The sequence below is a fragment of the Pinus tabuliformis genome, chromosome 9 (assembly GCF_031772625.1).
Source record: "Pinus tabuliformis cultivar Carrire ecotype Pingquan chromosome 9, CPIR1, whole genome shotgun sequence".
Classification (NCBI taxonomy): Eukaryota; Viridiplantae; Streptophyta; class Pinopsida; order Pinales; family Pinaceae; genus Pinus; species Pinus tabuliformis.
In genome coordinates, this window is record NC_142307.1 from 1,438,912,834 (window position 1) to 1,438,984,922 (window position 72,089).

The window sequence follows — 72,089 nt, forward strand, 5'->3', positions numbered from 1 at the left end:
CTGAGCCTCATGCAATGATGGATGCCCCGTATATTTTTGATGAATATTTGAATCCGTTCTTCACCCATGTAGTATGAATCAGTCATTTTGGAGCCACGATCCATTGATTTGGGTGGATTTTCCTCAAACCCCAATGCTCACCAGATTTTTTTATTTTTTTTTGCTTCTTGATGCCTCCAAATTTGGTTTATGAGGGTCATTTTTTATGTACTCTGTCACTGCGCCAAGATTTATTTGGTCTGCTGTAGTCAGCCCCCTTTCACTTGCATGGGATTTCTCCAGAACAGTTTGGGACCAGGACGTTGTATGTCCCTCTTCTCTTATCCACACTCGCAGCGGCTTGTTAGTGGCAGAACTGTTGCTAGGGGGAGGTGCTGATAGGGCAAGATGTGGTATTACGGCATCAACGCACGGTGAGCCAGGAGACCAAGTCACCTTCCAACCATTCAGTGGCAAGAAAAATCATGATTCACTCCCCAGTAAAGTAATTTGGAGGACATTTCCCCCACGGAGAAGTCCGAGAGCTTGCAGGTGTGGTTTTGGCAAAGGAAACCCATTTTGCGAATGAATAAACTGAAATGTTACCTCTTCCAGACGTGGTTCTTTTCCCAAATGAGAGGGAATGCCTACCATCTTGCGACCACCTTCAAACGATCTGTTGTGAGCCTAGGGGAAGGTCCCTGCAAGTAAAAAAGAAGAGTTTGCCATTGATAGTTGCAGAGCTCAGTTCTCGCCTCTTCCCTCCTCTTTTGATCTAAGAATCTTGTGGAGCTCTATTTTTATTGTTAATGATATTCTTATAATATTTTTATTAATTTTAATAATTTATCAAATTGCATTCATTATTGAATGTATTTCTTTCTTTATATTCTTAATCTTATTATAAATATTCTTTTTAATTTTATTATTTTTTAATTAAATATAATTATTTTTGTTTATAAATTGATTTTCTTAATTTTGAATTATTGCTTAATTTATGTTAATGTTATTAGTTTTTTTCTTCAACTGAGGTTATTTACCTTAGTAAGTTTTCTATTTAATTTAAATTCTAATTGAGTCTATATTAATCTATGTTTTTAAGGGAGGGATGTTTAGTGAATTGTTTCTTTTAATACTAGATTAATACTTAGTTTAAGTTTGTGCAATTACTTTCTTTTTAGGTTTTCTTTAAAATTATTATGTTAATTAGGTTTTATTATTTATAATGTAATAAGTTTTTATTTTTATTTTTAGTTAGAATTAAAAATAAAAAAAACTTATTACATTATAAATAAAAAAACTTATTACATTATAAATAATAAAACCTAATTAACATAATAATTTTAAATAAAACCTAAAAATAAACCAATTGCACAAACTTAAACTAAGTATTAATCTAGTATTAAAAGAAACAATTCACTAAACATCCCTCCCTTAAAAACATAGATTAATATAGACTCAATTAGAATTTAAAATAAATAGAAAACTTACTAAGGTAAATCACCTTAGTTGAAGAAACAAACACATAACATTAACTTAAATTAAGCAATAAGCGGATGGCATAATTCAGGGACTCCAAACCTTGCCCTCTAGCCCTCCTACAACTCATCAGCAGTTTGTCAATGACACAATGCTGCATGGTACGCCCTCTGTCAAAGAAGCTTTTGGTTTCAAAAAAAATCTCATTTGCTTCAGCCTAGCCTTAGGCATGGATCTGAATTTAGCTAAATCTTCCATTTTCTTCTTTAGTACGCACCTAGCAGTCCAGAAAAATCTATCTACAATCCTCGGTTTCAAAAGGAGTAACCTCCCTTCAAGGTACCTAGGCATTCCTCTAACTAATAAACCCTGGTAAAAAATTCAATGGGAAAAGATGATTGCCAATCTAGATAAAAGGTGTGAACATTGGACTCATAGGACCCTCAACTTTCTAGGCTGCCTAGTCCTCACGAAATCTGTCCTCAAGGCTATTCCTCATTCCATGCTTTCCATCCTCCCGACACTTAAAGGTGTGCTTCAGAAAATCTGACTCATTCAGAAAGCTTTTATTTGGTCAGGGAACTCTGTGAAACAGAAGTGGTCCTTAATGGCATGGGATAAAATCTACAAACCCAAAAACCTAGGTCGGTTAAATCTTCAGGACCCCTACACCATTAATCAAGCATGCAGAGCCAGGTTATAGTGGAGATGGGTAAAGGAACTGAATTTACCCTGGGCCAAACATTGGAAAGAAAAGTACGCTAATCACTATAGCCTACTGAATTTGATTAGGATGCAAGAACCCCTAGATGGATCTCCATTCTAGAACCTTGCAAGAACTAATCGGAGCACAATTCAGGAACATAGTTTCTGGGAAGTCTGTGATGGACAGACTGCGCTATTCTGGGAAGATGCTTGGCAACAATTACTGAAGCTCAAACATCCTGATTACCTAACCATTCATAGAAGACACCAAGAGCTAGGGAGGACAACAGTGAGACATTACTAGAAACCTAACGATAATAATCAAGCTTGGAATCAATGGATATTCAATGATACAGAGCAGCCGGAAGAGGAAGATAACATTGTAAGAACACTGCAGATAGAGCTAGCCAAAAGGAGAATAAGGTTTGCATGTGATGCAGACCAACTACATTGGGGCAAGCTCAAGGGAGGTAATTTCTCCCTCAAAGAAGAAAGGGTCTATATCGAAGAAAATGAACAAAGGGAAAAAGTGAATTGGTATAGCAAAGTTTGGGATGTTGATCTTTGGCTGAAGATTAAAACTTTCCTCTAGCTTTTGATGCATCGAAGAACTCTCACCTGGGAGAACCTTCGGAAAAATGGTTTATAGGACCCTCACGATGCCCAATGTGTGAAATTGAGGAGGAATCCATGAATCACCTCCTCAATACCTGTAAATGGACAAAAAACTTATGGAACTGGATGGAAGCCATATTTAATAGAATAGACAGGGATAGAAACTCAATATAGGAAAGCATAGGGAATTGGCGAAGCAATGTTTCCAAAACCCAAATGGTCAATACATTATGGAAATTAATCCTGGGGTTTATAGTGTGGATGGTATGGAAAGAAAGAAACAAAAGGGTGTTTCAAAATGATGTTAAAACCACAGAGACCATTAAATCCACCATTTTGCAAAACATGAGGGAAACAGTTCTTACCAGAGGGAAAGCATAATAGAACAAGGATTTCTCAATCACTGACTTGGAAATTCTAAAGGAATTTGGTATTGAGGTAGGTTCCATCATAGTCTCCTCTGAACCATGTCAACAACAAGGACCCTACATGAATGTCTAGTCGCCACCACCAACAGGCTTCCACAAACTCAACTTTGATGGGGCTTCTCGTGGGAATCCTGGTTCGGCAGGCATAGGAGGGGTCCTTCAGAACCACAAAGGAGAAATACAACATATTTTCAGCCAATAGTTGGGTGAAGGAACCAACAATGAAATGGAATTTGTGGTCTTAGAGCAAGGATTACGAATTCTAATACGCCTGGAAATCGGAGCTATAGTTGTGGAAGGAGATTCCCTTTTGGCTATCAATGCAGCAAGGAAAATGAAAATGGGGACAAAATTGAGTAAAGTTATGAAGCATTGGAGGTTGGCCAAGGTCACAGAGCTCATAGCTAAGCATATCTTAAGCCTCGACGGAATCATCCTGCAAGCAGTGACAAGAAAGACAAACGCGGTGGTTGACTATCTGGCCAACTACGAATCGATCACCACTTCACCTACCTGGACACCTATTGGCATGATGTCACATGCACATAACTTCACGATAAGTGTTTACTTCTCTTGAGACAAGACATTCGTTAAAGGGAGGAGGGTGATAGAGGTACGATGGATCATGTCTTAACAACAAATGAAGATGGCCTACGGAAGGAACAACAGGCATCAGGCCCACAAAGTACATGAAGAAGAATGGGAAATCATAAACAAGGACAAAGTGCAGTGAACGAGGGGATCAAGCTACAAAAAATATGATAGGAGCCGACAACAAAACACAGAGGAGGACACATGGCATTCAATCGATAGCCACAAGTGTGGTAGAGTTAAGGCGTTGGATACGCATCATGAACAGGGATTCTAAATTCATAAAGGCAGACATTATGGTAGGAAAAATGCCTATTCGATGGCGAAGTGGAAGATCTCCAACCATACTTTCCCACCCTGAACTATATCTAAAGCATCCAACCAGAAGATCAACACATTTCTCTCTCCCGGCTCACCTACTAGCATTTGCAGTGCTGCTAGATTATCCAGTGATTCCACTACCTACAATAACATAATGGTGCGTGAGGGAAGTCAGAGTGTTTTGGCTAATCGAGACCTACGGATGGCCGGGGAGGCTTATGAAACCCAAACCACCCAGAAGGAAAAACGTAAAATTGCAAAGCTCGAAGCTGCAGTAACAGAGGAGGATGAACGTCTGAATGAGAAATATTTGGAGAAGGAAGTGGAATGGATTTCTGATCCAGGCACAACAACTACGAGAGCAACTCAATTTGTTCGAACCCAGGGAGAAATGTGGAGGATGAAAACCATGCTGGCTAAGGTGCTCAACATGCAGGCTGATGACATCAAAAAAGCTAACCATGCCATCTCTCTCATTTCAATTGAGAATTTGGCTAAGCTTGATGCCTTGAAATTCAATTTCAGTGCCCTGACTCAGGAAGTCAGAGTCCTCTCACAGAAATTTAGTGTACTCATTAGTCTCCTCAGGCTCTCTATGTGACAAGATTCCACTGCAGCGAAGGAAGTCGAGGAGGAGGCAACCGACACCAATCAAGTGAAGAGACCCACACCTCAGAGGATTCTGCAGACTAAGGAAACAACTGCAATGCCCGGCCCAAGCATTCCTAGTAAAGACTATGTTATTTTAAAGTTGTAATGGCTTCTTTGTTCCGATTATCTCGTTTTGGTTTTGATATATTATGTTCCTAGCTCCTATGATCCTGGTATTGCATAGCAGTAGAGCTCCTCTTGGCCTCTGTCATTCTTTTGGCACTACTTTCCAGCAGCTCTGCATGGTTAGCCTCGGGCTCAGTAGTTGAAGTTTCAGCTGCTTTAGTCATTTTGAACATGTGATAAGGCTGTGGCTCTGTCTGTGCGTGTTGAACATTTTGTATCCTATGTATTTTATGAATTAATATAAAATTGTTGATTTACAATAAAAAAGAATATAAAGAAAGAAATACATTCAATAATGAATGCAATTTGATAAATTATTAAAAATATTATAAGAATATCATTAACAATAAAAATAATAAAAATGAACTTAAAATTAAAATCATTCAGATGGTTGGCTTACCAACTTGACAACTCACCTATACCATATTTATTGCTCAAGATTCTCTCCTTTGTAAATCAGTCCTGATGAAGAGTCTTGGTCTAGACTCGAAACGTTGGTGAATTAAAGATGAAGATTGTGGAATATCCGAATTCAGTTTCTCAAAAACCACACCACAAAAATATACAAACCAATATTTATTATTATTATTATTATTATTAGGAGACATTACATACTCCACCCCTCTTTAAGGAACTTCATCCCTAAGTTAATTTTAATCATTTAACATTTTATTTATTTAGTTATTTATTACTTCACGTTTTCCATGTACCCTCTGTTAAACTAGTATAACCAGCAGGCATTGAAAGTTACCTTAACACCTGAGAAATCTCGAGGAATCTTTGTCATTTTTCTCACATTCTGTACCAGGCATTAGCCTCATTGGTTTGTACTATAGCCCAAGGTTGGCCTCAAGGGTCACGCCCGACTCAAACTTCATTTTCCCCAAGGTAAGCATCCAGTCCTAGTACTCAATGACTCTGGGCATCTCGCAAGGCTGACCCTCTCCCTCCACACTCACTAAAGTGCACAATACCAGGCATCGAAGTCCTTACACTACCGTGAGACTTCAGCATCCCAATCCAATATCAGGCACTTAGCCTCCTTAGTATGGTCCCACATCCCCTCAAGAGCTATCCATCAAGATCTATACAAGACAAATGACCCACTAACATATGTAGTGTTGATTGAGTATGTCCCCAACCCATATGGTGTTACATATTCTCCCTCAGAGGTATGGGATCCCATGAGATCATCAAATAAGCTAACCCTCTTGGCCCATTTTGGATTTCCTCTCAATCACCACATATCAACATGCAAGTATGCATTAGTTATAACATCATAGTATCATAGAATATAATCCACATTCCAACTCTTGAATGTCATCATGATAACATAGATTCATTTTTAATCACCACTCTCTAAATAGTAAATAAATGCAAGCTCTTGCATGTCGTAAAATATGCATGTGAATACCACATGCTTCACATCATAAAATACCTTCATAAATTATAACATCAACATGTCAAAATCAAAGACATATCATAAGATCACATAATAAATGAACCAGATGTCAATATACCTCATATCATAACATCATAAATATGTGAATCATCTCAATACATATAAAATATAAGAAAGAATACACTATAGGATTCGTATCATGATTCATCAGAAAAATCAATTTCATTTGCTTCTATAACAATGAATACTAATAATGAAATAAGATAATTCAAAATCCATCTAGAACTATGCTATATCACCAATATTGTTAGTAACATGTTTTCATCAAGGTACCAATTACTTTTTAATAATCATTTACTGTTATTTTAACTAGGAAGTTGACTATTTACCTAGGGTTATAGTCATCATCGTTAAATTTCAAGGGGTGACATCCTCAAAGCAATGTTGACCAATTAAACTCTTGATATGCCCAAAGGACTATGAGAGTTCAATCACATATATTTTCAATCATATGAATTACATCTATATCATTATAAAAAGGACACTCCCAACCGTAAATGATAACCCAAAATTACACAAATGTATACCCTTGTGAGGTCAAACTCTTACATCAATTCCATAAAATATAAGACACTAGAAACTAGGATACAACATAGGCACATGATCACATTATTGCAACCAACCCATAAATAAATATAGTGGGAATTATTGAAATAATAAACAAATTATATTTTAGATGACTTATAGTAGATCAACACCATGAGAAAACTTGATACCTCTATAATCAATTGATGAAATCAAGTCATAATTGACCAATCATCAAAACTCACATAATTCAATAAGGGATACCACATTGTTAGTTATTCTAAAACTAATGTCAACAAGGTCCAGAAAATTCTCCCTCAGTCAAATGTAAATTTAATATATTAGTGTCAACAAAATTAATAACTGGACCCAAGGAAACCCAAACAATAAATAAATTTGACATCTTAACTTAATAGACAAGTATACCTTAGGTGAGAAATCAATATTTTTAATTATAACTAAAAGATGAAAAACCATGGTTGAAGAATAACCTGTCATCTTTTTTTTCCTTATCCTTCTTAATAACAATAATAAGTTCCACAATAAAGATTAAAACAACAATTTATTTTCCATTCATCCAAATCCATTTATTACAATACTTAAACCATAAGTTATCAATAACTACTAATTTTGTAGTATTCTAAATATTTTCAAAACTAATAAAAATTAAAACAAATATTTATAATAATTCACTTATACCTACCTAAATAATACAAAAACACTTATATTTATATCTACATGAATGCATTAAAAGTAATATTTTTACATTTAATATAATTAATTAAAGTAACTTGCAACCCCATGAGTTTAATGAATGTATATTTGCAAATATTTTATCTGTTCAAACATATGAAGACCAAAAAAAAAATAGTTTGGTTGTTTAAATGTCCTTTCAAAACCTCATCAAGATTATTAAAAGTTAAAAATATTCCTATCCAGAAAAATCTATATATTAATAAAGACTTAATTTGTATTTGAGGGTATCATTTTAAATTTTATAATCTATGGGGGAACATTTATTTCTTAATTCCTTTATAATATAAATAATGTAATGTAATATGATAAATAATATTTATAAAAAAAGGACTTACAATTAGTAACCCAGGGAAACTATAATGACAAGTCCTTCGGTTAGAGACTATCATTAGTTAACAATTCATCTCATTCCCTTAATTGAGCATTAAGTGAGTATGTACTAGTTGAGGTATCCTAAGTTGTACTTAGGTAGACATCGTCAGTGGAGTTTGGGCCACAACACTTGTCGGTTATTTTGTTACTATGAATGTATGATAAGTGCTAGTTGTAACCCTGCATGGGTATACCCTTGTTATCTATTTCATTCACTAATTCTCTTCCAAGGATTGACATACTTTGACTAGAAAGATAACAATACGATATAATATAAGGGATTTACTTTGCGAATCAACATTACATTCTGGTGCTTCGACCAAGTGTTAAAGTGTATTGAAATGATTAATAAGAGAGAATAAATATATATTATTTGGTATTGTAATACTAAATCTTTACAAGGTTATGGTTCTATAATTTTGTAGGATTCAACATTTTTATTGAGTGATGAATGCATTAAATTTTCTAGACTACAAAGAGACAAAAGGAAAGTGTATCAATACATGTTTGGTAATTATTTTTCTTACACAAGAACTGATGCAATGGACAAGATGATAGCCTAATTGAAATTGTGATTCCATAAGTCGATTCATGATCCATGCATAGGAAGGAGAGAGACAATGTTGCTGGATTAATTCAGATACACCGATCAAGGACTAGCCACATATCCATGAGGATATAATTGTTGTTATTCCTTTAGCATAATGACCAACATGAATATATTTAAATTTCATAGGAGGCTTTGTTGAGGGTTATTAAACAATGAATTTTGAAGTGGATTAAGACCTTTCTTCACCTTGAGTTGACACATGATGCATGCCTATGTATTGTAACTTGTGTTATTTTGTGTAATCTAGAGGAATAATAACTACACCCCATAATAAGGTAACGAACTATAAGAGCAGGCTTCTAATACAGATATTCATTGATGTTGCAGGTGCATTTTGTTGAAGATCTATGCTATATATATTCTGCAAATTTATTTTATCCATTCAACTAGAGCATGGTTCTCTTATCATTGTGATGAAACTATTTGTTAAGATCCATGATGGTTTTTTTTGGCAATACGCTACTAAAAACAATAGTCATATAATTTTACCAACGAGTTTTAATCAATTTATTTCTTAAGTGTTGGAAGAAAAATCACTATTCCTAAAATCAGTATTTATTCACTATTCTACAATATTTCTATTTTCAATTGTTATAAGTTATTCATCTTAAGTCATATTGGGTACATCATGTATCAACAACAATATTAATATACTACTTATATATTATATATATCAACACCCTAAATAATTATATAAGGCTTCGTGATATTTTATAACACACTCTGTTTTGGGTAAAGATATAGGTTATCTAATATTATTAAAAAGAAATTATAAGAATTATCTAAGAAATTTATATATAGTGATTTTAACATTGAAATGCCCATAGGACTTAAGGGTTTGAGCCTACCTCTAATGCCATATGCAACAACCCCAATATAAAATATACAAGTAATTACATCAATTTATGTGATTAGTAATCAACACACAACTATTTAACTATTTAACATAGAATTTGTAAAACACGAGTAGAAACGACTTACTTGTACTGAAGATATTCCTTACTTATACCTTTAGAGTTGAGTTCTCTTTGAATTCTGCTACCTGCAACAAAGTTTTTGGGGACGACTCTCCAGCCAACCATAGGCTCAATTGCACATCATATTTATACAACTAGCCACTCTTGAGCCCTCAATCAATGTACTACTGCTAGAGAATCCTTTGTCTCACAACACTTTTCTCTCAAGAGAATGGATGAAGGAATGATGAATCTCATCTTTCTCATCGTCTATTAAATAGACTAAACAAGGGAAATGGATCTGCATGTGCATATTCCATGTGTCAACATGCAACTTTTATTTCTTATTTTAAGTTTTAGTTAATTTAATATTTCTCTTAATTTAATTCTTTCTTATTTTATTGTTTTTTACTTTTTGATAACTTTCCCTCTCTCTCTCTCTCTCTCTCTCTCTCTCTCTCTCTATATATATATATATATATATATAATGGAGACTCCATTATTGTTATTTACTATTTTATTTACTTATTATTATTATATTTTCTTCATTATTTATTATTTATTTACTATTATTATCTTTTCTTTAATTTTTTATTATTTATTTACCATTATTATCTTTTCTTTATTGTTTATCATTTATTTGCTTATATTTTAATATTATATTATATTATTTTTTATTTTTTTATGTTTTTATTCTTATTAGGGGACATTACAATTAGAAGACCAAGAAAAGAGGTTCTTAGGTCTTACAGAATTAGAAACATACTATACAACTATTTGTTCTCTTTAACTAGTGCAATAATATTTTATTCTTAAGGACATTGACTCGTATATTACCAACACTATAAACCATGTGCCTTGAAAATGATAAAAATCTTATTACTAATATTCCACCTCGAGGGAAAATCCTCCTTTTATAATGAACATAATGTAGAAGACAATATTTGATGATCCTAAGACTGGTCTCCTTGGTATATGTATAGGAAATAAAGGGTATATTGAAATTTTACGGCCTATATAACAATGTAACAATAGAAATGTAATAACTCAATATATAAGGCTTTTAGGTTTAACATGGGGCTTAATGCTTAACATGCACCTTCCATTCCAACAAGTGTTGTCCTCAAGAATTGACTAATTGTAGGTATTTCTACATGCACCACTCATCTTCCCATGTCACCTCTTCCACTATTATCTTCTTCCATTTAATGAGGTACTTGGTAATTGCTAGATTCCCAACTTATTAATCCTTGTTTCTAGATTTTTTTTGGTTCTGTAATGATTTTTCCTTCTTTAATAATCACTAGTAAAATAGTTTGTACTGGGATCTTGTTCCCAATTATCTTCTTTAAGAAATAAACATGGAACATTAGATGTACACATGAATATGGGGGAAATCACAAGTTGTAAGCCATACTTCCAAGACTATACAACACCTTATAGGGGCTATGATACCTTCCGTCTAATTTATTTCCCTTATTTTGTTGCTTGAGGGACATTTGTTTATATGGATTTAGTCTCACAAGTATGAATCCCCCCACTTTAAATTCGCTTCCATTGTGTTTTTGATGTATATATGTATATATTGTTTCATCTTATTTTGTTATACAATCAATTTTCCTTCACTAGTTTGAGAACCTCTTGTTGGTGACTTATGTGGTCCCCCACTACTTGAGCCTTTAGAGTTCCTTTCAAGTGTGATGTGATTGATGGAGGATGATATCCATAAAGCGCTATATATGGGGAGATATTTTATTAAGTATTGAATGATGTGTTGTACAAACATTCTTCTAAGGGTAATCACTTGATCCATCATGTATATTTATCATATGAAAATCAATGAATATATACTTCTAAACAATTTTTCATAATATAATTTTTCCCATCAGATTGAGGATGGTATGATTAGGTGTGAGCAAATTGAGTATGAAAACAAGAAAATAATTCTGTCCAAAAATATGTAGTGAAAGTATGATCTCTATAATTTACAATAATTCTTGGAATTCCATATAGCTTTTGGACTATTTCCATGAATGCTTCTACCAATATACTTGAATTCAAAAATGAAAAGGAGAGAAAACATTGGAATAATTTGTCATTCAATCTACCACTACTATAATGACAATATTTCCTTTAAATATGGGTAAACCTGTAATAAGATCCATTAAAAACTCTTCTCATTTTTGGCTCAGTATGGCTAATGGTTATAGGTTCATTGGGTCTCGATTTTATATCCATTATTCTACTAGAATACCACACACTTAACCACAAAATTTTGCATATATACTTTAAACGTTTCCCCAAAAAATTTATTTCTTGATCCTATGGTATGTTTTCAAGAACCCCAAATGTCCTTCTATAGGAGAAGTGTGTAATTAAAAAAGGACATTATGTTTGAGTTGAGAATTCTTACATAAATGTAAGTGATCTTGATACCACAACAAATCATTCTTCCATATAAGTTTTTCAACTACATTAGGGTCTGCTTGTACTTCTTGAATGATCTTGCACACCTTCCCATAATTCTTCCATTCTATCCTTGATTCTTCTACCTAGTGAAATTCTAGAATGGAAATAGCACATAGTAAAACATCTATGTCTTCCACTTTCTTTGAGGGTGCATCTAACACAATATTTTCCTTTTCCATTTTTTTGTATGATCTCAAAGTCATAACCTATATTTGTAACCCATTTTCTTTTCTCTTCTCAAGATAATATTTGTTCCGAGAAACAATTCAAGCAAGTTCCTGTTTTTTTTCTCATCCAATTCATTCAGCTTCAATTGTTAGCAATCATTAAAAATATTTTTTAGATTCTCTTTGGTCTTTATTGATTAATTTAGCAATTGTTAAGAGATACTTTTGTGATAATTGTATTTCATCATCCACTTCATTATCTTTACACATAAACTAGTGGTTCACATCCTACAAATATTTCATTTAACCATTATTCTTCTGTAGCACACTCTCTAAAGATTGCATCTTCTTGATGTGATATGGTATAATAATATGCTGCAGAGTTTATGGTATAACAATATAGTTTATGGTGTGGAGTCAACAAAATCTGAAACCGGCGGAGATATAAACTGTCATATGGCACAGGCTCCAATGTGATACCACCACCAAAAAAGACATGCTATGTTTAATATATAGTTAAATGATAATGCCGTGGGGACTATGGGTTTGGGTTATAAATAATATGATAAATATAGAGTGGGTTTATAACCATAGAACCATATTGTTATATGGCTATAATAAATGCGATATGTGATTTAATTCATTACTATGTTTTCTATATTTGGTTTAGTCACAAACACTATATGTGTACTGATATTCCATGAAGGAGAGATAGGAAAGGTGAGCTTGGTTCCTTGAGTGGAATTGTAACATTCTATGTAGCAGAAGAGTTTTTATGGCAAATTTTGGAGACTTGGAGACGAAACTTTGCAGGCTTATTCCTGGAGCTCTAAGAAGTCTTTTTTTTCAGCCATGAGTTGCGTCAAAATTTTGAGGTCGAGCAGAACATAGCTAGACTAGCCAGGGATATTGCTGATATAACTTTGATGTATTTTATGGGCTTTGATGTTTTAATATAAAGGCCTCCCCGTTGAAGACCAGGGCCTAGAGATGTAGACTTGAAGTCAACCGAACTCCATTAATAATCTCTTGGGCCGCTTTTCTTTTCATGATTTGCTATTCTATTTTGCTGCAAAATATCTTATCGGTTCTTCATGCTTGTGCTTAATGTTGTTTTTAAAGAATCATGCATTAACACTTTCTAAAAGACAATAAATCACACTTCAATTAAAGATATTTTTGGGATCATTTAGTATTAGAGCCAGCTGTTGATAATTGTGGTTTGAAGTGTTCATGATCACCAAGAGCAAATCAAAGCTTGGTGAAGGAGAAATTGTTGAAGGAGATCCAGAAATTGGCTTGAGAAGAAGGAAAACTTGAGGAGAAGAGATAAATGAAGAAGGAATCGGTGATCATCTGTTTGGATATGATGCAGGCTTCATGGATGCTTTTAGGACCTTGTGAGCTATGGTCGAAGAAATGTATCGAGAGTTTAAGAAATAAAAGGGTGAAGACGCAAAATCTAAAGATGAATAAGGACAACCATCACAATCTCGAAAAGAAGATGAAAGTGATCAAAAATACCCTGTCACTTCTCACTTGACTCCACCTGAAACTTCGAAACCATTGTTGAAACTCAATGTTAAGTTTGAGTTACCCATGTACAATGGAGAAGTTGATGCCGAGAATCTTGACAATTGGGTCAAGTAAATGGAGGTATATTGTAGCATGCAACAGATCATTGAAGATGAAGTAAAAATCAGACTAGCATCGCTTCATTTAGCAAGAACAACATTGATCTGGTGGAAAAGTAAGTTACAGAAAGGTACTGAGCATATCGGTAACATTTTTCCTTGATGGTCTAATTTTATTACTGCACTTCGAAAGAAATATTATCCATAGGGATATAAGGAAAATATTTAATAGAATGGCAAGGACTAAATGTTAGGAAAGGTTAACCATTGCAGGAAAATATAGATGAGTTTCGTAAGAAGGCGTTGATGTTAGATATTCCTTTGTATACACAAGAATCTCTAATGGAATACATAGGAAGGTTACCCAAGTATGTTCGCAATATGATATTTATGTTAAGTCCTAATAACCTAGATGAAGTGGCAATACAAGTGACTTACATTGAAGAAGGTAAGTTGGGAGTTGTGGTATCATCATAATCAACAGCCAGAATGGAGAGCAAGGGAAAAGGGAAAGCAAAGAAAGTAAACATCACCAAGAAGGAGGTTGAAAATATATCTTGTAAACATTGCAAGAAAGAGGGCCATGATGAGGATCATTGTTAGCAATTGCATCCTAGAATGAAACAAAAGTGGATCAGAAAAGGGAAGAAAAAGATTGCAACAACAACAAAACAGTTGGACCTAGGGTCAAATTGAGGGATGAGACATAGATCACAACATTGGTTATGACCTGTAAACCTGATGAAGGTAATGATTCTAATAGTTCTAGATGCAAGTTATTTCATATAAGGGTTCTTATGAAACATACAAATATCGACACATTGTTAGATAGTGGATCTCAAGCTAACCTAATTTTAGAGAAAGTGGTTAAGAAATTGGGACTGAAAACCATAAAGCATCGTAAACTAAATATTTTTATTTGGATGGGAAGAAATCATAAATTACGAGTAATTGAGAAATGCATGTTACTATTTGCAACAACTTCTCAATTTAAGGATAAGGTGATGTGTTATGTGTTAAAACTAGATACATGTGGGATGGTCTTGGGTAGCCCATATTTATATGATATAAAAAAGAACTTTTACAAGGAACAAAATCAATATCACTTGTTCAAAAAAGGAATTGAATATGTTGTACATTCTCAAACAAAAAAGCAGATAAATCTCTTATTATAGTTGAATAGCTGAAACAAACTTCTTATGCTAGTAAAGATGTTGTGGTACAATCTAAAGAACCTAAGCAAGAGATCATTAATTTTAATTACAAATAGAAAGACATGATTGAGGGATCTAAAATTGAACATCAACAAGAGTTGCAGCATGATAAGTTGAGTTTTGTTTCAGCTATGAACAGAAAGCAGGGTATGGTTACAAATATGTCAATACTTTCAATGTTATTAATGGGTTTATTACTATTTAGTGGTGCCTGGATATTAGCAGCAAATATGAATGTAGATGTGGGTGAAAAAGGACTTGATATATTTTGTAGTTTGTGTGTTTTGTTGTTGATTGCATGAATGAGTAAAGTGTATAGGTTCAGAACAAGGTGGAAATATACCGCCCAAGTGGGAAAATGGAACCCACATTTGTTTTATGGAACTAAGCCCTTTGGTTGTCCAAAAGGTCTTAGTGGAGAGGAAATGATATGAAATTGATCAATTGATGATCAAGGATCTAGAAAAAGATTGGAAGTCAAAGTTACTGGATTCAAGTGGAAGAAACAACATTGCATAGAGCTCATAGAAATGACTCAAAAAAAACTTGAACGGACACATTTGGAATCCCGATGAAAGAGAAAGAGCTCGTTGACATTTGTGGGTAAGCAAGTAAATGAGGCCTTGTAGGCCAAGTGACAGCTCCACAGTTTGACGTGGCAGTCAACAAGTAAGGCGAAGTCTAGTTTGGGTGCAGATCTTCATTACATGACGAAGGTAAAAGTCTCATACCACAAACATATAGTTTATGAACATATATAATATGTGGTGTCAAAACCATATATTAAAAAATAAGCCATGTTATTAAAGTTTCCTACCGCAAGTTTATACATTACAAAATGGTGAACACACATTACATATGTTTGAGAACCATATAATATGCATATGTTAATGCTGCAAAGGATATAATATTAAAACTATGTATTAAACATAGTTTATGGTATAACAATATGACGCAGAGTTTATACTATAACAATATGGTGCAGAGTTTATGGTATAGAGTAAAAATGATCTAAGACTGCAAGAGATATAAACCATCATATGCCATGGGCTCCAATGTGATACCACCGCTGAAAACGACATTCTATGTTTGATATATATTTCAACGACAATGCGACGGGGTATAACACTATGGGTTTGGCTGATAAAGAATATGATAAATATAGAGTGGGTTTATAACCATAGAACATTGAAAATTTTACGGGCGAATGTTCACCCTTAGGCTGAAATTAAGGGGTTTTAAATTTTTAGTGTGAGAATATTTTCTGTCATAGTACATTTTGACAAATCGCCTCAAATAGCCCACCTTATTTTAAGGGAGAGGGTAAAAAAGGTAAATTTAGCCCCTGAAATTAGGAGTTACAACCTTTCATTTGCCCTATTTTTCAAGAATAGGTTTTATTTAAGTGAATCCTATGGCCAAATACCATATTTATAAAATAGGTATGGAAAATTAATAAAAATATAAATAAATGAGAGGTATGGTAAATAAATAAAACACTCTTTATATTTACTCCAAAAGTCACCTTATATACATGCAAGGGTGTAAAAAAATAAAAATAAAAATAAAGTGGAGGTATGGTAAATAAATAAAACCTCTTTTTATACTTACTCAAAAGATATGGTAAATAAATAAAAATATAAATAAACTAGATGTATGGTAAATAAATAAAAGCTCTTTTTATATTTAGTCCATAACCCTCTTTCTATTTATGAAGGCTTAAAAAAGAGGTTTTATTTAAGTGAATCCTATGGGACAAATACTATATTTATAAAAGAGGTATGGTAAATTAATAAAAATATAAATAAACGAGAGGTATGGTAAACAAATAAAACATTTTTATATATTTACTCCATAAGTCACCTTATATTTACGAACACTCAAAAATGAGTTATATTTAGGTGAAACATATGGGAAAAATACTATGGGCCAAATACCATGGGCTAGATTATTATTAATTCCATGCAAAAAAACATTATTAACCCTAATATTAGTATTAATAAAAATAAAAATGGCACATGGTATTGACCCATGGTATTCACATGGAATGTAGCCTATTTAAATGGGGGGATTAAACCAGCATAAATCCATCTTTACTCTGGATCTACTAACCCTCGAGAGGTATCAAATATCGTGATATGCAAATTAGCATAGAGTGAAAAAATATTTGATCCCTCTCAGGGCTTGGTGGATCAAGAGTAAAAATGGATGTTGTAATTTAATGTATGTTAAACATTTTAACTTAGTTAAAATAAAAAATAAAATAAAAATCAATTATTAATTTTATTAATTTTTATAAATTACTAATAGTAATTTTTAAGCTCCAGGTTTATGACAACCCATGGTATTGACCCATGGTAATACCATGGTATTCATGTGAGCATAGACTATTTAAAGTGGAAATTCTATCATCTTAGATCCATCTTAATTGTGGGTCTACCAAGTGCTCAAAGGAATAAATAGATTTCATGCCCCTAAGAGTGGTAGATGTGGAGTTTGGTTTTTATGATAATGAAGATATTAAATAGACTTAGGAAATTATATTGTAAAAACATATTAAGGTGAATGGTTAAAGCTACATTTAGTCACTTCACAAAATTTAGTAAATAATACCAATATCTCCATTAATATTGGTTTTTAACTTTTTTTGATTTAACAAAAAAAATTCAAAACAATGAAACCTTATCACTCTTTCTGCTTCACCCTCACAGAAGATTTCTCACCATTTTTCAAACATTCTCAACATGATATCTTCATGAAAATGTTTAGGTACTGATGTTGGATTAGTTGTTTGAAAAATAAGTTGGTTTGTACAACCTTTCATCTTCTGTGCTATTCTTAGTTTGTCCTAATGATCTGTAGGGGTTGGAGCCACTACACCATATTTTCCTAAAAGATGGATATCGTTCACCAAAAAGGAAATTAATATACATGTTACAACGCTGTTAAAAAATGCGAGACCTATGAGGGTAGTGAATTATGCTAATAAGCAATTTAGATTGGGAGAGACATAATTAAATTTTATTGTTTAATTGAAGATTTCAAATTAAAATAATAATAAATCTACATTTATATATTCATATATTGATTGGAAGGATTCTCATAATGGTCACTTCTTTCAATTAGATCCCCTTCAAGCCCTTGGGATACCTAATACTTTCTTATATAACATAGTTGGAACTTGCTACTTGTTGGCATGTTGGGGTAAACAAACTTGATGTGTTTTTTTTTTTTTTTTATCTCGCAGTTGGAGTCTATGGAATATGAAAGAAATTTGATAACTTGAAAAAAGTGGTAGCTAGACAAAAGTTGTAGAGAAAAGATTAATCTCTCCTACTTTGACAGAACTCGTTGTCAATATCAACACCTACAAGAACTTTGTTGTGGAATATTACCAAAACTAATAGAAGGATATGAAAGAGTGTATTGTAAGAACCTTGACAAACATGACCATTGAAACTTAGAACATTGTTTGTAGGAAAAGAAAATTATGTTTCTTTTTCCAAACATGTATGTTAGTATATTACAGTTTAATGTATATGTTTTCTTATATCATATATGGTTTCATACTTTAACAAAACATTCGCCAAGACTTCATAATGTTTTATTATTCAGTAAAATATTTTCCAAGATCTTACAAGATTTTATAATTCAGTGAAAGATTCTCCATCACTATACAAGATAATATAATTTGGTGAGAGATTCGCCAAAAAAATTATATATACATATTATATTATTGATAAAATCACCTCCCATTTTTCCTATGTATCATGGGGATTAGCCCATTTATTATAAATATAAATTTAGGGTGGTTCTTAAAATTTTCCCTGCCATAGAACCATATTGTTATATGGTTATAACAAATGTGATATGTAATTTAATTAATTACTATGTTTTCTATATTTGGTTTAGTCACAAACACTATATATATGTACTGATATGCCATGAAGGAGAGACAGGAGAGGTGAGCTTGGTTCCTTGAGTGGAATTGTAACATTCTATGCTAGCAGAAGAGTTTTTAGGGTAGTTTTTGGAGACTTGGAGGTGAAACTTTGTAAGCTTATTCTTGTAGCTGTAAGAGGTATTTTTCTAAGCCGTCATATGCGTCAGAATTCAGAGGTCGAGCAGAACACAACGGGACCAACGACGGATCTTATTGATGTAACTTTGATGCATTTTTTGGGGTTTGAAGTTTTAATATAAAGGCCTCCCCATTGAAGACTAGGGCCTAGAGATGTAGTCTTGAAGATAGCCGAACTCTATTAATAATCTCTTGTGTTGCTTTTCTTTTAATGATTTTCTATTCTATTTGGCTGCAAAATTTCTTATCGGTTCTTCATGCTTGTGCTTAATCGTGTTTTTAAAGAATCATGCTTTAACAACTTTTTAAGGAAAATGAATCAAATTTCAGTTAAATATCTTTTTGGGATCATTTGGCATCAAATCCAGTTGTTGATAATTGTGATTTGTAGTGTGCATGATCACTAGGAGCAAATCAAAGCTTGGTGAAGGAGATCCATAAATTGGCTTGAGAAGAAGGACAACTCGAGGACAAGAGATGGCTAAAGAAGGAAGTAATGATCATCCATTTGGATATGATGCAGGATTCATGGATGCTTTCATGATCTTGTGAGCCATGGTCAAAGTAATGTATCGAGAGTTTAAGAAAGCAAAAGGTGAAGACGCAAAATCTAAAGACAAAGAAGGACAGCCATCACAATATGGAAAAGAAGATGAAAGCGATCAAAAAGACCCTATCACTTCTCTGTTGACTCCACCTGAAACTTTGAAACCACTTTTGAAACTCGATGTTAAGTTTGAGTTACCCATGTACAATGGAGAAGTTGATGCCGAGAAGCTTGAAAATTGGGTCAGGTAAATGGAAGTATATTGTAGCGTGCAACAAATCACTGAAGATGAAGTCAAAATCAAACTATCATCACTCCCTTTAGCAAGAACAACATTGATCTGGTGGAAAAGTAAGTTACATAAAGCTACTGAGAATATCAGTCAAATTTTTCCATCATTGATTGATTTTACTACACTTAGAAAGCAATTTTATCCATTGGGATATAAGGAAAAGTATTTAATAGAATGGCAAGGACTAAATGTTAGGAAAGGTCAATCAGTGCAGGAATATAAAGATGAGTTTCGTAAGAAGGTATTGATGTTAGATATTCCTTGGCATACTCAAGAAAATCTAATGAAATACATAGGAGGATTACCTGATTATGTTTGCAATAATGTATTTATGGTCAATCATACTAACCTGAATGGAGTGGCAATACAAGAAACTGACATTGAAGCAAGTAAGCTTGGAGTTGGGCTATCATCATAATCGACATCCAGAATGGAGAGCAAGGGAAAGGGAAAGTGAAGAAAGTAAACATATCCAAGAACGAGCTTGGAAGTCTCGCTTATAAACATTGCAAGAAAGAGGGCCATGACGAGGATCACTGTTGGCAATTGCATCCCGAAATTAAACCAAAGTGGATCAAAAAAGGGAAGCAAAAGGTTGTAGCAATAGTGAAACCTTTGGACCTAGGGTCAAATTCAGGAGACGAGAAATAGATCACAACATTGGTTATGACAGGTAAACCTGATGAAGGTAATAATTCTAATAGTTCTAGACGCAAGTTATTTCATATAAGGGTTGTTATGAAACATATAAAGATTGATACATTGTTAGATAGTGGATCTCAAGCTAACCTAATTTCAGAAAAAGTGGTAGCAATTGGGACTAAAAACCATAAAGCATCATAAACCGAATACCTTAATTTGGATGAGAAGAAATCATAAATTACAAGTAACTAAGCAATGCATGTTACCATTTTCAATCACTTCTCAATTTAAGGATAAGGTGATATGTGAAGTGGTAAAACTAGATACATGTGAGATGGTCTTGGGTAGCCCGTATTTATATGATAGAAAAGCAATATTTTATAGGGAACAAAATCAATATCACTTGTTCAAAAAAGGAATTGAATATGTTGTACATTCTCATAACATAAAAGCGGATAAATACCCTTTTATAGTTGAGAAATTAAAACAAATAGCTTATGCTAGTAAGGATGTTATGGTAATATCTAAAGAACATAAGCAAGAGATCATTAAAGTTAATTACAAACATAAAGACATGCTTGAGGGATCTAAAATTGAACATCAAAAAGAGTTGTAGCATGATAAGTTGAGTTTTGTTTCAACTATGAAAGGAAAGCAGAGTATGGTTACAACTATGTCAATACTTTCAGTGTTGTTAATGGGTTTATTAATTTTTAGTGGTGCCTAGATATTAGCAGCATATATGAATGTAAATGTGTCTAGAAAAGGACTTTATATATTATGTAGTTTGTGTGCTTTGTTGATGATTGCATGGATGAGTAAAGTGTATAGGTCCAAAATAGGGTGGAAAGATACTGACCAAGTGGGAAAATGGAAACCACATTTGTTTTATGGAACTTAAGCCTTTTGGTGGTCTAAAAGGTCTCAACGGGAAGGAAATGATCTGAAATTGATCAAGGATCTAGAAAAAGCCTAAAATTCAAAGTTACTAGATTCAAGTTGAAATAGCGCCATTGCGTAGAGCTCATAGAAATTACTCCAACGCAACTTTAATGGATGCATTTAGATTCCAGGTGAAAGAGAAAGAGCTCATTGAAGTTTGTTGGTAAGCAGGTAAATGAGACCTTGTAGGCCAAGTGGCAGGTCAATAGTTTGACATGGCGGTCAACAAGTCAAGTCAACTCCAATTTGGGTGTAGGTCTTCATTACATGGTGAAGGTAAAAGTCTCATAGCACAAACATATGGGTTATGAACATATATAATACATGGTGTCAAAACCATATATTAAAACATAAGCCATGTTATTAAAGTTTCCTAGCACAAGTATATACATTACAAAATGGTGAACGCATATTACAAAATGGTGGGTACATTACAAAATGGTGAACACACATTACATATGGTTGAGAAGCATATAATATTCATATGTTAACGCTGCAAAGGATATAATATTAAAACTATGTATTAAACATAGTTTATGGTATAACAATATAGTTTATGGTGCAAAGTTAACATAACATGAAACTGTCAGAGATATAAAACATCATATGCAATGGGCTCCAATGTGATACCACCGCCGAAAACAACATTCTATGTTTAATATATAGTTCAATGATAATGCCACAGGGTATAACACTATGGGTTTGTGTTATAAAGAATATGATAAATATAGATTGGGTTTATAACCATGGAGCCATATTGTTATATGGTTATAAAAAATGTGATATGTAATTTAATTCATTACTATGTTTGATATATTTAGTTTAGTCACAAGCACTATATATATGTATTGATATGTTATGAAGGAGAGATAGGAGAGGTGAGTTTGGTTTCTTGATCAGAATTGTAACATTCTATGCAGTAGAAGAGTTTTTAGGGCAGTTTTTGGAGACTTGGAGGTGAAACTTTGCAGGCTGATTCCTGGAGATGTAAGAGGTATTTTTCTGAGCCATCAGTTGCGTCGAAATTTTGAGGTCGAGCATAACAAAACTAGACCAGACAGGGATCTTATTGATGTAACTTTGATATATTTTTTTGGCTTTGAAGTTTTAATATAAAGGCCTCCCCATTGAAGATCAGAGCTTAGAGATGTAGGCTTGAAGATAGCCGAACTCCATTAATAATCTCTTGTGTCACTTTTATTTTCATGATTTGCTATTCTATTTTGCTGCAAAATTTCTTATCAGTTCTTCATGCTTGTGCTTAATGGTGTTTTAAAATAATCATGCATTAACACTTTCTAAAAGACAATAAATAACATTTCAATTAAATATCTTTTCTGGATCATTTGGTATCAGAGCCAGTTGTTGATAATTGTGATTTGAAGTGTGCATGATCACCAGGTGCAAATCAAAGCTTGGTGAAGGAGAACTTGTTGAAGGATATCCAGAAATTGGCTCGAGAAGAAGGAAAAATCGAGGAGAATAGATGGTTGAAGAAGTAAGCGGTGATCATCCATTTGAATCTGATGTAGGATTTGTCGATGCTTTCATGACCTTGTGAGCCATGGTCGAAGAAATGTATTGAGAGTTTAAGAAAGAAAAAGCTGAAGATGTAAAATCTAAAGATGAATAAGGAAATCCATCACAATTTGGAAAATAAAATGAAAGAAATCAAAAAGACCCTATCAATTCTCTCTTGTCTCCACCTGAAATTTCGAAACTGTTGTTGAAACTCAATGTTAAGTTCGAGTTACCCATGTAAAATGGAGAAGTTGATGTTGTGAAGCTTGAAATTTGGGTCAGGAAAATCAAGGTCTATTGTAGCATGCAATAGATCACTAAAGATGAAGTCAAAATCAAACTAGCGTCACTTTGTTTAGTAAGCACAACATTGATTTGGTGGAAAAGTAAGTTACAGAAAGGTACTGAGCATATCGGTAAGATTTTTCCATGATTGTTTGATTTTATTACTGCACTTAGAAATAAATTTTATCCATTGGGATATAAGGAAGAATATTTAATAGAATGGCAAGGACTAAAAGTTAGGAAAGGTCAATTAGTGCAGGAATATATAGATGGGATTCATAAGAAGGTGTTGATGTTAGATATTCCTTTGTATACTCAAGAAACTCTAATGAAATACATAGGAGGATTACCTGAGCATGTTCGTAATACTATATTTATGTTCAATCCTACTATCCTGGATGAAGTGGCAGTAAAAGTGACTTACATTGAAGCAGGTAAGTTGGGAGTTGAGATATCATCATAAACAACAACTGGAATGGAGAGCAGAAGGAAAAGGGAAAGTGAAGAAAGTAAACTTCACCGAGAAGGAGGTTGAAAATCTCTCTTGTAAACATTTCAAGAAAGAGGGCCATGACGAGGATTACTGTTGGCAATTGCATCCTGAAATGAAACCAAAGTGGATCAGAAAAGGGAAGCAAAAGGTTGCAGCAACAATGAAACCATTGGACCTAGGGTCAACTTTAGGCAACAAGACACAGATCGTAACATTGGTTATGACTGGTAAACCTGATGAATGTAATGATCCTAAAAGTTCCAGACGCAAGTTATTTCATATAAGGGTCGTTATGAAACATACAAAGATCAACATATTGTTAGATAGTGGATCTCAAGCTAACCTAATTTAAGAAAAATTGGTTAAGGAATTGGGATTGAAAACCATAAAGCATCGTAAACTGAATACTTTAATTTGGATGAGAAGAAATCATAAATTACAAGTAAGTGAGTAACGAATATTACCATTTGCAATAACTTCTCAATTTAAGGACAAGGTGATGTGTGATGTGGTAAAACTAGATACATGTGCGAAGGTCTTGGGTAGCCTATATTTATATGATAGAAAAACAATCATTTACAGGGAAAAAAATCAATATCACTTGTTCAAAAAAGGAATTGAGTATGTTGTACATTCTCATAAAAAAAAGCGGATAAATCTCTTTTTATAGTTGAACAGTTAAAACAAACAGGTTATGCTAGTAAAGATGTTGTGGTTAAAACTAAATAAGCTAAGTAAGAGATCATTAAAGTTCATTACAAATAGAAAGTCATGCTTGAGGGATCTAAAATCGAACATCAAAAAGAGTTGCAACAAGATAAGTTGAGTTTTATTTTAGCTATGAAAGGAAAGAAGGGTATGGTTACAGCTATGTCAATACTTTCAATGTTGTTAATGGGTTTATTACTGTTTAATGGTGCCCAGATATTAGCAAAAAATATGAATGTAGATGTGGGTGAAAAAGGATTTGATATATTCTGTAGTTTTTGTGCTTTGGTGATGATTGCATGGATGAGTAAAGTGTACAAGTTCAGAATAGGGTGGAAGGATACGACCAAGTGGGAAAATGGAACCCACATTTTTTTTATGGAACTTAAGCCTTTTGGTGGTCTAAAAGGTCTTAGCGGGGAGGAAATGATCCAAAATTGATCAATGGATGATCAAGGATCTAGAAAAATCCTAAAAGTCAAATTTACTAGATTCAACTAGAAGCAACACCATTGCGTAGATCTTGTAGAAACGACTCCAACACAACTTGAATGAACGCATTTGGACTCCGAATGAAAGAGAAAGAGATCGTTGAATTTTGTGGGTAAGTGGGTAAATGAGGCCTTGCAAGCCAAGTAGTAGCTCCACAGTTTGACGTGGCAGTCAACAAGTCAAGTCAACTCCAATTTGGGTGCAGGTATTGATTACATGGTGATTGTAAAAGTCTCATAGCACAAACATATGGTTTATGAACATATATAATATGTGGTGTAAAAACCATATACTAAAACACAAGGCATGCTATTAAAGTTTCCTAGCACAAGTATATACATTACAAAATGGTGAATCCGCATTACATATGGTTGAGAACCATATAATATGCATATGTTAACGCTACAAACGATATAATATTAAAACTATGTATTAAACATAGTTTATGGTATAACAATATGGTGCGGAGTTTATGTTATAACAATATGGTGTGGAGTTTATCGTATAACAATATAATTTAAGGTGCGGAGTCAACATAATCTGAAACCACTAGAGATATGAACCGTCATATGCCACAGGCTCCAATGTGATAGAACCACCGAAAATGACATGCTATGTTTAATATATAGTGCAACAACAATGCCACGGGGCATAACACTATGGGTTTGGGTTATAAAGAATATGATAAATATAGAATGGGTTCATAACCATAGAACCATATTGTTATATGATTATAAGAAATGTGATATGTAATTTAATTCATTACTATGTTTTCTATATTTGGTTTAGTCACAGACACTATATATATGTACTGATATTCCACGAAGGAGTGATAGGAGAGGTGAGCTTGGTTCCTTGAGCAGAATTGTAACATTCTATGCAGCAGAAGAATTTTTAGGGCACTTTTTCGAGACTTGGAGGCGAAACTTTGCAAGCTTATTCCTAAATCTGTAAGAGGTCTTTTTCTGAGCCGTTAGTTGCATTGAAATTCTGAGGTCAAGCAGAACACAATTGAACTAGCCAGGGATCATGTTTATGTAACTTTGATGTATTTTTTGGGCTTTAAAGTTTTAATATAAAGGCCTCCCTGTTGAAGACCAGGGCCTGGAGATGTAGGCTTGAAGATAACCGGACTCCATTAATAATCTATTGTGTCACTTTTATTTTCATGACTTGCTATTCTATTTTGCTGCAAAATTTATTATCAGTTCTTCATGCTTGTTGTTAATGGTGTTTTTAAAGAATCATGCATTAACAATTTCTAAAATACAATAAATCACGTTTCAATTAAAGATTTTTTTGGGATCACCCAATCTACAATGATAAATGTTGTCAAGGTGAAATCCTTTCTTCTTTATTACCATAAGCTAAAGTCCTTAATCCCCTTTAAATATATGGAAATTCTTTCTCTTGCTTGCACATGTGTCCCATGTAGTGCATACTGAAAACTTAAAACCAATCATATAACTTGCATGATATTAGGTCTTGATGTTTTCAAACATAATGGCATGTGAATAATTGACCTATACAAAGTTTGATTTGCATCTATACATTCATCATATTAGATTAATTGCATCCATTGACCATGGAAATGCTAATAGGTGCACAATTTTCCATTCCAAAATTCTTCAACCTCTCCTTAAAACAATTGATTTGAGATATGAATATATAGTTACCTGATTGAACAACCTCCAATCCTAGGAAGAATGGTAATTATACTAGAATGGACATTTCAATCTCTCTTTTCATTTCTACTACAAAGCTTTGAATCATTGTGTCAGCATCTCTTCCAAAGATGATTTCACCAATATAGACAATAATTAACAAAAAAAATTCATTATATGTTTTGATGTAAAGGTTTCTATCTACTACTCTTCTTTTGAATCCTTGCTTTTGCAAATATTTATCAAGTGTTGAATACCATACCTTGGGAGCTTACTTTAGTACATAAGTTTCCTTATTTGACCTACACACATCGTCTTCATTTTTTGACAATTGAATTTGTTTGGTTTTTCTACATATACCTCATCTTCTAAGTCTCCATTAAGGGAAGTTGAATTGACATTCATTTGATATACTTTCAAATTTCTAAAACATGTAGATTCCAAGAACATTTTTATTGCAGTAAAAGTTTCTTCAAAATCAACACCTTCCACTTGTGCATGCCCTTGGAAAATGAATCTAGCCTTATTTGTAACTATGTGTCCATCTTCATTTAATTTTTTCCTAAATACCCACTTGGTTCCAATTACATTATTATCTTTTGGTCTAGGCACATGTTCCCATGTCTCATTTTTCTCAATCTGATTTAACTCTTCCTCCATAACATTGACCTGATGCTCACCTTCACTAGGTTGTGAAAAAATCTTAGGTTCTATTTTGCATGAAAAGGAGAATTTTGCATGATTTTATGTGCTTATCAATCTCCTTCTGGTCTAAACCCCTAAATATTTATTTCCAAATATTTGTTTTCCTAGATGATTCTTATGAAAATATCTATATCGAGTTGTTGAATGTTGAATTTGTATCTTTTTTAGGTCCTTATTATACTAGTGTAACACCAATATTGTTATTGTTGTGCCCCATAGAACCAACTATTGTTATTTTTGAGCCCTTACATTAGTATTTTTATGTAGGACCTAATTATATTTTGACCCTTTATACTCCTATATATACCAAAGAGGTCTTGTCATTTAAATCATCCCCGATATTTTCATTTATGATGTAAAGGAAGGTTCCCCCTTGAGGTGGCTTATTATATATTCATTGATCTATTTTTTGTTATGTTTGTGTGCTATTTTGATCTAGTTACATAACATTTCATATCAAAGTTCTTCATCCTAGGGTTTTGCTGCTTCAAACAAGCCATTACAGAATTTTCACTATAACCTTTTTCTGTGAAGCTTCAGATTGTGAAATTACTTCCATATGGATGTGATATATTTATTAAGTTTTGATTATAATTTCATACCTTGGTTCACTATATTTTTGGATATATGGTCCAAGGAAATTAGGGTATCTATCTGCTCCATGATTCAGTCTCAAACAGGTGTCTCGAGGAAAATTGTCCTAACTCTCTCTTTGAGAATTAGATTTGAATTTTGGGAAAAGTGACTAAAATTGCACATGTTGTAGTTTTTTGTGTAGGAGTTTTAGGGCCGAAGGTTGAAATAGTGGTATGTGGCATCCTGTAGAAGTTTTCTCTAGTGAACTAGTCCATAATCAAGTCATCTTGGGATATTTGGAATAACTTTATCTTGAACAATCCAATCTTGGTCTGACTTGTGGTGTCGGAAATAAGCCACATAATTTCATAGCTTAGGAGGTTGAAATAATAGAGGTACAATAGTTTCAAGGCAAGTTAGATCGAAAAGTTGAAAATAAATCTCTTAAATGGTGTGCATTTTAAAATTTGCATAACTTTTGTTCGAAAAATAAGTTTGAAGTGATTAAAAGGGCATAGTGAAGCATATATTTTACTATTTTGTTCCAAAATTCTTGCCAAATAGAAAAATTATACCCCCATTAATCCCTCATAAAGCTCTTCTATGATGCATGAAGAAGAAGAAATGCAACATGATATATCAAAATTATGGGAACAAGTGCAACAATTTGCACTATAAAAAGGAGAAATAAAAAATGAATTGGAATCTAATATGGATAGTTGAGAAGAAAACATGGAAGTTTTAAAAGAAAACATGGAAGGTTTGAAGGAAGGTTTGGAAGGTTGCTACAATAAAGGTTTCCTGATGGTGACAAGGTAGTCCATGAAACTCAAGATGAGAACAAAAGGAATGTGAATCATGATTTTACAAACTCTAACTTTGGGTTAAACACCAACCATATTCCAAATATAAATATGATGAATTTTGATGGAAAAGATCTAGTAACATGGATACTACATATGGATTGGTTCTTTGATCTACATGATGTGCAACACCAACAAAAAGGTACAAATTACATCTTTATATTTAGAACCAAATCAATTTGTGTGGTATCAATGACTTTGTTCTTGTAAATCCCTTGTCACTTGGACAATTCTTGTAGAGAAAGTGATTAGAATATTATGAGGATACAAAGAGAAATACCTTCTTTAGCCTATTGATAAATGTCAAGCAAAAGTGTTTAGTTGCGAAGCACATTGAGGACTTTCGAAAAGTAAATATCAAGATAGCTAATATTCTAGAGGAGCCTCTGATTGATGTCTTCCTATGGAATTTAAAGAATAAAATCCAACACAAGCCTCGCCTTTGGGAACATAAGTCATTAGAGAATTCATTTAGGGTGGTAAGGCAAATTTAAATTTAAATTATGGCAACAAGGAGGTCTACCACTCATAACTATAAATATGGAAGTTTTTCCACTCCTATCCTCCCATAACCTACAATTTTGACATCAAAAAAAATGGAGGAAAAAAAAATAAAGGGCTTTGTTATAGTTGTGATAATAAATACAGTAAAGTTTATAAGTTTGTTGAGAAGAAATTATTTTAAATAGATTGTGAAGAGGAGGAAGAAAATGAACAAGAAACATAAAAATAAGAAGATATACACTAGGAACCAACCCTAAGGGTTGAAAAATAAGAAATGAATCTGACCATATCTTGTAATGCATTGGCGGGAATTACTACTCCTTAAAATGTCAGGATAGAAGGATATATCAAGAAGAAAAAGGTAACACTGTTGACCGATTCATGTAGTACCCATAATTTTATTTATTGTAAGATAGCCACGGATTTGAATTTATTTCTATATCCACCACCAAAGTGTCAAGTGATGGTTGCAAATGGAGGAACTATAAATTTCTCAAGGAAGTGTCATAATATCATTCTAACTATGATGGAATATGTATTGAATATTCCAATGATTTTCATTCCAACGGGTGATGCTGATGTTATATTAGGAGTCTAATGGTTAGAATCTTTGGGGATGATATCTTTCAATTTTCAAGAACTTTTCGTGAAACTTTTCTAGGAAGGAAACGAAATTGAATTAAGCGGTATCATAGGGAAACATGAGAAGATAATCAACTCTAATGGCATGACAAATATTTTTAAGAAGGAAAAACGAGGGGTAATTGCATAATTATGCAAGCTAGATGTTAAAACATCTAAGTCATCCATTTTTCTCTATCTCTAAAGTTTCCTCGAGAATAATAAGGTATTTGAGACCCCCAAAGGTATTTCCACTATTCACAATCTTGATCATTCTATTCAGTTAATTCTAGGAAGTGTGCCTCCAAACATTAGACCTTATAGACATCCCTATGCCCAAAAGAGTGAAATTGAATGTGTATATGTAGAAATGCAAGAGGAAGATATAAATAAACCTATCCAAAGTAATTTCTCTGCTCCAATGGTATTGGTGCATAAGAAGGATGGGTTGGCATATGCGTCTAGATTATAGAGAGATCAATAAGCTCACTATTAAAGATAAATTTCACATTCATGTCATTGATGAATTGTTGGATGAACTACATGGAACAATTTACTATACCAAGCTAGATATTCACTCAATATATCATCAAAATAGATTGAAAACACAAAAAATTACGAAAACAAAATTCATAACTAATAAAGGTCATTATGAGTTTTTGGTCATGCCTTTTGGCATTACTAATTCACCTTCCACATTTCAAGGTTTGGTGAATTCCATTTTCAAACCCTTCTTTAGAAAATTTGTGTTAGTATTTTCTGATGATATCCGATATACAACAAGTCTTGAAAAGATCACGTTCAACATGTTGATAGGGTGCTCAAACTATTGGAGGAGAAACAATTGTAAGCAAAACCCTTCAAATGTTTCTTTAGGTTATAGGAATTGGAATATTTGGGTCATATTGTATCTCATGAGGGTGTTCAGGAAGACCCTAAAAAAATTAAAGCCATAAAGGAATGGGAAATCCCAACAACCTTAAGGCATCTTCGAGTATTTCATGGGCTAACAGGGTATTATCACAAGTTTGTTAAGAATTATGAGAAAATGGTAGCACCACTAATCACTTTACTGAGGAAAGATGCATTTTTTGGGGATGCAAAAGCAACTAAGGCCTTTGAACATCTTAAACAGGTAATGTGTTGTGCTCAAGTCTTAACTACACCAAACATCACATAAACATGTATTGTGGAATGTGATTCCTCATGAATTGATGTTGGGGTTGTTTTAATTCAAGAAGGAAAACCATTTCTTTTGAATGTCATCCAATGAAGGGAAAGTATTTACACAAACGTATTTATGAGAAGGAAATGTTGGAAATACTACATGCTCTAAATAAATGATGCCCTTACCTAATGGGAAGACCCTTCAAAATAAAAATAGATCATGCTAGTCCTAAATACTTCTTGGAACAAATATTATATTTAGAATCATAGAAAACATGGGTAAAAAATATGTTGGGTTATGATTTTGAAATCTTCTACAAAAAGTGGAAGAAAAATGTTGTTGTAGGTGCACTCTCAAGAAAGGATGGGGACGTGGAAGCATTTCTTTGTGACATTTCTATTATCCAACTTGATTGGATAATAGAAGCAAGGAATGAATGGGAGAATGGTTAAGAGGTGTGGAAACTCATTCAAAAGTTTCAATAAGATCCGAATGCATCTAATACACTTATCTAGAAAAAATATTCAATATGGTACAAAGATCACTTATTTTAGAATTGAACACCTCTCCTATAGGAAAGCACTATGGATTTTTAAAAACTTACCGTCGGGTTAAGAAGGAATTTTTTGGATGGCCTTAAACCAGATATTCAGAAGTTTATGGCAGAATGTTTAGTTTGCCAACAAAATAAAGTTGAGACAATTAAGACCCCAGATATTTTACAACCATTAGTCATTCCAAGTCAGTGTTGGGAGGAGGTCTCAATGGATTTTATCACAGGTTTAACCATGTCCAAAGTAAATAGTGTCATCACAGTGGTACTTTATAGACATACCAAGTATCACACTTTTGTGAACTATATTATCCTTTCAAACCCAATACGACTGTTACTGCATTTGTGGAAACAATTTAAAAGCTACATGGAAACACAAATGTTATTTTAAGTGACAAAGATCCTATTTTCACTCGAAAATTTTGGACAATTATTTTCTTTTCTTGGTACTCAATTAACTCATAGCGCATATTATCATCATAAATCTGATGTGAAAACTAGGATAGTGAACAAATGTTAGTAGGATATATTTTTTTCTTTGTATCTGATAAAAAAACAAAATGGATCAAGTGGTTACCTCTCACAAAATGATGGTATAACACTTCCTTCCATATTGCAACGAAAATGGCCCCATTTATGGTGATTTATGGATATCATCCATCACCCATCACACTATCTATAAGAGACAATTTTAAGGTTCAAGCAATGTAATATAGCATCGAACATCAACAACAAGTTCTCCAACTCTTAAAGGATAACCTGACTCTAGCACAGAATCAAATGAAACAACAGGTAGATCAACATCATGAAAGAAGTTTTGTTGTGGGTGATTCATTATCTTTATGACTATGACCATACAAACAAATGCCCGTGAAGAAAGCTAAGAAGGATAATAAATTATCACCCAAGTACTATGGAACTTACAAGGTGTTGCAAAATATTGGTGCCATGTGGCATCCAAATTCGGAGCTGCCTGCATCTTCGTGATTACACCCAATTTTCCATTTTTCACTCTTAAATAAGGTTATAGGTGACAAGCTCACAGTTCAAATTATTTTTCTGGAGCTTGACAAGGAAGGAAAAATCATATTGGAGCCTAAAGGAATCATGGAAATAATAATCCAACAACTATGAAATCAATAAATATCATAGTATTTCATTAAGTGGGAAAAATTAAATGTTGAAGATTCCATATGGGAGGATGAGTATTTCATACAGAAGCATCCATAACTACTCAAGCATTGAGGAAAACACTTTTTTGAAGGAGAGGAGAATGTTAGATCTCTATAATACTAGTGTATCCCCAATATTTTTATTGTTGTGCCCCAAATAAACCCACTATTGTTATTGTTAGGCCCTTACATTATTATTTTTATGTAGGCCCTAATTATATTTTGACCTTGTAGACTCATGTATATAACAAGGAGGTTTTTCATTTGAATCATCCAATAATTGTTCATTTATGTGATGTAAAGTGAGGTTTCGCCCTTGAAGTGGCTTATTATCTAGTCATTGATATAATTTTTCTTATGTTTCTAAGTTATTCTGATCTACTTACATAGTAAAATGCTCCTCCTCTTCCTCTTATTATTTATGTTCTTCCTCTTCATCTTCTTCTTCCTTTTCATTATCTTTGTTAATTCTCTCCTATGATTCTTCATTTTCCTGTTTTTTTTTTTTGTGTGTAATTCTTCATCTATTCTTACATCAATGATTTATACTATCTTGTATAATATTTCTTTGTAACATTTGCAGTCCTTTCTTCTAGATGAATAACCAAGAAAGGTTCCTTCATTTGTTCTACAATCAAACTTCCCTAAATTGTCTTCATTTATCTTGACATAACACTTTCTTCCAAATACTTTGAAAAGTTTAACTAAAGGAGATTACCTTTCCATAATTCATAAGGATTATTATTGTTTTTTTACCTTGATTTCAACTTTATTTAGGATGTAAGGTACTACATTAACTACTTATCCCTAGAAGGTGTCTAGAAAAATTTATTCGTTTAGCATTGTTCTTTCCATCTCCTGCACAATTTTATTATTTCCTTCAACAAAACCATCCTGTTGAATGGTCCTTGCTATTGAAAAATGTCTTCTAATCCCATGATTTTCAAACAATTCATTAAATTCATTAGAAATAAACTCTTCTCCTCTATCCTATATCGAACATTGATATTTAGATATGCTTTATTTTCAACTAGGGATTTGAAGGTTTTAGACTTCTCGAATGCTTCAAATTTCTCTTTAAGGAGGGTAACACATGTCCTTCTTGTATAGTGATAAATTAAAAGCATAAATCATGACTCACATATTAATTTTTTTTTCTTGTATGCTTACAAAGGTCTATATGAACAAGTTCCACTAGTTCTTTTAATGAGTACTATTTTTTCTTGAAGTTGACTCTAGTTTGCTTCACATGCTAATGTGGCTTACAAATATTATAACTTGGATTTGAATTTTTTTTCATTCATTTTTACTATTTTTTTTTATTGGACGGTAAAAAATGATATGACCCATATTTTCTATGTCATAACCATCTCTCATCCAATTTTCCCATACAACATTGTTTTTTCATTTTATCTTGGATATATTGATCCAGGTGGATATTGGTGGTCACCTTCCTATTCCACTTGGACCCCCAACACAATTTCATTTCAGTTTCCTAATTTCCAACATAGTTCCTTATTTCGTATTTTTTCTAATTTTAGTAGTTTTTCAGGTCGTGAACTTCCAGAACTGTTTTGAGACGCTAAATTGCATTTTTTTTGGAAATAATAAATCACATGGCTTTTGGTTTGATTTTGCAGTCAAAATTTGTTGTCCTCGAATAAACCTTTTTAAAAGGCTATTGTGTGTATCAAACAAAGATCATATTCCAAAGTTATGACCTGGAGAGTTGACATTACAACTAACCCCAACGGGGCCCACAAAATTTGTGCACTTCATCTCCTAGGGTTAAATTTTTGGATGTTTAGGGTTTTCCATTGCTTTTTTATGAAAAAAATTCTTGAGAGCATCATCGTAACTTTGTTCAAAAGGCTTTTGGTTGTCACATCTCTTCTAAGAGATAAGTTACTATCACCCAAGCTAGTTTGTTTCCTTCTTGATTGTAAATAGTTTTCAACAATTGCTATTTATTAATTGAATTAATTTTTTTTTGTACATCTATTTTTGTTTAAAATTGTATTTCATTTCATTCCTTCATACTTCTGTATCATATATACATTGCTTGAGGCCCTGGTTGCATTTTCCACCACTCTTCTTGATCCTATTATCCTTATTTCACATCCTTTAAAATGAAATGTGAGATCATATCCTTGATCACACATTTGAATGACACAAAATATTGTGTTTTATACCATCAACATATAAAACATTTTGAGTTTTATTCTTTACTTTATCAAGACTATTATTCCTCTTCTCAATATTTTATCTAATGCATTATTTCCGAAAGTGACACTTCATCCTTTGTCTTCGTTTAGACATATTTTACCTTTATGTCCTATCATGTGTTTTGAACACCCTATATCAATATACTAATGACTTCCTTGGTTTTGATTATATAGAGAAAATCCACATTCTTCATATTTGTTTCTTCATTTTCCAAACTTTATGTATTCTTCTTGCTTGTTTTGCTTGGTAGGCCTTATTGAGCTACTTCTACAATCACATGCTCTGTTCCCATAGCTATTGCAATTGTAACATAGATCCAGTGGGGGAGAAAATTAGCTACATCTTCTAACACTACCTACATAAAGCCTTCTAGGTTTGAAGTATTATAAGATCCTCTACTTCTATTTATCGCATAGTCATTTCTTCTACAACCTATATTCTTCTAACCAAAGTTATTACAAGTAAAGTGATAACCAAAGAATAAATTTTTATTCTTGGATGTTGTTAGTGCCTAAATCTACCTTAGGTTGAGAAAGGTAGGTCTAGGGTAACATCAAACCACTCTTAACCTGGTAGGTAGCCCTACCAAGTCGGGAGAGGGCTCTCTCCTTGTCAATCTCAAAGAAAATATGGCATGTAAGGCTTGAGATGACTCATATGAATACTAATTTTGGGCTAGGTATATGCTCAGAGGAATTTGATTGATTTTAATGTTTGGTTGCTGGATCAGATGAGGAAGACAGCTTCAGGTCCGGGAAATCAACTCAAATTTGCAGAGTTTTCTGTGGGGCAAGGTAGGAAAGTGTTTTAGCACTTTGAAATGAATGCGATGGTGAGTCTAAATACTGATGAGGAGTTGGAGAGGGCATGTAAGGTTCATGAGTCCTCTTCAAACATTAGAAAACATTTAAAACTAAATAAACCCCAAGGCAGAGCACTGAAACACCAATGGATTCCACCCTTTAATCTTGATTCATTTAGTTATGCAGAAAAAGAGAGAGATGATGGCACATATAAACATATGATAAACTCAATAATAGAGGAAAAAACAATACTAGTTCACATTACCACAAGAATCCCAGAAAATGCTACAAAACCTTAGTTTATTTCCTTGCCAAACTGTAGAAGTGATGTACAATAGTGCTCAATGCATCCACAAGAGTCCAACCTTGACAAATGACTAAAAAAGTACAAGATATAGGAATCAAACCACCTATACTAGCCATCAAGGGTAGAATCCATGAGTCAAGGAGCTATTTCAACAAGATCTAAACTAGGAATTGAAAAATAGGCACTGGAACAGCTTGCCTCTAAAACTATGGAAATTGATTCATTCATCCTCAAACCAACTCTAAAATGATGTATCTACCTCCTCAAGTCATATTTCATCGTATTTACATCATAATACATCAAGTTACATCATGTTACATCATCAATTTACCAAAGAGAGAAGAAAAAGTCAAACTGACAACAAATTGGGTGAAATTCTGAACAAACAAGCAAAACTGGAAAAAATTTCACCTATGTGTAGCACCATTGAACCTATGCATAGTGCCTTTTCCAGGCTAGCTTTGGAAGGCTTCCTGAAGCCCAAATTAGGTGTAGAATATCTCACTGGAAATCTTGATGAGTCTACTTTCTGGAACAACTTGAATTTTTGAATTTGGAGTCCATTTTCCCCTCCAAAACCCGATTCTCCCAATACTGCTTCTTGTGTGGCAAAAAAGTGGTAGAAAGGGCACTTTTTTGTTGTTTTTGGCCCTTTTGGAAGTCTAGAACTTGTCAAAATTTCTCATCCGTTTCTGAGCATGCATAAATTTTCATGCTGATTCCAAAAATGTAAACTTTTTGGCAAATGGATTCCCCTGACAAAAGCGTAGCGCTGGTGGCGCTACACACCTGCTGTAAAAACCTGTTTTTTGCCTTAAAATTTTCAAAAATGACAATAAATGATCCAAATTTCTTGAAATTTGGCATGAGTGATCCTTATCAGGTGCTTTGATGAGCCAATGAGGCTTCAACCAAGATCTTGAGCTCATCTTGCTCTTTTTTTCTCCTCAGAACTCTTTTTAGCTTGGCCTTTAACCTCTTTGTCCTTCCATTACAAATCTTATTCCGAGTTAAGTAGTGATAGGCCATATGGTGCAAAATTCTCTTCTCTTTGTTGGCTTTCTCAAGCAATTTCTCTAGATGAATGTTTGTCCTCTCTAACCATGATTCCCGGTCAGCCTCAATTTCTTGCTAAAGGGGTGTCATTTTGGTTTTTCGTCTTTTTGCCACTTGCCTATTTTCTCTAATCGTTTGTAGCTCCATAATAGTTTGTTTGTCCTCCAGTTGTTTGTTCTCCTGATCTAGAAAGCTAATGATCCATTTGGCCCTCTCTTTGTTGTTTATGTCTCTCCATGGAACTATCACTGAGTGGTTTCTTCTTCAAGCCCATATTCGCTATCCCTCTCCATTGTTGTACAACTGTTTCTCTTGTGGTGAATGAAGAGTGGTGAATTGGTGAATGAAGGTAAGATGAGTATGAAGAGATTTGAATAGGAAAATAGGTGGGGGTGAACAATAATGTGAAAGGGATGTAGGGATTAAGTAGGGTTAGTGAATAGTGTAGGGTTTGGGAGTGTTGTAGGTTTTGGGAATTAGGGAAGGTTTAGGAAATGATGTCTTGAGAATTATGGATGGGAGGATGGGGTTTAGGGAAACGGTAAAAGATGATATAGCACATCAGTAATGAGTGTGTTTTTACAACATATGAGACAATTTAGTGACAATTAGGGTTTGATGTCTTGAGAATCAATACAACCCAAAAACTTATGCAACAATTCCTTTTAGCAATAAAAATGATGTTACTTACTTGCCATGGAGGGATTTGGGAGTTTTGAGGCAATTTGATAAGTTTTGGAACTGTTTGTAGCCCAAATGCTAGGTGCATAGTGCACTCACCTAGGTGCGTAGCACACTTTATATGCGTAGTGCCCGAACAAAACTCAGTGCAAAACCTGTGCCAAGTGTGTAGCGCTAGCTGACAGGTGCATAACGCTTTTTGTAGGACACTTTTGTAGGCCTTCGCGGCATCCAAATTGGGCGTGTGATAGCTTGTTTGAAAGCTTATTGAGTTTACTTTCCAACACAACTTGACGTTTTCAATTTGGAGTTCATTTTCCCTGTCAAACGTCAAATCTCCAAAGACTAGCCAAAATGTGCAAAATGAGGTTACCTAAATGCAGAGTGTTGTTGTAGTCAACTTTTGAAGGTCTTACTCAACTCAAAATTGAGCTCATGATAGCTCATTGGAATTATTTCTCTGTCTAGATATCATTTAAATCATCAAGAAAGTCATTTGGCCAACCAAGCTAGGAGAAATCTTGATTTTCCCAAGGTCACTCCAGAAGTGCATCAATCCTCCTGAGGCTAATGATGTTTTTGATATTTCTCTAAAACCATGGAAGTTGTGTAAAAAGTGAAGGATGATTTTCTTCCTTGGCCTGTTATGGAAAACAAAGTATCTCACTTTTTCCAAATTCATTTTTTCTTTCTTAGAAACATCATTTCAGTAAAACCTATCCCAATGTGTGGAACAAGGGATTTGTCAAAATGAAGTGAAATGAAGGGGATAAGGGGCTTCTAAATTTTGAAGAAATTTTGGGAAGTAGGGAGGGATGTTAGAAAATAGTGGAAAGTGGAATTTCAAAGATTGAGTGAGGGGAAGGGGTCCAAAAGGGCAAAACACAGGCTTAGCCTAGAAAATTGTCAAATTGTAGAAAGAAACTAGGGTTTGTGGAAAAATGAGGAATTTGAGGGATATGAGTGATGGGAAGTATTTAATAAGGTACATTAAGGATAGGGGAAGGTGTATGAACATCAGGATACAAGTTTTGTTAATGATTTGACCATCCAAGGGAAATTACCTTCAAAACCCTAGGAGAGGGAAATGAACCTTACCTAGGCACAACTGAAGCATGAACAAGGTGTAAAATGACCCATTGGAACCTGACATGATGATGACAACCCTCTAAATGATGGTACACTCAGCTGAATGGTGACATGGACCGACATTTGGACAACTTTGAAAGGAGTGAAAACAAACCTTAGACCTAATACCTAATGACCAAATTTTACTTGAAGACTCACTGAAATGACAAAATTTGACCTTGACAGCTTAAAACCACTTTGTAAGAGCATGTTTGATCACTGGTGGAAGGCTTCAAAGACTGACACTAATAGATGTTAGAGGCCTTCTTGAAGAAATACTTCTTTTTAAAACATTATGACTTTCTTTGTGAGAAAATGCATACCTTGGTTGATCCTTTCATCCACTTCTAGTGTTTCTTTTATTTTTTACGGGATCATATCTCTACTAGTCCTTAAATTCCTTTTTGAGTTGTGTGTATTTCTAATATATCCTTTGAGCACATTGGCATAGATTTTAGGTTCTTCTTTGCATTTTTTTTATGTCTTTGTGCTTGATTCTCCCTTAAAATGTTCATGATTTTCTTTATATACAAGACCTTCTTTTATAAAAGGAGAACCCTCATAGCTAACAATGTTATCTATCATTTCAGTCCCTTTTACAAACTTTAAACTTTGATTCAATTGAGCATTTTATTTTCCTAGTTCCTTTCTCAGGGAAAGGATCTCTTCTTCGTTATTCATCTTCAAACTCTCAAATTATCTTCTGTGAGTTGGAATATTTTCCCTTTTTATCTTTTCATCTCCTTCATATATGCTTTGAATCTTGTTTGAAATGTAGATTCACATTGTATTATCTTGAAAAACTATGATTCTTCAATGGCACATCAAAAGAAATTAATTGCTTTTCATTATTTACAAAGTCCTTTTTACAATCTTCATCAGTTGGAGTAGTTTTTGGAACTTTATATCCTTCCACAACAACTAGCCAGATTGCAACATCAAGATAAGTTAAATAGGTCATCATCCTCATCTTCCAAAAATCATAATTTGTTCCATTGAATAGGTGGGCTTTGTATGATAAAGAACCATCTTGCTTAGTCATTTTTACCTTTGAGATATTCCTTCTAGATGTTAGGCTACTTCTAAAGTATCTTGATTTGATACTAATTTTTGGATTCACAATTATATTGAGATATGGGCAGGGGGTCAGATGAATCATTCTAATACAATTTTTACTTATTTAAACATTCAAACACCATAAAACATCAATCTCATAATAAAAGCATGAAGCAAAATATATACATGGAAATCCTTATGGGAGAAAAACATAAAAATTATTTAAATGATTGTTCTTTGTAGGAACCAACCTATTGGAGATGCCAACCCTTTTAATTTCTCAAATTTGTAGGCACCAACCTATAGGAGACACCTATCCTATATGCTACTCTATAGCAAACAACCTGCAAGACACAACAACCCCGTCTAAATTAAACTATGTAATACTTTCTTCTTTGATCCTCTCTACTTTTATTAATTTTTTTTGTAGTCATCCCATGCACCTTTAGCTTTTAACCCAACGCTTCCTTCAAATACCAACTTCTAACACTATATTCTCTATTAAGTGACTTTTTTCAATCACTTCAAAAATTGCACTTTACCAATGTAATTCTTTATTATTTGGCGCTTCCTTCAACCCATATTTTAGATGTATGCTTAACCAATGTGACAAGTTTATAATATGTTTCTTCCTTCAACCCACATATCAAGACTTGACATTTAGAAAGCCAAGCACTTTATGCCACCTACAATATGTAACTACAATAGCTCTAGTGTTTAAATCTACTCCACATATAACTACATGTTGTACCCAAGCACTTACAGCACAAGTGCAACACCTTTATAATACTTTTATGCATAGGCACCTTCTTTAGTTAAAATTTCCAAACTTGGTGCTTATATGCCCTGGTTCCATACTGTATTTCCATAAAACACATCTAGGTGATTTCATATCTATATATTGGTAAAATCCCCGAAATCAATTGACAATAGAGTTGCTTACAAAACTTGACCTTTTTAGCCCTTTAGATGGGAATTTTTCTTGTCAAATACCAATGATATTTATATTACTTGGAATTATCATCTCATGGATATCAGTATACTAGGATATTAAGAGATATGGAAACATTAATTTAACCAAACATTTTAATATGGTGGGATAATGGTGGATATAATTCAATTATTTCCACTTTTACTATCAAACAATGGTTTTAGGTTATAGAGGGTTGAACCGAAAATTTTGGCCTTCTATGCTAGAATATTCGGAAACAACTGAAATTGGTTAGCACTAAAAAGCATTGAAAAAATTAGAATCTAGAGTACATACAAAATAACATATTTTTGTCACATGTTATCAAACTTTTCGTCTATTGAGAGAGCTTGGACAACAACATATTAGGATACTAGGAAACCTTATGGTGAATGTGATTTTTAGCTAAAACTCCAACATGCCAAGGAACTTTACGCTTAGGTGCTACGCCTGAGCACCTCCATGAAGAAAGGAATAATCAGGAGCTTATATAATATTGGAATATAAAAAATCCCATGAAATTAATGTTGGAATATAATCCTAATATCTACATTTATTTTTTAGCCTAAGTATCCTTGACTTAGACGCATGCACTAAAAATCATGTTCACACTTGGTTTTTGGTAAACTAGCTCGGTGGACCAACTTTCCCTTGTTTTTTGCCTTGAAATGCTTATCATTATGGAAATATTGGTCCAACCACTTTCCTAAACCATTTACACATCTAATTGCTTGTTCACACCTAACCACACCTCATCCACTTGAGTTATTTGAGGATTGGCGCTCCACATGAAGATTCCCCCTTAAATCAAGGGATTTGGTCCCCCAGACCATTTTAGCATGTTTTAAAGTTGCCTTCCTTGGGAAATACGCCCCTCCTCATGCTTTCCTCATGGCTGATAGTTTGCATAGGTTGTCTTGAGTCATTGTTGCTATTTTAGACCTCCCTTTAGCTTTTCTTAGCCTTCTCTTGTTTTCTACTAGTTTTTTCCTAGTTTTCTAGATTCAGCAATTTCTATATAACCACCTCCCTTTGGGATTAGATGTTTGGATGCTCATGTATTACTATTGTTCATTAATTTAATTCATTTAATTTATGGAGCAAATTCTTTCTCTCCTCTCTTGAATATCAATAAATTACTTGTGTTTAATTTAACTAGAATTCTAGATCTATCGGAGTTTCTGTAGGAATTCTACATGGTATCATAGCTAGTTCGAATCTAGTGGATTGTACATGGTTTTATTTGCAGGCATATATCATCAGGAGGCGTAGAAAGAAGAAATGGAAAATCTCTCTTAGCCCACAAAACTTGTTCTAAATCCTTTCAATTACTTCGAATGGAAGACAAAGATTACTCTACTCCTCCAAAGCAAAGGGCTTTACAAGGTAACAATGGGAATGGAGACTGAACCGAATTCTGTAGCGAAGAAGATCAAGTATTTGAATAAATTAGTTGGATCAATTGGGCTGATATTCCTATCAATTTCCAGAGAACTCCTCTTTCATGTCAATGGAGCGACTACTCCTGATGCAGTCTAGACCACATTGGAAGGACTATTCGGCAAGCAGGATGAAATGAGAGTGCATCAATTGGAGAATGAACTCATATCCCTCAGTCCAACTCATTTCAGCAACCTGAAAGAATACTTCACCAAGTTTAAATCCCTCCTCATTAAACTTGATGCATGTGGAGTCAAGAAAGAGGAAGATCAACTCATCCTTTTGATTCTCTCGAAATTAGGCCTTGAATATTTCATATTTGTATCGTCTTTTCAAGCATTTAAATTTAATTAGGAAAAATGGAAAATGCCTCCATTGAATGACCTCATTAAAACATTGACTCAAGAGCAGGCTAAGTTAGTCCAAATGGGTGCCATTAAGCATTCAAAGAACCAAGCACTTGCGGCTACTGATGCTCCAAAGAGCAGTGGAAGGGACAAGTAAAAAGGGGAGGGTAAATTCATTGAATCAAAGAAGGAGAGACCCGTACAATCTTCAAAGAGCTCTTATTTGCTTAAGGGTAAGAAGAAGAAGGAAAAAAAACTTTGTAGCTACTATTCCAAAGGTTTTCATCCCAAATAAAGTTGCATTAGGAAAACAATCGATGAGATGGCAAAGCAATTGCAGTAGCACAATATCACCGTGCCTAAGAATGAAAGGAAGAAGGATGATAACAGAACGGGAGATGGGAGAGGGAGAGAAAGAGATGGTCATGCTTTAATGGATGTCACATCCACTCAATTAGCTTGGATCCTTGATTCAAGTGCATCGAACCATATGGTTGCATCAAAAGATGAATTTTCCTCCATCGAAGAAAGCACTAGATGCCCAATTTACTTGGGAGATGCCACACCTGCAAAGGTGTGCAGAGAAGGAATTGTAGACCTTGAAGGGGGCTGCTTCACAAAAGTTCTTCATGTTCCCTCGCTGTCTGCAAATCTTCTTTCGATATATCAGATCACTCATTCCAGCTTTAGAAGGAAGGTGGGTTTCACTCTGGACTCCGCAGGGATTACTAACATTTCCACGGGCTCACAACTTGCACATGGAATTTCATATCGCGGTTCTCGTTTGTATTTCTTCTCCCACTCAGTTCCTAAATCTATTAGAATTGTATTTCTACCAAAATATAATTATATTACCAGGTTATGGCATGAAATATTTGGTCATCTAAACTATTGGTACTTGCATCAACTCAGCAAGGAAAACATGATAGAAGAATTGCCCGCTATTAAATTCACAAGCGGTGTATGTCAAGGATGCATTCTTGGCAAGAATCTGGACAAACATTTTGACAAAGGGATGGCACAAAGAGATTCTTCACCTCCTGGGCTGATTCACAGTGACATCATCGGTCCCTTCCCGCAACCTTCAATCAGTAAGGCTCGATATGTACCGACATTCATAGATGATTTCTCTCGCTTTACTTGGGTATTTTTTTCTAAAATTAAAATGGGAAGTATTTGAATGCCTTATAGAAATTAAAGCACTTGCTGAGAATGAGTTTGGGTGTAAGATTAAGATACTCCATAGTGATAATGGGGGGGAGTATGTCAACAAAGATGTGCAGCAAATTTGTATTGATGCAGGTATACAACTACAACACATAGTTCCATATACACGACAGCAGAATGGTGTCGCGGAGAGGAAAAACCAGTCGTTAAAAGAGATGGCCAATTATATGCTACAGTTCAAATCATTAGCTCCTAAGCTATAGGCTGAAGCTATTAATTATGCAGCATACATTCAAAACCACATTCCTCATAAAGCTCTCAAAGGCACCACTCCATTTGAATGTTAGACCAGTAAGAAACCGAAAGTGTCACACTTTCACATTTTTGGTTCACGAGCATGGGCTCACATTCTGACAGATAAGAGGAAGGCTTTGGAGCCTCAAAGTGTTGAATGTATCTTTGTTGGATATCTTGACAGTGTCAAAGGATATATATTTTTGGACTCTCACACTAAAAATTTCTAGCTCGAAGTGTGAAGTTTGAAGAAGAATCACTGCATGATTTTTGAGCAGACCCTCCCGAGGAACCGCTTGTTGTCACTGATGAGGAGGAGTCTGAGAATTCTTCAAGCACTTTAGAGTAGACATCAGAGAAGCCTCTTGGGTTTGATTCAGAGGATAAGTAGCAGGTCATGGCTACTCCAACTCAGCTGCCAACTTGGGCAGAGAAGACCCTACAACATGCAGGTGAACTAGTTGGTGATCATGTAGATGCGAGAAGGACTAGATCATAGATTTTTGGGGCTCCTCAAGCCTTGGATGCCAATGAACCATTGCTTCCCATACATTACTATATGAAACTTGGTTTAGATCTAGAGTGACACTCTGAGGCCGCTGGAAACCCGCTTTGGGAGGCTGCCATGGATGAAGAGTACTTTGCTCTCATGGAAAAAACACATGGGACTTTGTTCCACTTCTGAAAGGAAGAAAACTTGTTTGATGTCGATGGATCTATCGAACAAAGATTGATGCAGATGGTGAGATCAAAAATTAAAAAACTTGACTTTTTTCAAAAGGATACTCACAGGTACATGGCATAGACTACACAAAGACATTTGCACCTGTTACAAAAATGGACTCCATTCGACTGGTTTTAGCCTTTGTTGCTTCTCGCAAATGGGAAGTTCATCACATGGATGTGAAGAGTGCATTTATTCATGAATATCTCAAGGAGGAGATATATATGTAGCAGCCATAGGGATACATTCAAAACTCTTCCCTCTTTTGTAGATTAAAGAAATCTTTGTATGGCCTAAAACAGGCTCCCAGAGCCTCGTATGCAAAGATAGATTCTTTCCTGCTTTCCATTAGATTCATTCGATGCAAATCTGATCCAAATGTTTATTTTCTGCAACATGATGATTCCCTTTTATTGATAGTACTTTATGTAGATGATTTAATGATGACAAGGAACCTTACCTCAACTATTGATTCGACAAAATCAGCATTGCACAATCGATTTTCCATGACAAGTTTGGGACTATTGCACTACTTTCTTGGTCTTGAATTTTCTCAATCTACTTTAGGGATCAAGATGGCACAGTCTAAGTATGCATCATATCTACTTTTCTACTTTCAAATGATAGAATGCAAGCTAGCAATATATCCCTTTCTTTCAGGGATCAGATTTGAGGATGCGGGTACTACACCTCTAGTGGACAGTACACTATATCAACAGTTGGTTGGGAGTTTCTTGTATCTTACTCACACCTGACCTGATATATATTTTGTAGTAGGAGTTTATTCTAGATATATGTAGGAGCCCCATGAGCTTCACTGGAAAGCAGCAAAGAGAATCCTTAGATATGTAAACTTAGGTACTCCCAGTTTTGGTATCTTTTATGTTGCAGGTTGCCCACTTTCACTGATTGGTTATGTTGTAGCATCCATTATTATTTAATTTTTATTTTCAGTTTTATCACAAAATGAAAAAATAAAAATAAAAAATATGAAAGAAAAACAAATATTATGTTATAAAGGAAATAAAAAGAAATGCGAAGATTTGAAATAAATGGTTGATTTTATATTATTAATGGCTTTTGAAAGTGATAAACCCGTGAGAAGATCTGGGCCATTCGAACAACAGGCCACAGATCCGACGACAATCACGTGGGTAACTAGAACGAAGTTTATTTTGGAAATCAGATGCGATGGTGTATCAAATACAGTTTAATTCGTTGAAGTCTGGTCCGACGGATATCAGGTCAAAAAGTAATCGAGTTCTATCTTTAAAATCAGACCCGATAAATCATTAATCGATAGTTTTTATTTCAGATCGGGTCCATATGAGAGTCAAAGGGGCATTAACAAGGGGGACACGATAGGTTTATGAACCAGAGTGTTAATTCTTTTGAGTTCCGTAACAACCGATCCATTGTCTAAAGGTCATGTAGGTTCAAGAGGCGCGATCAAGCAATAGCTTGATAAGTAAGTTGAGGTGTCCTGTGGGGAATCAATGAGCACAAAGATTAATTAAATCTCAACCCCTGTAGTTGACCGTGACATTAGCATGGTTGATCGCGATGTGTGCCCTGAAATTACTGTGGGGGCTTAACCTCATTGAAGCTCCCGTACATTCTTTACCCCCTTGGTGAGCTCCCAAAGCTTTCTGCCTCACATTGCTCATTCCACATCTTCCACCGCTTTCATCTATTAATTGCCTACGCCACTCACCATACCCCACCACTTCATCCACTACTCCATTAATGCTCAGCCATCAACAGAACCATAGGCTCAAGCTATAGATTCTAACAGTGAGAAACAATCTCCCATCATTTTCTTATTTCTATTACTTCTTATTATCTTGTTTTCTTGAAATGAATGACGTGTTTTTACCCTCAAATGTGATATTTTGTAATGATATTTACTTCAAAGAAATTAGAGGATAGTTAGGTAGTTTGACAGTTTTGGTGATTATCAACTATCTCATAATGTATAAAAAGAGGAAAATTTATAGAGAGGGGGTTCGAACTTTGGAGAACCTAGAGACTGGGCCACTCTATTCCTGATACAACTATTGATTAATGAAAGAATCAGGAGTTTTCCACACATTTTTGGGTATGATTTTGTGACTTCTCTGTTATGTGTCATCAAATGTTTTCCTCCTTTAAGTATGGTAATGAATCTGTAGGTCTTTATTTTCTTATGTAAATGAAGTTAAATTCGCTTAAAAGAGCACTGCATTACTTGAAGTTCCCACCTCTGCAATTATTCTAAGTTACAGATAGTAGTTTTTGTGTCAGACAACATATTATATTTAACTTATCCAAGTGTCATAGATAGTAGATTCTATGTAGAACAATATATTGTCTATGACTTCTTCAATCTTTCTTCATTCATCATTTATATTCAGCAATCAAATGGAATTCTGAGATTTTCATGTCACCTAAGTATTGAGGGTTTAAAACCAAGTCTTTCAGGTCCTTCATTTGAGAATACAACATACAATTAAGTGAAAAATAAGTGACAATAATTATAAACATTAATGTCTTAAGCAAAATTTCTATACAGCCAGGAAATTGGTTTCTTAAGGTACAACAGGGTACATAGATTCTGATTGGGTTGGTGATGGTACAAACCGCAAGTCCACCTCTGGTTATGTTTTCAGCTTTAGTTCAGGGCCTTTTTGCTAGTCTAGCAATAAGCAATCCACAATTTCTTTATCTACAGCTGAGGCAGACTGTAGAGGTGCAGTGAATGCAGCTACACAGGACGTTTGGTTGCAGGGGCTTCTCTTCGAGTTTGGTATTTAGTATCCACTTCTGACTGTCATATTTTGTGACAATCAGGGGTCCATTCAGATATCTATTTATCCAGTTTAGAGGAAAAGTACCAAGCACATCGAGATTCACATGAATTACATTTGTGAGCTGATTCATGACCGAGTCATATCATTGCAGTACTGCCCCACTGAGCAGCAAGTTGCTGACATCTTCACCAAGTCATTCACTGAAAATAATTTTTCAGAATTGAGAGTTATGCTTGGAGTGGTGGAGATAGCTAAGTAGAACTTTCTGGCCACTTAGCCATTTTTTCCTCTTTTTTTGGGGGGTTGGGGGGGGGGGGGGGGGGGGGGCGCTGGTGGTAGTGTGGCGGTGTGTTTCCCATGAGGCTTTCCCTCTTTCTTCATTTTATGAGGATCTTTTATTTATTGTACTTGAGTACACAATATGGCATCTTGGCCGGGACTCAGTTTACATAAGTGAGTTAGGATGAAGGGGGGGGGGGGGGTATTGGAATATAATCCTAAAATCTACATTTATTTTTTAGCCTAAGTATCCTTGACTTAGCCACATGCACTAAAAATCATGTTCACACTTGGTTTTTGGTAAACTAGCTCGGTGGACCAACTTTCCGTTGTTTTTTGCCTTTAAAGTCTTAATATTATGGAAATATTAGTCCCACCACTTTCTTAAACAATTTATACATCTAAGTGCATGTTCACACCTAACCACACCTCATCCACTTGAGTTATTTGAGGATTGGCACCCCACATGAAGATTCCCCCTTAAATCAAGGGATTTGGTCCCCAAGACCATTTTAACATGTTTTAAAGTTGCCTTCCTTGGGAAATTCCCCCCTCCTCATGCTCTCCTTGTGGCTGATAGTTTTCATATGTTGTCTTGAGTCATTGTTGCTATTTTAGGCTTCACTTTAGCTTTTCTTAGCCTTTTTTAGTTTTTTACTAGTTTTTTCCTAATTTTCTAGATTCGGAAATTTCTATATAACCACCTCCCTTTGGGATTAGAAGTTTGGTTTCTCATGTATTACTATTGTTCATTAATTTAATACATTAATTTTATGGTGAAAATTCTTTCTCTCCTCTCTTGAATATCAGCAAATTACTTGTGTTTAAATTAACTAGAATTCTAGATCTATCAGAGTAACTGTAGGAATTCTACACTTAACTTATTGCTAATATGCTGAGGATTTAGGCCCTTAGGTGTTATACTTAAACACTCCTACAATTTGGGATGTGACTAGGTGATATATATTGAAATATTATAAAATCATAAACTTGCACCTTTTGAGTAAAATGCTAATATGGTGATGTTCCAAGATAGGTTAGCACTCATACCTTACGCACTAGTGCTTTGTGATTGGGTGTTTCTACTAGGAGCCAATATACCAGGATATTGTTGAATTTGTGAAACATTTTCCTTATAGACTAAAGATTAAACTAGGGGGGTTAATAAGTGTAATGGAAAGTTTCATCAATTTAAATAGTTTACTAGTAAATCAAAATTGTAACCATGAACATGTACCATTAGAGGACATCATCGTAAGGGAACATTGGATTTACGTGGGAAATCTTGAAGGAGAAAATCACAATTTTTTTTTTTGTATATTCTTTAGTTTTTTTTACAAATATTTGTAGGTACTAACATGCTAGAGGCATCAACCCCCAAAAATAAATTTGTGGTCTCCAACATGTTGGAGGCACCAACCTGAAAAAGTTCCAAGAACACACTTTCTTTAGGCTACAATGTTATTGAGGAACCAACATTATAATGTGAAAGCACCAAATTGCAATAGGATTTAACCTAATTGAGGCATCATCCTCGGTGGAGGAACCCACCTCCTTCTTAAAACTCATGTGTAACACCTTTAACAATATTTTATACTGGATCCATAATAACCAAAAGAAATATGTCTCCACAAACTAAGCATACTAATTTTGTCACAACCTGTTCATCAACCTACAATCATAGCATCTTTTTGGGAACTCGTTCTCATCGTGAATACAAAACCTACTCATAAACCATGGAATCTACTCATAAACCATGGTATATAATATCAAGAGTAAATATACATTTCGATACCCAAATACATGTCTCCATGACTCTTTATCTCCCCCTGAAAGATCACAAAAATATCATGGCCATTTACCTTTTTCCATAATTAAATTTGGAGCTCAAAAAACCAAAAAATACATTATAAACATTATTTTTTATGAAAAAATGCCCTTTCAGTCTGTGTTGTACAAAATGACCTTTCTCGGCTCAACAAATTACAATTTCTGGTGCTACAAATGGTACCTTTTGATGTGTCAATATTAGGAAAAATAGCTAATCTATAATGGTTGAAACCATGACCTCCTCAACCCAAACAAAGCCATTAACCAATTACCCAATGCAACATTTATTACCATATCATTAACACCATTATTTTTTGTTTTGTTGTAATCACTTCAATAGAGTCAAAGTGTGATACTCTTCTGCGGATTCACTATGGGATCACTACAATTAGAACCAAATATGTTGCCTCTCTGTGGGCTCACAGTATCCAAAATGTGTTACTTCTCTTCAAGATCATTGCATCAAAATAACCAAAATGTGTTGCCTCTCTTGTGGGCTCACAACATAACCAAAATCTATTTCCTCTTCGTGGGCTCACTGTAACCAAAATGTGTTACCCTTCATGGACTTACTACATTCAAACAACATAACCAAATGTGATTCCCTTCATGGGCTTACTATAATCAAAGAATAGAATCAAATGTGTTTCCTTTTGGATGCTCACTGCAATCAAACCAACAAAACCAATGTTTTTTCTTATCCACATACCCACAACAAAACAAAACAAAAATTCCCTTCACGGGCTCACTACAATTAAATAACACAATGAAATGTGTCCCTTCTCCATGTACTCAAGATAGAACCAAAATGTGGTGCCCTTCATGGGTTCGCTGCAATTAACATAACCAAATGTGTTTCCTCTTTGTGGACTTATGACACAACCAAAGTGTGTTTCCATTTGCAGTCTCACTACAATCAAACAATAGAACCAAATTTGTTGCTTCTCCAAGTACTCAAGGCTAGCCAGAGTGTGCTTCCCTTCAAAAGTTTGTTGCAATCAAGATAACCAAATGTGTTTCCTCTCCATGTAATAAGGATAAAACCAAAATGTATTTCCTTTTATGGGCTTGTTGTAATAACATAACCAAATGTGTTTCCTCTTTATAGACTTAGGATAGAACCAAAGTGTGTTTCCCTTCACGGGCTCACTACAATAAAATAATAATACCAAATGTGTTGCCTCTCCATATTATAGAACTCCAAATACACATAAATGAAAACCACAACAATCCTTCCCCAACCATAGAGCCAAATACTCCTCACATGATATAGATTGTGATGAATTATCCTTTGCACCATGGGAGGTAGCATATATATAACAACATGAGTAGGTGTGATAGGGCCAACCATTGAGAACTTTGTTGCTACGGGGTCGACCATATGATATTTCATATAACCAACATTTTTCTCATATGGCATGGTAATTTGGGCCCAAACCAATGAGCCATGTGACCTAATCCTTAGGGGTCACTATTCATCCTAATTTTGATGTCATCATAATGTCACATATGCCACATGGAACATTGAATGGTACCACGTGTCACCAAAAATCACCCCTATTGGTTAGCCAAAACTACCATTTCAACGTGCCATGTGTCATCATGTCATCATTACTTGGCACATCATCATGCTTACCATGTCATCATCGCCTGCCATATCATCATCTTTGATTCATTTTATAGCCATAACATGTCACTACTCCAATGGTCCAACATGAAGGATGTGCCCTTCATTATCATTCGAAGATGTTGACACTTCATCAAACATTCATGTGATTTCCAACATCAAGATCCACCCAAGTATGCTCAAACTTTAACTGGGTTAAAAAGTATGCAAGTTCATGTGCCAAATACCATTGATTTCCCTCAAGGAGAAAGATATGATTCAAATATGCATGACATTTAACGAATTTCATGTTTCTATTAATAAATTTGGTGCTTTTTCACTTATTGCAACTATCAACATCATATTGACATAAGTTCTCATCTGTGAAGAATTTGGGCAAGTGTGGTATACCCTTGGAAAGGCCTCGGAGAGAACTATCCAACAATTCCAAGAATATACTCATTTTGGCATAATAACTTCACCAAAAAATCGAAATTATTTGAGGCATTTTGACATAATTTGATGTATGTTTATAAAGACATTAGACTATCAAATTTCTTCCTTTGACTTATCAATGATATTATTGCTTTGTTTGACTTTCCCTTTAACATTAATGATGCTAGTTATCATCCATGAAAACAAATTATGCAATAAAGTCATGAAATTTTGGTGGGGTGATTTTATGTTACAACATTGACTCCAACAAGGGAAAATGTCTCCTTGTGAGGCACTAATGACATGAGGCCTATTGGGTTTTTAGTATAATTAACATAAGTACTTTATTTATAAAGTATTGTAAATACATGTGATATATATATATATATATATATATATATTTGTTTTATCTTCATCAAGAAATCACACTTTAGGAGTTTAACTAATAATCATGAAATGAAAGTAGAGATCACAATGTGTGTGAGAGAGATATATGTGTGTAAATAAGTGCGTGTAAATGAAAAGTTTCAAGTGTATTTTATACCCAAGAGACATGTCTCTTAAATTAAAACATGTCTATTTGTAAATTAAATTCTAGTAAGTTTTCACATTTACATTTTTACTCATATTTATTAAAGTTTTGAGGTTTATATAAATAATGGTTGCACATTTACATAATGAATTTTATATAAATAATGGTTTTATATTTACATATTTACTCATATTCATTGAACTGTTGAATATTATGTAAATAATGGTGGGAAGTCACTGTTGGTAAGTATATTTATTTACATCTTTTTGCTATTCTGTCTTTAATGAAAAAACTTGCTTGAGTTATGGTGGACATTAATTGATGGTAAATATGTTATTTACATGAGTATGTGATCTTTTCAAGGATCCTAATTTTAGGTGTTTTTGTTGATTTCCTTTATCTTAATTTTCCTTTCTTCTGATTCTCAATTCAATTTTCTTTTTTTGTTTACATAGTATTATAAATACATCAACGATTATGAAGACTGACCGTAACTACATTCTTAAACAAGGGCAAGTGCCTTATATTATACCGTTCCTTCCGAGGTAAATCTTATGAAGGGATGTTTAAAATCAAATGTCACTGTTCCCAATAATTATAACCATTGGACCCCTAATATAACATCAACACCACCCATTTGTATTACAATCATGCAAGTTTCCAATAAATACTCCCCATAATGAGCTTAATACTATGGCACTTCCTTAAGCAATTTATGGTAGCTCCATTTGCAATCATTACTTGAAATTTTGGTGTTAGATAAATAAAGCAATTAAGAATTTTTCCCAATTTGTAATTAATGAAGCTATGGATACTATTTGAATCAATCAATATTCTTACCTTTTTATTTTCATAAATCCATTGATACCATACATGTTTATATTGTTCTAAAAACATGGATACATTATTTACCTTTTGTAAGGATGCCACTTGGTGTAGATCAAAATATTGATCCATCTAAAATAACCATGTTATAGGATCACTACTGCCAAACTTCCTCATGTCAATCTTCAAAATGTAGTAGTTCTTTGGTGCTAACTTGAAGCCCTGATGATGTGCACCTTGAATTGAAAATTCATGATTATTGATCCATGACTCAATAGTTATGCTCTCCAATTGTGATAAAAGAAACCCCATATAAGCTTTCTTCTCAACAACATGCTTCTCCTTATTTTCATGATTTCCTTGGATCTCGACATCCTTTTAGGGATATCTTTTAATAAAATGTGTTGTAATTCTTTTATTTCTTCCCTGGTGGATTTTATATACCTTCCTTGACATTTTGAATTTCTTCCCTATTTTCATGCATCTTCTTTTCAATTTCTCTTTTAACATTTTCTTGAGAACCTAATAAATCCACCTTTTTCAACATAATACCATCTATATTATTATGGCCTAAATCTACCTTAGGCTGAGAAAGGTAGGATCTAGGGTAACATCAAACCACGCTTAACCTGGTAGCTAGCCCTACCAGGTCGAGAGAGGGCTCTCTCCTTTTCAATCTCAGGAAAAATTAGCAAATGAGGCTTGAGATTATTGATGTAAAGACTAATTTTAGGCTAGGTATATGCTTAGAGGAATTTGATTGAATTTAATGTTGGTTTGCTGGCTCAAATGTGAAAGGCAGATTTGGGTCTGTGGTATGGACACAATCTTGCAGAGGTTTCTATGGGGCGAGGTATGCAAATGGTTTAGTGCTTTAAAATTGAGTGAGATGGAGAGTCTTAATACTGGTGAGGAGTTGGAGAGGGCATGAAAGTCTTAGGGATCCTCTTCAAACTGCTGAAAACATAGAAAACTAAACAAACCCTAGGTAGAGCACTGCAACATCAATGAATTATACCTTTATCCTTGATTCATTTAGTTAAGTTGAACAGAGAGAGATAATGGTATACATAAACACATGTAAACTTGAATTCCAGAAGGAAAAACAATACCAAATCAACTTGCCACAAGAATCCCAAAAAATGCTACAAACCTTGGTCTATTCCTTTGCCAAACTGCAAAGATGAATGTACAATAATGCTCAAAGCATTCACAAGAGTCCAACATTTACAAATGATTGAAAAAAAACATGATATAGTTCTCCAAACCACCTGTGCTATCCATCAGGGGTTGAATTAATGAGTTTAGGAGCTATTTCAACAATATCTAAACTAAGAACTGAAAAACAGGCAGTGGAATAGCCTGCCTCTAAAACCTACAAAACTGATTCATTCAGTTCAAAACTACCTTTTCATGATGTATCTACCTCCATGAGTGAATTTTCAACATTTTTACATAGAATTCCATCAAGTTACATCAAATTACAACACGATTTTGACCATGAGAGAGAGAAAAGTCAAACTGAGAAAAAACTAGGCGAAAAACAGAGTTTCCTGGCGAAAAATGACAATTTTCCATCTTGTGCACCACGCCACTATCCCTGTGCATAGTTCCTTTTTGCAACTGATTTTGGAGGCCTTTCCATGCACCAAATTTGCTCCAAGTGGGCTTGTTGGAAAGGTCTGTCTGTCTACGTTCTTGAATAGGTGGAATTTCTAAATTTGGTGTCCATTTTCCCCTGCAAATGTGAGTTCTCCCAACACTTCTTCCTGTGTGGCCAAAAAGGGGCAGAAAGGGCATTTTTGAGGTGTTTTTGACCCTTTTGGAAGCTCAAAACTTGACAAAAAGTTCTATTAATTTTTGGGTTTTCATAATTTTTCATTAGGAATCCAAAAATGTAGATTTTTCCTCCAGAAGAGGTCCCTAGCAAAAGCGAGCGCCAGGTGGCGCTACGCACTAGGCAGAAAAATCTGTTTTTTACTTCAAAAATTCAAAATTGACAAAAAGTATGCCAAATTTCTTGAAATTTTGGCTGAGTGACCCACATCAAGTACTATGTTGGGCTAAGGAAGCCTCAACCAAAATCTTGAGCTTGTCTTGCTCTTTCTTCCTCCTCAAAGTTTTCCTCAACTTTGCCTTCAAGGTCCTTATCCTTGCTTTGCAAATTTTGTTTCTTGCCAAATAGTGATAGGCCATGTGCCTCAACATATTTTTCTCTTTATTGTCCTTCTCAAGTAGCTTTTCCAAATGCATGTTTTCCCTTTCAAGCCAAGATTCACGACCAGCTTCAATCTCTTTCTCTAGCGGTGTCAACTTGACTTTCCTCCTCTTGGTTGTTTGCCGGTTTTCTCTTATGTTTTGTAGCTCCATGATAGTCTGCTGGTCCTCTAACTGTTTGTTCCTTTTCTCAAGATAGTTTATTACCCACTTGGCTCTTTCCAGGTTAAGAGACAAATCATGAATGTCAGCTTCTTGTTCCTGGATGACCTCCTTGAGCTTTGAGCTTTGGGAGCCCAAATCAGAGTCAACATCCTAAATGAGAATGAAATCTCTCTCTTGACCTTTAGAACACCCTTCATCATGCACTAGTTGTTTACCTTTGTCCTGTACCTGCTTTGCTGTTGAAGGAAACAAGACCCCTTCCACCTCGGGTGGAGATATTACTCGTTTGGCTACTACAAATAATCTCTTTGTGCCCTTTTGGTAAGTGAAAAATACTAGCACACTGGTGGTTTGAGTCTCATGCACCTCTTGCTGATGTGAAGGCCCTCCTACCTCATGAAAAAATGATGGGGTCACTTAAGGACTTGTGAAAACCTCATGTGAAATGAAGTCATCTCATGAAAGATTCAACAAAATTAGCTGATGAAAAAGCACAAGCTTGATCAATGCAAAATGATAGTACTGATGATGAGGAGGTTTCCTTTGCACCAATGTGGTCATTTTCTCAATATTTCGACACATGAAATAGGGGATGTTCATCATCCTCACTCTAGTGAAATTCATCAAAAACCTAACATGATAGGTGTATATGCGAGAAAATCTACCTTCACAGCTGAAGTATTTGATTATGAGTTTCATAAGGGGAGCATATGTGTCCTGTAGGTATCTGAAAGGGAAGACCCTACTGATTTTCTTCTAATAGCCAGCCTTGATATAAGGCTCATAATGCTCTTTGTCCACCAGTTGTCCCTTGTTCCACTATTCACCCACGTTCGGAATACCTGTTGCTTCAGCTATAGTTTTAAGTGTCAAAGTGAATGTAACACCTGCCAAATTAACCTGACCATTGTGAAGATGAAGAACAGAATGTCTAGCAAGCTCATTATGGTATTTGACTCTTTCCACCATCTCGCAAAACTGATAGCAAGACTGATGTTTGAAACAAGCTACTACAAGAGGGCAAACCAATAGCTTAGTAAGTGTAGTGGGCTCCTGCCAGATATGTTTTCCTCCCTTGTGAGGTCTTCTTGGTGCATTAATTTCTTGGGAAGAATCACTTACTATTTCTTCATCCCTTTCATAAGGTGAATCTGTCTCCATGTTTTCCACTATTTGATGTTCTATGATGAGTATGAAGAGATTTTATATCAACAATAGGCGTTTGTTGTTTAATGAAAGGGATTGATGAGTGGGGACTGTGAATTGGGGATTTTGATGTTGGTTGTAGGGTTTTTGGGAAGTGATAGGGTCTAGATATGCCAATTAGGGTTTGGGAGTAGTGGGATTACGTATTAGGGTTTTTAGTTTTGGGGATAGGGGAATGGATGAGTGTGAATGAGAAAGGGGAGGGAAAATGAAGTGAGGGAAATGTAGTGAAGAGGATGTGAAAATGAGGTAGGGAAAATAGCAACAAAAACAACTTTTGAGAACCCTAGGTAGTTTTTCAATACACTGTGCAGCAAACTAGGGTTTCAATTTTCACCAATTTACTCAGTATGAAAGAGAAGAAAATCCATTACAATGGAAATATCAGAGTTTACACTTACTTGAAAGGACAAAATTTGCAAGATTTGGAGCTTGGCAAAGTTGATGAGGTCGTTTGGATGAATTTCGGGCTTGGAGGGCAGGTGCGCCGCACCGACCAGGTGCACCGCACCTCAAGCTAGGTGCGTCATGCCTAGTAAGCTTGCACTGTTTTGCTGCAAATCACCTTCTTCACCTCAAAAACATGATTTGGCTCTTTCTCACTCTTTCTTTGGACAAAAATGATGCCTTCAACATGAAAAATACTTTATATACCCATCAGTTTAATTTTTCACTTAAAAGAAACCCACTTTTCTAAGGTTTGCCTTTTCACTTTATCTTAAAACTCTGTTTTGGTAGTTTGACTTTTTTCTGCCTTTTGATGGACTAATGTTTTGAATTTTTTACTCTTTTACAGGAGCTAGAGTGCAAGAGCTTGGAATAGTGACGAGGGATACATCTTGGACTTATTACATATAGGAAAAATGAAATTACATGAAATTTTTATACATAAAATAATAAAACTCTATTTTTCCTCAAAATATGGTTTTGAGGAAAAATCAATCATTGAGCATGTGATTATTGAAATTTTTGATACTGAGACTTTATTTGATCTCCTCATGTACCTGCTGACCATTATTGAGCCTTTACAAGTCTTAGATGACAAAACCCTAGACCTAATGAGACCTAAAACCCTAAAAATGGCTTTTGCAAATATAATGATAGAAAATGACTGTAAATGACCTGAATTTATAAAAATAGGCCAACAGGTAAAGACCATGAGGGTAAATTGATAATATGCCACTGCCATCAGATGATCCATGACCCTAATGGAATGCAGCTGATCGGATGGGACACCTAAAAATGCAATGCAACAAGAGAATTTTGATCACTGATGGAGGGATGATGATACCGACACTAACATATTTAACTTCTCTAATTGAGATAACCTAAAATATAATTCTTCACTTTATTCATGAGTCAAGGATGAGCCTTCAATAGTTTTAATTGTAGTGGATTTGTTTGGAGGCATGTTGGAAAATAATAATAGTACTCATCTTTATCACAAATTTTAGTCACCATAAAAGTGATATATTCTAATCAAAAGTTATATAATTAGTATATTACATACCTTAATTTGGAGAATATCATGATAGTAGAATTTATATTGATATATCTTTGAGATTTGAACCCTTATGGATCTGATTTTTAGTACCTTGATATGCTTTTTCATTCAATTCCATAAGTGTGAACTGAATTTGATGTGCCAAGTGAAACTTATGATAACTTTCCAAAAATTGTTGATTTTGGCCTCTTCCCACAAGTAAACTTGGATAATTTATCATATGTTAAATTATTAATATATAATTTTTAACTTTGTACCTGAGGAATTCTATATGTATCCTAGAATCACTAATGATTTTAAAGCCTAAAAATTTCTAGACAGGAAGATATAATAAAAATGTCAAGCTGAGTTATTTAAAATTTATTTTAGGACTACTCACAAACCCTAAATTCTATAGGTATAACTTTGAAAGTATAGAGAAAACAATTATTGGAATTTAACAATATGTTCCTTGAGATTTATCCTTAATATGGTCCAAGTTTCACTATCTAAAACCTTGTAGAAAAAATTACTGCAAAAATGTCAAACTAACTTATTTGAAACCAATTTCAAGAGCATATAAGAACCTAGAATTACTTAGAGAATATATCAAGAATTATAGTGATCCAAGATCTAAAATTTTAACAAATTTTTCACTAAGATTTTTCCTCACTATGGTCCAAGTTTTATGATCTGAGGCTTCACAAAAGAAAGATATAATGAAAATTTTGAATGAAATTGTTTGAGATTGTTTTTTCGAGCCTTCATAGCATATCCTAGAAAATATAGTGAACCAACATTTAAAATTAGAACCATATATTTCTTGAGATCTATGCTAAGTATTCTCCATTTCACTATCTGAAAGTTCTCAGAAAAAAAATTGTAGCCAAAATTCCATAATGAACCAATTGAAGTAAAAAAATCCTAGGATGATGAGCTCTTATACTAGATGTTATGCTCATTTCACCTAAAAAAGATAATAAATAAATTATTAAAATGATATTTGAGGGGAGAACCTCCTTTTGTAATGAATACAATACACAAGACAATATTTGATTATCCTAAGACAAGGTCTCCTTAGAATATATATAGTGGACAAGGGATACAATTATAATGAAATGGATCATAGTGAGTTATAGCCTACATAACATTATAATAATAGAAAATGTAATTAATAAATATCTAGGTATTAATAAGGGAATTTAGGGTTAACATGGGGCTTATATAGGGTTTAACAAGGGCTCATTCATAATAGTTGACAACTTACTCCGAGTAAGAAATGGCTTGTAACTTTAAGCACATAGTGACAAATTGAAAGTGGGAAAATATTAAAACAAGGTTAAGGATAAACGTAGTTGCCTAGATTGAAATGCTACAAATCACTTAGATCATAAGCATTTCCATTAGGTACAAAGTCTCAAAGGGAATAACACAAAGCATGATGATGGAAGGTGGAAGAAAAAGAGAGAAATTAAATCTCATACCTTGCAATGATTAAGGTAGTCACTACAAAGTTGAAATGAAACAAGGTGATTTTGTTGGGAATTTAAATGTAATTCCAACAAATGAGAAGTTCTTCTTATACTGAGCATGAGCTAAGCACAATATTGTGATTTCAATAGATTAACACTTATTTGATGGTTTGTAGATTTAATAAACATATTTATCTTAAAGAAACATGAGAAGGGTTTGTATGGATTCAAAATCCTTTCAATTTGATCTCTATGTCTAATATGCATATTTCATACAAAATTAGAGAACATTAACACCATATGCTCCACAACTATAACTTATTCAATCTTTAAAATATAAAAATTCGAATCATTAAAATTACAACAAGGTTTAGTACTAAGATAAAAATAAAAGAAGCTTAACACATAAAATAGAGAGAAAAGAAAGCTCAACAACAATGAGAGGTCAATCCAATAAATGGCTTCCTCATTTAAAAATATTTATATAAAATAACCCTTTGGAGTGAAGACCAAAGCTCAGTCATTCATTGTGAAAATTATTCCTCTCTGCTTGAAGTCTTTAGCTACTACATATATTCTCTTTAGACATTAATTGGGTTCATTAATATTTAGAATCAATCTAATTATTTTCACAAAATAAGTCTTGAAGATACACTTTAATCGATTTTCCATTAATGTCATGATCTTTTTTTTCTCAAGATGTGGATCTATATTATCCTTACTAGAATCTCAGATTTCTTGTATGGGTGGAAACTTCCATTGAAATCTTATCAATTTTATTTATTTTCATTTTATTTATATATTTTTAGTTTATTTCTCAAAATGTTTTATTGGACATGTCTAAGCAGGCGACAATGTTACCCGAATGACGATTTTCTCATCAAAACTTGGTGATTTTTTTTTTCCAAAAAATATAAAACTGAGATTTTGTGAATAATTTTTTAATGATGGAAATGGTTTCAACAACTTGAAGAACCCTGGAGCATATAATAGTACTAATGTTGACAACTATAATCTATATATCCATAAAATTATGCTAGATTTCATCAAAATCATGCTAGAAAAACCATTATTTTCCAAGTGAAATCATTACCCATTGAGACTATGCTCTTTTTATTTACCAAAATATCATACAATCCATTTTCTATAATTTTACACATTATTAATATCTCCCCAATCATAATTTTACTTTCCAACGAGTGACAATCCATTCAAAACATTAAGCATTTAATAATGCATACCTCCTAACATTAAAACTCTAGAGATATGTGCCTTCATACTATCATTTACATGTTTTTGGGCAGAATCTTTAAAGGGGGGTTTGAAAAAGTAAAACCATGGGTTTGAGTGTAGGTGAGGTGGTAGCCACTGGTTGCACTAGAAACCCTCTCTGCCCCCCTCTTCAACCCAAACATTACTAATTGTGTACAACAATAATAATTTTGGTTTGTACAGATTTAAAAAATAATAATTTAATTTACATCATGCATGGGATAATAGTAAATGATTAATTAACTTAATGCAGGGGACACATTTTAAATATGTGTGGATATTAAGATTGAGCACACTAATTATTATGTCATAAGGCATTCCTCTAGGAAGAAATCCCCGAGTTGCCACTCTGCTCTCCTCTGCATCCCTAAATCTAATGTTAGACGACTGAAAGTTCTTCCACCCTTAGAGCCCACTGCTTTAACTATCAACTAAATATTTATTGGTGCAACCATTCAACTTGTTAATATTTATTATAACCCATGCACATATTGTAGGTATTTCTGAATCCTGTTTCTTGTTTTTGTTCCACCTTCATCTGGCAGATTCATGCATATCGTGTGTAATCGTTGAATTCCTACAATTGAATTCAATAATGGATCGAAGGAATGAAATTGGAGTTTCATAACCAAAATAAAGGATACAGATCTTGGCTTGAAGGAACTATCAAGACTCCTAGCAATCGTGGTGATCATTGTAGTACACATCTATTTCACCTCAAATGTAGTTGCATGTTGCTTAACTAGAAGGATTATTTATAGAAACCTATGATAAAAATAGCTGGTGGAATGGATTCATAGTAAGAATGGTTTTTTTTATGGAGGTGTATTGGTTCGTCTACTTTCCAGAAAGTAAGTTTCTCAAAGCATATCCCATTACAGCCCTTTGTCTTGCTGAGTACTGGAATAGAGGAAGCTAGAATTTAGTTCCCCTAGTTTGATTTGTTATTATATTTCCCAAAGTAATGAACTTTTTTCATTTGTAGCGTTTGGAAAATAATTTAGATTCTATTGCCTCCAAAATGTGAATGCACATTGTACTGTTACTAGTCTTTCTTATGTTTAAGAAAAAGGCCATGCAAGTCCTTAATATCGCATGCCTTGATTCATGTATTATAATAAAATTAATTTTCTTATTCTGTTTCCAAAATTAATTAACTTTATATATTTCAATTTTTACTATCTCCAAAACATGCATTTGGAAAATAATTTAGGTTTCATTGTCTCCAAAACATGAATGATTGTTGTTTTGTTACTGGTTTTTCTTATGTTTAAATGAAAGGCAGCACAAGTTATTAATTTTGTGTGTCGAGATTCATGTATGATAGGAAATGAAAATATTATAAATAAAATCTAACATAAAGTAACTCACAAAAAATTTGATATGTTATAATGTATAGAAACTAGAACCACCAATTTCTATTCAAAGATGATATGTGTTAAGATATGGTTTATTGAATAATCTAAGTTTAGTAATTTGTTTATTAATATATTTATTTATGTGAAGATCATATAACATAAAAATAAATACCTATAAGTTATATTAAGCCAAAATCAATACCCACATTATAATAAAGTTTTTAATATTTGTCAAATTTTGAACGATATGTTATTTGTATATTAAATTTTGAAGAATATGATAAAATACAAATAACATAACCAAAACTTAAAACAATACTTTTGTTCTAACCTATTAAGAAACAATAGTTTGAATCCAATCTTATCAAATATTTTAACTGCTTAATTGTTTTAGTCTCATGAAGTCTTTAATGTTTTGTTAAGTTCATCTTATTGATACAATGATTTCAATAGTCACATTAACAAGAATTATATGTCAAATTTAATGATATTAAAATTATATTTAAAATTTAATTTCACTAAATTATTTATCTATTTTATTATATTTATAAAAAATCATCATTTAATAATATTTTTAATAAAAATATGTATTTCGATAAAAATTTGAGTATTTAGTTTTTATTTTTTTTCTTTTATTTTAAGAATCTCACTACAAGAAAAAATGTCATTGGTGAGGGTCATGCTTGTGACGAACCTTTGAGGTCCATCACCAATGTTGCATATGGTGACGGTCCTTAAAAAAATGTCATTGTAAGTGTATATAGTGATGGTCCTTTAAGGTTTGTCACCAAATCCATTGTCAATGACACTTTTGGTGAGGGTCGTTAAAGGCCTGTCACTAATTCTCTCTTTGGTGACACTTTTGTTGAGGTTCGTTAAAGGACCATCACTAATTCTCTCTTTAGTGACACTTCTAGTGATGATATTTTATTGACCCTCACCAATTCTCTTTTTGGTTACTTTTGGTGACGGTCAAAAAATGTTCATCATCATTGATCATTCCAGTGAGTTTTTGATGACACTATGTAACTATTACTATATTTTTCATCAAAAGATAACAATTTAAGACCATTGTTGTGGAGTATTTTTCATTATGTGTCCAAGTTCATAGTGCTTATAGTCAGTCAATTTGTTAAGAAGTAATTAGTGTGTATCATTTCCCTCAAGTCATAACAATATAGTTTTCCTATGAGTCAACACATGATTCATCTCTATTAGGTTTATTATCTAGCAAATTTCCTTTAGTTAAAGTTCCACTAGTGTGGGTAGGAACTATATTATTTAATACATAATCAACTTCTATCAATTCTATTAATGAGAGAGACCTAACACTCCTCAACACTAGTGGAACACTCAACATACTTTGGAACAATACACTAACATTCCTTGGCACCTCGCATGTCTTGGAACATATTTGTACCAAGATTATCTTGCCATGAGTAGGACTCCCAAGAACATGTTGGCATGCCCTATAGTCCCTAGCATGCCCTAGAAAATATTGGCATAATATTACATTGACAAACATTAGTACTTGGCAAACATAGGCACTTGGCATGTATTGAAACATATTATTAGTATGCCAAAAATGCCCCTTTTTAGAAAGATAAAGTCTCAGCTTATTAACCCTCTTATGTTTTCATTTCATTACATTTTAGCTTGGTTATTCCTTTTGTTGCCTTGAAACTCCTTGACGCATATTGGCATAGTCTGGCACCCTACACATTCTAACATGTCTTAGCACCTGGCATACCTTAGCATTATTTGGAACATGTTAGCACACCCTAGAACTACCTAGCACACTCTAGCACTTCTTGACATGCCTTGATATTCCTTGACATGTCTTGCCCATGCTTAGCATACCTTGTCACTCCCTCCATGGCATGACAACTAGCACTCATTGACAATACCTGACAAACCCTCATATTCATTCAATTCCATGCATTTTGACCTAGTGCTCTCATGTGTTGTCCTAGTACTCCCTAACACTCCTCATCATGCATTAGCACTCTCTAGCACACCTTATCACTCTTCGACATGCTCTTCCACTTCATAGCATGCATCACACTCCCTGAAACACATTAGCACTTGGAACGTGTTGGAACTTTGCAAGTCTTAGCATGTTTGGCATGTGTTAAGATGACTTGGTATGCTTTGGCATGGTTTGATATTAAGTTTATTTGAGATCAATTATTGGAAAGTAGATGAGAAGCAACAAAGTAAGATTTGGCGCTTAGAATTCATTGACACTTGGCACTTGGCACCAATTGGCACCTAGTGTTGGTGTGCCTAGCATGCCCCTCATGGAAAAGGTAAATTGATGACTTATTAACCCCATTATGTGTTCAGGTCCTTGTAGTTTAACTTTTCCTCCCTTTCGTTGCCTTAACAGTCCCTGGCATGTATAATTGTCACACCCTTGCACATCATGGCATGCCTTAGCACTTGGCACATCTTAGCTTGTTTGACATGCCTTCGTACTATCTGGCACATGTTAGCATGCCCTAGCATTCCCTAACACAACTTGGCAGTCATGTCGTCATAGCTATAATAACATTATTCCATGACTTGGGAACCTTACATTCACTAGAACACCTTGACACTCCCTAGTTGTCATGCCCTCACAAATTAGCTTACCTTTTTTGTGACTTGGGAACCCAACCAATTCATTAAGAAAACAAAATTGTGCCCAAAAAAACGTCTCCCTTTCTCTAAAATTTTTTTTTCCATGCCTTATCGCAACCATAGGCCCTCCTCCTGCAAGTCCTATTCTGAACTTCTCCTAAAAAACATCATCCTTGGGACACCTGGAATTTAAGGACACTCGGCACACACTCTTATTAGTTCATTTCCAATCATTTTGACCTAGTTATCCCTTTTTGCTCCCCTGAAACTTCTTAACACTCTTTGGTATCAATTGACACTATCTTCCATGTGTTAGCACACCTTTTCATTCCTTGGCATGCCCTATCACTCTCTCCTAAAATGACTTAGCACAACCTAGCATACTATGTCACTCTCTCCTTAGCACACTTAGAACTCACTGACACTGCTTGTCACGCGCTCTTATTCATTCATTTTCATGCATTTTAATCTAGTTCTCGCTTATGTTTCCCTGGAAATCCCTAACACTCCTAAGTACGCATTGGCACACCTTGGCGCTTGTCACATCTTGGTATGATTCCCTATCACTCTAGCATGCCTTGGCGCTACATAGAATACATTGTCACTCCCTCCTTAGCACACTTGGAACTTGCTGACACTTCATTTTGATGCACTTGAAACTAGTGTTGACTTGTGTTTCCTTAGAACTTGGCCCTAACACTCCCTAGCATGCATTCATGCCACACCCTGGCACATGTCACATCTTAGAATGCCTTAGCGGTTGGCTTGTCGTAGCATGTCTAACATGCCTTGGAATTATCTATAATGTGTTAGTACTTCCGGGCATTCCCTGGCACACCTTGGTACTACCTAATTGTAATGCCCTCATAGATAGCTTTACTATTTTTACGACTTGGGAACCCAACAAAGTCATTAACAAAAGAATGTTGTGCCCAACCCAAAGTCTCCCTTTGTCTTAAATGATTTGACCAACCCCTTATAAGTGTAACCATATGATTTCCTCCTACAATTCCTATTATGACCTTCTCCTAAGACGTTTTTTCCTTGAGACACTTTGAATTCATTAACACTACTTGGGACACACACTTATTTGTTCATTTCCATGTATTTTGACCTAGTTCTCCCTTGTGATGCCCTAACACTCCCTAACATTCCTTAGAATACATTGGAAATGTTTGACATGTGTTAGCATTCCTTTTCATTCCTTGGAACGCCCTAACACTCCTTAGGTATAATGCCCTCACAACTACCCTTACTTTTTTTGGGACTTGGGAACCCAACCAAGTCTTGCCTCAACTACAACAACTTGACCGAGTTCTAGTTAATACAACTAGACTATGCCTTGTTCACCTAGTAACTAACTATAACTCATCTTAGGCTACTCATGTATAATTTCAACTTATCCAACATAACAAGTTACAAGTTACCATGTCAAGGCTCACGTCCAACCACAACCATAAAACAACTGAGAAAATAGTTTACATCTTGACATGCTATAGAACCTGGAACATATAACAATCCCTTGGCACTCTGTAGAACATGTTAGCACCCCCTACATTCCTTGGCATGCTTTGGCACTCCCTAACACTCCCTCACATGCCCTATAAATCTGGCATGCCTTACAATTACCTAGCATATAACCTTGTCACTCCCTCCTTACCACACCTGAAACTCACTGACAGTCCCTATCACATACTATTATTCGTTCATTTCCATGCATTTTGAGCTAGTTCTCCCTTGTGTTTCCATGGCACTCCTTAACACTTGGCACATCTTGGCATGTCGCCCTGGCACTCTAGCATTCCTTGGCACTATCTAGCATACCTTATCACTCACTCCTTAACACACATAGAACTCACTGACACTCCCTGTCACATACTCTTATTCATTCATTTACATGCATTTGAAACTAACACTCCCTTGTGTTTCCATGGCACTCCCTAACACTCCCTGGCATGCATTGACACACCCTAGCACTTGGCACATCTTGGCATATCATTGCCATGACCTTTAGCATGCCTTAGCACTGCAAATAATATCTTGTCACTCCCTCAGCACACTTGAAACTCACTGATACTTCTTGTCACAAAATCTTATTCATTCATTTCCATGCATTATTTTGATCTAGTGGTCCCTTGTGTTTCCATGGTGCTCTGTAACACTTCCTAGCACGCGTTGGCATAACCTGGCACCTGGCACATCTTGATAGGATGTTGCCCTCACACTCTAGCATGCCTTAGCACTGCCTAGCATACCATGTCACTCCCTCCTTAACACACCTAGAAATCACTACACTCCCTGTCACAAAATCTTATTCATTCATTTCCATGCATTTTTACCTACTAAGTGAACCCTTGTGTTTCCCTGACACTCACTAACACTCCTTCATACACATTGGCACACCTTGGAACTTGGTACATCTTGGAAGGCTTCCCTAACACTATAGTATGCCTTGGAACTACCTAGAATACCTTGTCACTCCCTCCTTAGCACACTTGGAACTCACTAACACTCCCTGTCACACACTCTTATACAGTCATTTCCATGCAATTGAAACTAGTGCTCCCTTGTGTTCCTGGAACATCTTGGCATGCCTTAGCACTTGGAATGACTTGGCATGTGCTGGCACGAAGATGGGAAGAGGGAAGAGACCCTAGGTTTAGGTACAAGGGGCCAACAAGACTTCATTTAGTCTAGTACAGTGTCGGCATTTTCACCTTACCCAGAGAGGGTAAAGAGTCTCACCCGAGGCGTGCCATGACTGAAGTGTGAGTGGGTAGAATGAGGCACCAAGGGAACTACAACCTGCAACCGATCTTAAATCATAACAATCAAGCACCTATTGTAATCCAACCACACTACTCTACTCATATTACCTTAGGAAATCATATAGCATATATACATATATTTAAACATTTTCAAGAACCAATATAGAACTCAACAATACATCATAGGTGCAAATTGTCTCTTTCATTACGCTTGATAGAAATAAATACATAAATAAGTACAAAAGGCTCGAAGCCTAATCATCAATAACAAGAATGACCCAACCCACATATCAGAGACCAACAGAGCAAGGGTGTACTTGCCTTTCACAACCCTGGAAGGCTGCATTGATTCCTAGATCACTTGGTTCATCAATATCTAGTAATCACCAACCCTTTCCCATCTTTTATTTTTCCTTGTATCCTATGCTCCGCACCTAGACTGTCAGTTCCACTTATTTCCTTCTCTATTGACTCTGCCTTTGGCTACCTTTTCTCTCTACTTTCTCGGCTTCTCTTGCTGTCCCCCGCCACCTTTCCGCAATTGTCAGACTACTCTTGGTTCCTATTCCTCTCCTCGGTTGTCAGCTCAGCAACTTGATTGGGCATCCCCGCCACCTATTCCTATCTTGTCTTTCTGCAAAAACTCAAAACGAAGGCTCCAACAACATGCCTAATATGCCTTGGAACTGTCTAACATGTGTTAGCACTTCTTGGAATTTCCTATCACATGTTGGCACTCCTTAGTTTTCATGCCCTTATAGATAGCCTTATCTTTTTTGCGACTTGGGAAACCAACCAAGTAATTGAAAAAATAATGTTATGCCTAGTCCTAATACTCCCCAAGTCTCCTTAGCATGCATTCACACTGTCTGGTATGTGCCACCAAGCCTTTTCATTCCTTAACACGCCTTGGGGCTCCTTAGCTATCATGCCCTCACAACTACCCTTACATTTTTTGCAACATCGGAACCCAACAAAATCCTTCCTCAACTATAACAACAACTTAACTATAACAAGAAATTGACCACGTTACAATTACTACCACTAAAATATGCTTTGTTCGGCTAAGAACTTCCTAGAGCTCTTCTTAGGCTACTCATGTATAATTTCAACATATCCAACTTAAAAAGTTATGAAGAAAAGGCTCACATCCAACCATGGTTGTAAAATTAAACAACTAAGATTTTTTTTTTACATATTGACATGCCATAACACCTGGAATGCTTAATAATCCCTTGGCACTATGTAGCACATGTTAGAATCCCCTGCATTTCTTGGCATGCTTTGGCACTCCCTAGCACATCCTAACACTCCCTGACACTTAACACACCTCGTACTTGATAGCTAACAATCTCTGTTACACTCTTATTCATTCATTTCCATGCATTTAAAACTACTTCTCCCTTGTGTTTCCATGCAACTTGGCCCTAACACTCCTTAGTATGTGTTGGTGCCACACCCTGGTGCCTAGAACTTCTTGGCATGCCTTAGCACTTCGCATGTATTGGCATGCCTTAGCACTTCACATGTCTTGGCATGCCTAAAATTCCTTGGAACATTCTAGCATGTGTTAGTACTTCTTGGCATTCCCTAGAACACCTTGTCACTCCCTAGCTGTCATGCCCTCATAGATAGCCTTACTTTTTTTGTGACTTGGGAACCCAAGCAAGTCATTGACAAAAAAATGTTGTTCCCAACCCAAATTCTCCCTTTTTATAAAACTAATTTGTACACACCTTATAAAAACCATAGGCTTGTCTCCTGCAAGTCCTATTCTAAACTTCTTCTAACACACTTCGTCCTTGGGACACCTGGAATTCGTTGACACTCCTTGGCACACTACACTCTTATTTGTTCATTTCCAAGAATTTTGACCTAGTTCTCTGTTGTGACGCCTTGTCACTGGCTAGCATACCTTTTCACTCCCTCCTTAGCACACCTAGAACTCGTAGACGATTCATTTCCATGTGTTTGAAATGAGTGCTCCCTTATGTTTCTCTGGCACTTGGCCCTCACACTCCCTAGCATGCATTGAAGCCCCACCTTTTCACTGACACATCTTGGTATGCCTATCATGCCTTGGAACTTTCTAGCATGTGTTATTATTTCACTTGTAAATAAATAAAACATCATGTAATTAACAGAGACAACTAATTATTTAAGTTGTGCAAGCTATGTCAATTAAGAAATCAACAAATTTTCTTGTTTTGGTCCTTGGAAATGACAGTTTTGTTATGTTGGATAGTTACATCATACATGGCCTTGAACATACCAGATTAAAGATATGCCATGAACTATGATTCATAGCATGAATTTGTATGGGTAGGAGTAAGATAATTTTTGTCCAATCTACACTCTCCACAAACCCATCCAATCATAGCGTAATTTCAGTAATCTTTTTCTCATGAATATGGTTATGAATTAGCTCAAGCATCCAAGGTTTTTTATTTTCCAAGACTTGAGTTTTCCTTTCTTAAGAGTTAATCAAAACAACTACAAATATATTATCTCAATTTTTATCTTTCTAGCATATACTCCTACAACATGTAGCCAAATCACATCTCAAAAAAACCATCAATATTAGAGTTACCAAGTCATAAAAACCTGTAGTCATGATATCAAATAGTACTACTTGCTTCCTCTAAGATCAACATCCCTTTACTTGGTTTATTTTCATATAATATTCAGAGTTCATTTTTCCATGTTCTTCAACCTGCAAACATCAATCAATATGTTCTTGAAACGTACCAATCATCAAGATTCAACATTGTATACATCAAGGTCTTTGCATCTCCCTCTCAAGTTATCATGGCTCATTTTCATTTTTCATGAGACCATATCAGATGTTGATTAATATCACCAGGTTTTATGCACAACCGTAATGCTTCTATACATCGAGTACCCATATGGAAGAGTCCTTATTTCATCTAGTATTTAACCAAGACATGCAATGCACATGATTCCAAATATATCCTACCATATCTCTAAATACATGAATTCTACTTTCTAAAGGAGAGCTCTTATCTAAAGATGTGCATACCTTTTTCCTTCATTTTGTCATCTAGTCAACTTCTTTCATGAACTACCTCTTTCTTTGAAGAAAATGTCTATGATGAGGCTCCTTTCTCAAGATGATAAAATACTTAAATTCTGCCATCATGTTGCAACTAAACTAGTAAACTTCTTTGATGCTTGCTTCCATAATATTCTAGACCGCATATGTAAACTTATAGTGGAATATACTCTTCCTAAGATTCTTCCATATATTGAAGAACCTTCTCATCAAGGATCCTTGTGATACTTTCTTGCTAGAAGAATATTTCTATAACATACCATGCTTGCAAGAGGACATCTATGAGGTAAAAAATCTTTGTCAATGTATCATAAGTGAGCAATTATTCTTGTTGCAAACAAGGAAACATCCTTGTCACTGCTGCAGTGGTATGAAACATAAATAAGGATCCTTTAAAAGGGAAAAATTGTGGTTGTTACCATCTCACATGGATATGCACAAATTTGCTTGTCAAGGAACTTGGATCATTGGTTTATAACTTGGAATCAATCGGGTTGTTTACTCCTGTCTCCTTAAGATTCAAAAAGAAGAAACATTCCCAGTTAGGACTTGCGAGTCAGGACCTCAAAATGCTGACCATTCATGACATGTTTTGGGCATATCTCTTTTCTAGTTTCTAGTGTAAAAGGAAGTAGCTTGGTAGCACCATACCAGCATGTCTTCAGTGAACATGTTTGTAGTATTGTCCAGACTAGCCACAACCCAAGTATGAATTAATTTGGAGCAAGCCTTTAGGCTGAAATAGAGGTTTTTAACACAACTAAAAATCCTCTTTCCAAATTTGTAATTTTATTACCATTCTAGAAAATCCTTTACTCAAAAGCAAGGGAACGAGTCCTTACAAATTTCCCTGTCATAATACTGATGACCTTCAATCGCACTAGAATGACTTGGAGGTCAATGATCCATGTGTGGGGTGCCTTCTAAGACTAATATGGTCTCTTTTCCATTATCAAAACTTTCATTAATTATTTTAACAGCATATTAGCTACTTATGCATCCACAATTAATTTTCTTTTATTTACCTAATTAGCTTGGGTTGTAACATACAACTACAATATAGCTACTA